The following is a 72,089-nucleotide window of genomic DNA, read 5'->3' as shown; positions in this document are numbered from 1 at the left end:
CTCGAGGCGGTGATAGTCGGCGACGTCAAGGATGTCCTCGGCGTCGTAGAAGGCGGACTTGAGCCTCCTCGCCCACTGCTCCACACTACCCCCGCTGCCCGGGAGGGATCCTCTCGGCCTGTTGCCGCATGAGCTCGAGCCGCGGGAGAAGACGCTCCTCCAGATCCCGGAGCTTCTCCGACTCGTGGAAGCCGAGGAGGGCGAAGCCATGGTTGAGGAGCCTGGTGGTGATGGGCGACGCGATCCACCCCAGCGTGGAGAAGGCCCACCCGACTGCTGCAACCTCCGCCATGGACGCAAGCAAGCAAAGGAAGCAGGAAGGAGACCCAGAGTGAATACGCGTCTGTGTTCTTGCTCAACTCAGCTCGATGGAAATTCTAGTTCGTGGAGGCAGTTCTAGGATTCTAGCCACATATCGTGGAGTGAGTTCTTCCACACAGGGATAACTGGATAAGGTTTGCAGCAAAATGACGACGAGAATTTAGTCGTCGTCGTGGTCGTCTCTAAGCTCTTTCCTCGAAGTTGCTGCTGTAGTTTCAGTGACAGCAATGCCGGTTTCATCGATGTATGGAGTAGCCACTAGGCAGGGCCTGATAGGCAATAGCACACTTGCTTCTCCTTTTATTTTCCTTTTTTCTTTGGCGAATTAGACTATATTTCTCTTTTCTTGATGATATATGTGTTCTCAAATCTCAATTGTCATAATGCCTGAATATTTGACTTTCTTATAAGCAGAGAATGTTCTCCGTTCTGAAAATGAAATGCATTTGCATTCTCATCCTAGCTACGCGCAAATATCTGGTATCACAATGTTATTTTGAATTGAAGTTAATATTTGAATCCCAACTGCATTATAGTCACCAAACAAAAAAATACTGACATCCACTTCGGAACACAGAAAAAATATAGAAATTGCATAGGAATGTAGTTGCAAAATAGAAGATTGAAAAACATAGAAATTTGAAAGAAATAATCATTTAAATGGACCATAAGAGAAACATTGGATTTTTATCGATAGGTTCGAGTGGATATTAATTTTTCTGTACTTTTTCTAAAAAACAACATTCAAAGAAAAAATTTCTACAATATTCTTAGAGAACGTCTAGTGTCCGTACGCCTGCGCCTGCTGTGCCTGCTTCACGTGGGGGTTCACATTGCTCCATGTCTTGCGCTCGCACCGTGGCCCGCGCCGCTTCATGTCCCGTGGCCCGCGCTTCGTGTCCCGCGGCCGCACCATAGTGGCCCCTCCACACCCACGCACATGCAGGCGGGCCTAGCAGTTGCAGTAAGTGGCTGCTGCAGATGGATCCTAATGTAACATGTGCAACACCAAGATCTACTTTGCAACATCTAGATAAAACACTTACGACATATTCCCTACGTCCCTAAATAACTGTCGATTTCGTTTGCCGATAAACAATTTTGACTAAATATATATAAAAGAATACTAATATTTATGTACAAAATTACTATCCTTAGATAGATCGTTGAATATATTTTTATATTTGAAGATACAAATGTTGCACGCATTTTCTACAAATCCAGTCAAATTTACGACACGGAAACCAAAAGCGACATTTATTTAGGGATGGAGGAGTACGTCCGAAACAATTGAAACACTTGCAACATACATCAGAAATACTATAAAATTATGTTTGTAGCAATTGCAAAACATATGCAACATCCAGATATAACACTTGCAACATACGTATGAAACACCTGAAATATACGCTTGCAACATGCATGTTTATACAACATCTAAATCTACTTTTGCAACATCCAGATGAAACATTTGCAACATACGTCTGAAACAAATGAAACATTTAGACATACACTTGAAAACACCATTGCAACATGTACAATATCCCGATCTACTTTTACAACATCGATATAAAACATTTGCAACGTACCTCTAAAACATTTGAAACACTTGAAATAGGCGCTTGCACACTATAACACAACATACCTTTGTCGACGCTTTCTATAGTGGACAAAGGGCACCTTTGCTGACAAATAACCTCCTGCGAAAAGTTTTGCCGACAGTTTAGAAATAGTCGCGCTAGAAGCCATCGGCGAAACTTTTGCCGACATTTAATAGAATCCCCGACACTTTTTGTGTAGGCAAACGGTGTACATACGTCGACAGTTGAAACCTTTGCCGACAGTTAACCCTTTGCCGACAGTTAAGACCTACGCCGACAGTTAGAACCTTTCCCGACAGTTTGCATGTTGGCGAAACCATTTCCATGGTCTTTTGTGAACCATACCCTGCCCAGCAACAAAACTATCGGTAAAGCTGTATTGCAGATATAGATATAAATACAATTTAAATAATTTGACAAATCCACTTTTGCTCATATAGAAGGCATCACATTGAACAAATTCACTTGATTCTATAGAAATAATATACTAGATCTTCCATACATACACCAACTGTATATATATATAGCAGGTCAAGTGATGATCATAGTACATAGAACCATACATATACATGTCCAAGATATAGATTAGTCAGTAGCAGACATATATAGACATACTACAAGTCTTGTACTAACTGGTTATGGCTAAAGCTAAGAGATCAATAGATCATGACTTTGGCACAAAAGTGGCATTCAACATTTCTATGTCTTTGGCCTACACGATAGCAGGTGCAAACAAAAGAATAGAACTGCAATTCATGTCTTCCTGCAACAATTCTCGGACACTTGTTGCCACTCCAAAATACTTGAACACCAACTTGGTGCACATATGGTTGCTGCCAGTCTAGAGAACATGTAACAGCTCTTTGATCGAACCTCAAAAGGTTGCCAATCCAAAATACTTGCAACACCACATAGTACCTAACATGAAAAAATCAAAATATTAGTGAAATGTGCTCTGTACATTAACTCTTGCTTTGTTATTGGGTGCAAATAGTGAAACAATATTACTGTACAATGGGCAGCTATGCTATCAACTATTTGGTGACACAGGCCCATTCAATGTATATAGTAGATAAGAAGGAATGCAAATACATATGGCAGATCAAGGGAGTACACATAATTAAGTTAATCATATATAGGACCATAGCCTCATTGTTTTCCCAGAAATTCTTCAACCCGACGTCTCTTGATTCTTTACATAATTGTCGATGCGAGACCCACAGGATACCCCATAAGGAAGAGAGAAGATCTAGTCTAACTAGGATTTTTTTCCATATAATCTTAGTAGTAGTATTATTCTGTAATCCTACTAGGAACTCTCATTGTAAATCGACTAGGATTCTGACCTCCTGACTATATAAGGGAGGGCAGGGTTCCTAGAGATGGGACTTTTACAAAACAACACCTTACGATCAATCCAACGTAAAAGGCTAACATCGACTGGACGTAGGGCTATTACTCGATCTAAGACCGAGGGCCCAAACCAGGATAAATCGACTATCTCTTACGTTTACCATCGAGTTCTGCATACGCTGAAGCCCGAACATACTGCCCCGGGGACCCCTGTGGTAGGCTATCGGTGGTCAAACATCGACAGCTGGCGCGCCAGGTAGGGGCTTTCAACGAATTTGCATCCAAGAGCTCGATGGACCTCGACAACATGATCTTCTCAACAGGATCAATCTTCATCTTCGGTTCGTGGATCTACGAGGCAGGCGACAATGGCAAGCTTCAAAGTCGTCTTCCCAAAAATTCAGTCCACCATGAAAACTTTCCTATTTCGGCGACTATGACGGATCAAATCACTAGAAGATTCGCACAGCTCGTGATGTCCGATTCAACTCAGGTTCCGCGACTTTGCGCATCTGACTCAAATTCAGGCTCCACATCCGAGATGGAGTATGGACCGAGTTCTTTCAAGAGTCCGAGTTCTTTTCCAATGGGGTTCCAGAACGCGGCCTTGGCATATCAAGAATACAACTCGGAGTGCACTCAGAATCTTTCTGAGAAGTCAGATCTTTTTTCGTTTGGATTCCACAACACGGCAAGGACTTACTAGGCATAGCTCGAAGGATCCCTTGATCCGGTGCTTAGAATGCCACTAAGAGGATCTCAGGAAGGTCTCGTGCTAACTATAACATCTCAAGACTGCATTGTCCACTGCCCAGGTTCTATTCCTAAGGATAGCTGTACTCGACTGGTCGGCACGACGACAACAGCAATTCTGCCCTACCAAGAAGAGACTTAATCTGCGACCTTGAAGCCTCTACTAAAGTCATCAACAACTCCGACAGTGTGGAAACCAACGCCAATAATAGAACAGTTCATGCACAGGAAGTACTCATGGTTCACCGTCCTCGATCGCCATTGATCCCTCCAGAAGCACCCGATGTCAGGTCATCGGATGAGTCTGAGTCCAACATATCACCCTTTGCCCAAGGCTATGATGGTGAGACTAAGAATCAGAGACAAACTAGAGAAAGAAGAAACAAATTGAAACAAGGACGCCAGCAACGTGCTAAGCAGCGCAAGGAAGCTTGGATCAAATATGAGTCAGATCTGGTCGAGTACAATAGAAGAAAATTAGAACAAGAAGTCGAAGAAAGACATGTGGCGAACACACCCTATAATAGGACCCGAGAAGCACTTGAAGAACTCGAAACGACCTCGCATCCCAGTGAGCAGCAGGAACAGCTCCAGGGACTTCTCCGGACAGCAACCCTAAAGACACACGATGGAAGAACCCGTTCAAGACTACCCGCCAGGTCAACATCTCATAGGAAGGAAGATCAAAATCAAAGGAAGTCCGCATTCGAGAGACTTGGGCCAAGTGGAAGTCACAAAAGAGAAAGTAGAAGAGACCACAGTCAAACCTACCGAGCCGAACATCCAAGGCAGATCAGAAGCGAAGCACCCATTCGGACAGCCCCGCAGAACTACTCTCACCAAAACGACAGCTGGCTGGAAGGAGGTGTCGAATTAGAGTACAAAGAAGCTAGGACGCATGATAGATTCTCCTGTTTTGCAAGCAGACTTGCTTCAATACGACTACCTCACAAGTTCAAGCCGTCCAACCACTCTAAATACGATGGCAAGACTGAACCAAGGCAGTGGCTCAGAATCTACTCACAATCAATTGAACTGGCTAGAGGAGACGACGATATCAAGACCTTGTTCTTTCCCATGGACCTAGAAACCATGCCCTCCAATGGTTCGATAAATTAAATCCAGAGTCAATCAGAAATTGGGAGGACTTGCAAAGGGCTTTCTGTGAAAATTTCGCGGGTATCATTACGCACCCAATCACCCACATAGAACTAAAGGGACTCAAGCAGAAAGGAGGTGAAAGTCTCAGAGATTACTATCGATGATTTGGTGAATTACGTGCCCAAGTACATGACATCACCGAATGAGAAGTAATCGAAGCTTTCTCTCATGGAATCATGGCTAGGTGGCAATTTTAGGATTTCTGCAAAGAAACCCCAAGAAACAATGAAGAATTTAGACAAACAGTAGAAAATATGATTATTGCAGAAGAGAAGACACGAGAAAGGTTCCTAGATCAAAACAACCGAGATAACCCGGACAAACAAAATCATCGAAACAACAGACATCAGGAAAGAAAACGTGGACCAGACAACACAGTAGCGATGGCTGACAAATCAAAGAAGTTTTCAAAACCTAGAAGGTATGACGATATTGAGAACATGCGTTACATCTTGCACCCCAATGGAAAGCACACCATCGGAAATTGCTACACCTTCAACGAACGATACATAAGGAAAGATAGTAAGGGAACAATAAAGAAGACAGTCAGAAAAAAGAAGAAGACAACCACGAAGACAAGGGATTCCAAAAATCCAGGGGGACGGTAGCAGTGATCTTCGCCGGAGCCCCAGATTCTAGAAGCAAGCATCAAGAAAAGTTAACTCTACAAACCATCATGGCAGCAGAGCCGGCCACTCCAAGATATCTCAATTGGTCATAGTATCCGATCCAGTTTTCAAGAGAGGACCAATGGACTAGCATAGGAAACATAGGCCATTACCCACTGGTTCTAGATCCAACCATTGCCGGTATGACTGTCACCAAAGTACCAATTGACGGGGGAGCTGGACTCAACATCATCTTTTCAGAAACACTAAGGAAGATGGACTACAACTTGCCGGGATGATTACACCAACAACTACACCTTTTTATGGCATAGTACCCGGCAAGGCAGCCATGCCACTTGGACAAATTACTCTACCAGTTACTTTTGGGACTCCCTCGAACTACCATACAGAGTTCATCAAGTTTGAAGTTGTAGACTTTGATTCATCATACCACGCAATCCTCGGGCACCCAGCACTAGCAAAATTCATGGCAATATCGCATTATCCATACCTGTTGCTTAAGATGCTAGGACCTAAAGGTGTCCTTTCTCTTCGAAGTGATTTGAAGCGCGCTTTTGACTACGACGTTTAGGCAATCCAAATTGCAGCCAAAGCACAAGCCGACAATGGTAGAAAAGAAATAGCCACTATTGCTGTAGAAATAAGCCAAGAAGAACTAGAGATACCGGCTAAAAAGCCCAGCATCCCTGCACCACCAAAAGAAGCTGACATCAAGCAAATCGACCTGGGCACTGGCGATCCCTCCAAAATAGCAACCATCAGTGCCCACCTCTCGGCAAAATAGGAACTCATGCTCACCAACTTTCTTCGGGACAACAAAGATATCTTCGCTTGGAAACCGGCCGACATGTCAGGTGTCCCAAGAGAGTTGGCGGAGCACAGAATTGATATCAATGAAGGCTCCAAACCCGTGAAGCAACGGCTACGATGATTCTCACCCAACAAGAAGGCAGCAATTAAAAAAGAAATCACGAAGCTATTGGCAACTGAGTTCATTAGAGAGATTCTTTATCCAGATTGGCTAGCAAACCCAGTTCTAGTATAGAAAAAGAATACAGACGAATGGTGCATGTGCGTCGACTACACAGATCTCAACAAACGCTGCCCGAAAGATCCATTTGGGCTACCACGCATTGATTAGATAGTTGATTCAACGGCAGGATCTGCCCTATTATCCATTCTTGATTGCTATTCAGGATATCACCAGATCACATTAAAAGAATAAGACCAGAGCAAGACATCTTTCATCACTCTGTTCGGTGCCTACTGCTATAAGACCATGTCGTTTGGACTCAAGAATGCTGGATCCACCTACCAAAGAGCTATTCAAACGTGCCTTGGTGATCAGATCGGTGAAAATGTGGAGGCATATGTGGATGATGTAGTAGTAAAAACGAATAACCCGGACACACTGATTGAAGACTTAAAGCAAACCTTTGAAAATTTAAAAAGGTGGAGGTGGAAATTAAACCCAAAGAAGTGTGTATTCGGAGTTCCTTCAGGACAACTACTCGGATTCTTGGTCAGTCATCGTGGAATCGAAGCCAGCACCAAGCAGATTCGAGCTATAACAGAGATGGGCCCTCCTCGAAGTATCAAAGATATGCAAAAGCTAATAGGCTGCATGGCGGCCCTCAATCGTTTCATATCAAGACTCGGCAAAAAAGGGTTACCTTTCTTTAAATTGCTAAAGAAGACAGAGAAGTTTGAGTGGACAGAGGAAGCCAACGAAGCTTTTAAAAGACTTAAAACATACCTCACATCCTCGCCTGTTCTCACACCTCCAAAGAGATATAAAGACATGATGCTATACATTGCGGCGACTTCTACTGTGATTAGTACATCGATAGTCGTGGAAAGAGAAGAAGAAGGGCGCGCATGTAAAGCACAACGTCCCATATACTACATCAGCGAAGTACTGTCAGAATCAAAAATCCGATACCCGCATGTGCAAAAACTACTCTACACCCTCCTGATCACTTCACGCAAGCTTCGCCACTATTTTGAAAGCCACAAGATCACTGTGGTGACAGATTTCCCACTCGAAGACATCCTACACAATAAAGACGCAACAGGGCACATATCCAAATGGGCGGTTGAACTTGGTGCTCTCAACATCGATTTCACCCCACGGAAAGCAATTAAATCTTAGGCCCTGGCCGATTTTGTGGCCGAGTGGATAGAAATTCAACAGCCCATGACAAATACCATCCTTGACCATTGGAAGATGTACTTTGATGGATCACTCAAGCTAGGCGGAGCCGAGGCAGGCATTCTCCTCATTTCTCTAGAAGGAAAACAATTCAAGTATGTTCTTCAGATATTATGGCAAGCTACAAATAATAAAGCAGAATACGAAGCCCTCATCCACGGGCTCCGAGTGGCAATTACCCTCGGAATCAAGCGGTTACTCATATACGGCGATTCGGTAGTAGTCATCAACCAGGTCAACAAAGATTGGGACTGCATAAAAGAAAACATGGGCGCCTACTGTGCTGAAATACAAAAACTCAAAAAACATTTTTAAGAATTGGAAATTCTACATGTCCTGCGTGATTCTAATATTGTAGTAGATGTCCTCGCCAAGCTCGGATCAGACAGGGCGAAGGTTCCACCCGGTGTATTCATAGAGGAGTTATCAGCTCCCTATATCAAACAACCAGGTGAAACAACCCCTAAGCTCCCAGCTAAGAACAACCAGATTCTAGTAATCAACACCTCATGGACCTAGGTCTTTATTGATTATATCAAAGAGAACAAGTTGCTAGCGGATAAAGAGGAGGCTACCAGAGTTGTTCGTAGAAGCAAGAACTGCGTCCTAGTAGGGCACAAACTGTAACACCCCTGGTGTTACGAGCTTGTTTAGCGCCACGATTTAGGCCTAAGTAAAATTTTCGAAACGAGTTTCACGGAATTTTTGGATTTAAAGTGTACGTGATGCGATAAGTGAAGCATGTGTGACTTAGTTTCGCGGACTCAGGTAAACGCTCAAGTTAAACTACGCCGTGCGTAGGAATATTTATGAATGTCCGACGATGATTCTAGCAAGCGGTTTGTTATATTAGATTAAACATAAGAAGCAACTCTTATAAATAAAATGAAATCCATTGATAAATAAAAAGTTATATACATATATGAACTCTTCTGGATCATTGATATCATGCATGGCCGGTGTCGGTCCGATCCAGCTGCCAATGTGTACGTGCGGAGAGAAAGTTAATATTATAATATAAAGTAGGCGAAAACGCATGGACAACTTAACTCATCCGCTCCCTGTCTGTGCATGCACCAGCACCGTGCATGTGGTGCCAGGCTTTGGCTGTCATTGTTGACTTGCCGCACGTAGCCCTGCTCAGCCACTAGCACACTAAAGCAAGAACCACTACAAGTTTACATGCAGCAGTCAAGTCAGTGCCTGACCTGTCCCGCAACGCGCCATGGCCGCTGGGCCACGGTCGACACTGGCCGCCTGTCATCTCTTTCCTTTTCCCCTCATGCTTGCGCGTCCTTGGTTTCCTGTGCTGGACGCAGCCCCCGCTGTTGCTTTTCTTTTTCCCTCTGCTTCTCCACAGCTCCACCGCACGCCCGCACCAGCGCTCTCCTCGCTTCTCCTACCGCGTGTGGCTCCGCACTGCCTCACCTCGCACGCCGAGCCGCAACACCCTACTCGGCACCCCGTTGTCCGCGCCCACCGTGGCCATCCATCTTCCCGACCAGGTATGGCATGCCGCCACCTTGCTCTCGGCTCCCCGTGCTGCCGTCCCGCGCAGCTCCGCGCTCACAGGCGTAGTCGAGCCCCTTGGCCCCGCGCTGTCGTCGCCGTGGCTGAGCCCACAACCGCCCGCGCTCCTGCGCTGGACCGTGTCAGCACGGCTGCCCTCGCCAGCTGCCGTGCCACACCCCCACCGGTGCGCCGGGTCTGCCCACGCTGCTCCACCTTCGGCCACGCGCGCCACCACTCGTGCCGTCCTGGAGCCGACCATTGCTAGCGCCGACGTCCTTCCTCTACTTCTCTGTGTCGCCGTGGCCATTTGCTATGAGCCGCGCACAGCTTTGCCTCCCCTAGTCCCTTGGCCACACCTGCCGTGCCCCATCCATGCACCCAAGCCGCGAAGCACCTCCCCGCTCCTCGGCCGCCTGCGCTTGGCCGTGCCGCAGCGTCCTACCATGGCTGCGCCACCATCCGCGCGCGCGAGCTTCCGTGCTAGCGCGCCCGAGCCCTGTGTACCACCTTGCCGTGGTCCACTATTTTGGGCACCCTCCAGTAGGACCACAGCAGCCATGATCCGTGAGCTCCCGTCATAAGGCCGCGCCTCGCCAGCTGTGGTCCACGCCGCAGCAGTCGCGCTGCTCCTCTGGGCGCCTGCTATCGCCATACCCAGAGCCCTGCCGTCTACGCGCGCAGGTTCCGGTGTCCGTGTGCGCCGTTGCCGCCTCTCTAGTCCACTGCGCCCCGCCACTACGTCGTTGGGCCTCCTTGTCGTCGTCAACGAGCGCGCAGCCGGGTTTTGCCGCCGGCCGGTGCTCCCTCTGCTCCGTGCGTTCTGTCTGAGATGGAAGAAGCAAGGTGAGGAGGGCATGTGTCCAAGCAAAAGAATTATATAGGGGTGTCTTTGCAAAATACTAGACCCACTCAAATAGTGCGTTAGTACCGCGGAATGATTTAGAGGAAGATCAGGGGCCTAATCGCTTAAACGTCGTCGTTATCTGGTCCTGGCCGCGTGGGCTGTTTTGCTGGGCTGTGGCCTGCGTGGCGTGGGCCGCCTCACCCTTGCTGCTGGCCGCCTGGGTCTTTGGTCAGTCTACCCTGCTAGGCCGGTCGCGCGCCCGCGCCTGGTCGCTGGGCCGTGCGTGCTGTCCCGCGCTTGGGCCGGCCGGTGGCCGTCGCCGCTGGGCCATTGGCCGCGCGCCCCGCCTGGGCCATCGGCTGCGTGCGCGCTGGGCCAGGCTAGTGAGGACTGCAGCGCCTGGGCTGCTCTTGCGCTGCTGGGCTGAAGGGCGTGGCCGCCGGCTCTCTATTTTTATAAATGTTTTGCTAATATATGTTTCTAGCTAACTTGTAAAAGCAAGATAAAATTGTGTAAGTGTCCAAAAATTGCGAAACCAGTTTTGTTAGTCTCCTAAAATTATGCTCTATCTGTTAGGATATTTTGTTCACAAAGTTTGGCAATATTTTTAGGAGCTATATAAGTATTTTAAAATACTTAATATTGTTAAAAGATCAACTTGTAGGAATTTCCGGGATAAATCGGTAATAGTGTTGACTCTAAAATTTTGACAGTAAACTACTAATATCATTATCTACTCTCTGTAATTTTTGTAGCTCAAGAATAATTAGTTTACTAAATAGATAATGATGCCCCGTTCTGAATAAAAATTAAATGGAAAGAATGGAATAAAGAAACACTTTGGTTTATATAACCAAAATAATTATTAGGAAATAATGCCTTGTGCGACAACATGGATATGTAGCCTAAGTACGCTCGTCGTTAGAACTAGCTCGTTCACTTGAGAGACGTAGAGCGTATTTATACGAGTCATGATTGCAGTTGACTAATTACATCTTTGCATTGCATCGCATGCATATCATATAGGTACGATGATGGATCAACGGATCGATCGAAGGATGATTGAGAATCCGAAGATGGTGTAAGGGTATTCTCTCCAGGAGATGCTGCAATGGGCTTGTTATCCAGCTGATGGTGGATGATCTGAAGATGCTGATACTAACTTTTAATATATCTTACCCAGGTAAGCCCCAGTGCATAACCCCTACTTTCTGCAGTTTAAATTATATTTGTGCATTAAGTTTTAAGGAGTTGAATGAAACCACTTGCATATATATCTTTATCCTATGAGTCTTACTAGTATGACAGGATCGTGTAGATTGCTATGCTACAGGACTCCGGTAGAAGTCGAGTGATTGCCTGTCACTCGCGAGAGATAGGAAATATATTATTGGATTACTATAACTTGGAAAATATGAAAATGGTGACCGGGCAGGGATATGGTTTGGGTATTGGTCGGTGTAAGAAGTTGTGTCGCCGCGGAGGCGGGTCATAGCTTGGTTACACCGTTTCTCCCTGTCTAGTCGATTAAGGACCGATCGTGCATATGACTCTAGGCAGGTCACAGACTGATTATCCCGAGCACATACTTGTGTATGGGCGCTTGGAAGACTTGTTGCTCTCTTGTCGCGGATCTGGCTCTTTTTGGACCGACTGTTAGGGTTTTATTTTGGTGGAGGAGGTCCTTGCACCGCGCTGAGTCCGGGACTCATGGGCGGGGGCTTGGAGTCCCAGTTTGGACGGGGACCTGGACACCCGGGACAGGAGAGTGATGGGTTGGTCCTGCTTGTGCCCGGGGTACAAGCGGGGCGTGTGTTTTCGGGGTACCTAGCTGGGGGCATTGATTCGCGAATCGTCGGGCTATCCGGTACGGCTTGTCTACGGTTTAGCATCGTAGTAAGAACTGAAAGATGGAAGGTGGACAAAGGAAATCTGATTATTTACCACCTGCTTGAAAGTAGTACAGGTGCTTACATAGAATTGTTAGTTAATGAACCAATGCGGCTATGAATAAAAATCCAATATAAGGACACATGCTTAGTAATGCTTCATGCAAATGCAATAAACCCACAAGCCAAATAGCCTTGCATATCCTTGGAGTCTTTTCTTTCCTCCTATCGGGTAAGTCTTGCTGAGTACAATTGAGTACTCAGGGTTTTATTCCCCCTGTTGCAGGTGACAGGTGGATGCTAGAGCTGACACTTGTGTGTGGATACCTCCTGGTGGGCTCAGCGAGGATTTCTTTATGCTGCGATCATAGTCTTTATTTATAACTCTCACTAAATGCTTTTATAAAAGAAAATTTTACAATCGGTTGTCATAGTTGCTATATATCAATAACTCATCATGTCATTAATAGATGTCTATTTCCGCTGTAACTCTGTTCACATGTTCTATTCCGCTGTTAAATTAAATTGTTGATAACTCTGATAATATGATTTCATTCCACTGTTATATTAATAAATATTATATTCTGATATTGTATTAAAAGTGATGTAAGAAATGGTTACGAATGATGTAAGCTTTATTCTCTCATTTGTGATTCTGGTGGTAAAAATGTGGATTTTTGGGTTCTCCCCTGGGTGTGTCTGACGGAACCGAGTAATCTAGTGTTCTACCCTGAGTGCTTAGTGTCTAATAGAAGACAAGCACTCCTGTGAGGCATTAGATTAGGCGGTTCTGCCACAGGTGGTATCAGAGCATAAATGAGGCAATAAAGCTTCAAAAACCTTTTCTAAACAAAAATTTGACAACCCATTGTTGCAAAAAGTTAGGACGTTTGCATGCGAAGTTATATAAGTAGCCCTATTACTATGGTTATGTATCTAGGATAGATGGCACTCTGCTGACTTAGGTAGACTTAATCAAGTTTCTACAGGTACACTGACTCGAGCATAGTTCGATAGTATCGGCTAGTTACAGGGAGAGAACGCTGTGCCAAAAATCTGAGAACGATTGCCCTATATGTTGGCAATAGGGAAAGGACGTATTGGACGTGCATTCATGCATATCCTGTTTGTGCATTGTCGTGCTGTATTGCTTGCAGATACGCCATTCATAGGTGTCGCGCGTGTCGTATTGTGCACGACGAATTTGTTCCTGTTCTAGAGTAGGTCTGCACTATGGCTTCGTGTTTCGCGTTCGCCCATGGTTCACGCCGGTCATGACCCATGTCTCCCCGTACCCCTTTCTGTGCTCTTGTCAGACCCTTGCCCTGTAGTCGTACTAGTCAGTAATGGCATCGCACGTTGCTCGCCTCGAACTCATGAAATTTGGTCGATCCGCCGTAGTGATCTCGCGCGGGAACCTTGGTGAACCGCGCCAGGACCACCGAACGCTCCGCCTTTATAAGTAGAGCCTGGCTTAGCCATTGGTACCACCACTCGGCGTACTTTAGCTCGCTTAGCTTTTCATTGAGCCAGCTTTTCGCTCAGCCTTCCTTGCAACCACCGCCAAAGATGGTAGGAGCCTGGGTTAGTACCTACTGCCTGAACGTTGAGGGTTTTCCCAAAATCCTGCATGCCACCCTGCAAAAGCTCAGAGTCAATGATCGCCCCGAGTATGAGGGCCGTGAGTATGAGGAGCGTGGCACTGAGCGGTGTGAGGTTACCATCTACATCAAGAAGAGTGAGGAGTTCCCTGACCTCACTAAAGCCTGGAGTGTGACCGCAACCGGGTTTCGCTTCATCGACACCTACCAGGTTGTGGCCCGCAAAGCCTTGCGGTACCTCTGCCAGATCTATGAGGAGCCCATTGCCCATACCCCCATGCGATTCTTTCCTCCTTTGGACAAGAATCGGCGGGCATGGAGGGCCCGCATGGAGGCTTTGCAAGGACAAGATGTGCAAGAGGACAGTCCCACCGTGGTGCACTTGACCACGTACCTGCTCGCTCTGGATGAGCAGTACGACCGTCAAGCCTTGGAGCTGAGGGCATGCCTTCGGCGCGCCAAGGAAGCCGAGATCTTCAACCGGATGCTTCAGGTGCAGCTCGCCGAAGCGCATGCCAGCGCTGCAGCTGCTGAGAGCCGAGAGGCTGCCATGGAGGCAGTTCTAAAGGAGGCCAAAGATCGGCATGTTCATCAGCTATGGGTGGCCTATCTTATCACCAGGGCCGAGCGGAGGACACTAGCTGCTGAAAGGTAGGATGCCCCAATCTTGGGAGGGATCCTTATCCACCCGCCCGAGAGAAGAAGAACCGGTGTTGCAGTACCACCCGCACCTCCACCCTCGAAAGTGTCAGAAGAAGAACCCTTGATTCCTCTCACTCAGTCGTTGCCCCGCGAGGATGTAGACTAGTTGCCTTGGGACATTGTGCCGTAGTAGTAGTGTTTTTTGTTGTTGTCCCCCTGTATTGTACTTTTTGCCATTGTTGTCATCCGTAGTTGTTGAGATCGTCTGACCGTAGGTGAATGCTATGTCGTGATTGGAGCCTAAATGCTTGTACGTTGTACCCATGTAAGCTTGTTGGAACATGCATTTTAATTATTTTGTTGTGTTTATTGTGTTCTTTTACTTTAAGTCTCGTTAGACGTGCTCCAAGTTTTCAAGGGCGATGTTAAGTGAGTTGCAAGAAAAGTTGCCATTCAGATGCTAGCAGATCAGCCGTGATTGGATGTTATTGGATACGGTATCGACTAATTGTGGATGTCCCAATAGAACACTTAAATCTTTTTAAAACAAATCCATCATTGGATTTGAATTCCTTGTCCCTTGTTGTGGAGGGAAACTTTTGTTGTTTGAATTTTCCCTTGCGATACCCCTTACTCTGTGGTCTATGACCCCACTGCCTTCATGGCGTGTAAGTTGGTGACAGTTGCCCGGTTAAAAGCTTATGGTGCCACGATGAAACCGAGGGCTCCGTGTGGAACAACTACCACATGTGACGCTGCTCGGCACGTGCTGGTATCGAAGTTGTTAACCAAGTACCTTTACCAAGTTACACCGCCGTACCGTTTTGTTTTAAAGTTTTCTCCTTGAAAATGTTCGGGTGTTCAAACAGGAAATCCATAATGGGGATGCAAAAGTGTCTTTCAAGGTAAAAAGGAGATGGTTTGGAGAAAGGAGGTATGACATGATCTGGGTTTATAGAAAAGACGGATGTGGTCAAGGAAGGAAAGCAAAAGAAGAGTAGTAACGAAAGGTTAGCCGTGGATAGTCGTAAAAGTCTGAGTGGACGTCTTGTCCAAAGCCCTGTGCTTAGTTGACCGCTACGCATGTTGGGTCATTTCGCTATGTGCCCTGCGAACGCCATCAGTGTCGAGTCCATTATCGTCCCATTTTCGCGTGGCCGCGGCATCGTGCAGTGCTTGTCGTCTTTGTGCACTATGCGTTGCTCCTTTTCCCCAGCATCCGGTCGGCTCTCGACTCTCATGCCTCGTCTCTCATACCGAACCCCCTTCCCTCTCTTTTCCTTCGTCTTTTGGTGACACGACCGCCCGCACGCCTGCCTCATCGAATGGACCCCCTCTCTTCTCCTTTATTTCCCCCTCCGCCGCTCGCACAGGAAGCGCACCATGTTTTTGATCTTATCTCCATAGCATGCACCGCCTGTGTATCCCACCCCGCCACATCCACTTCTGGTGTGTTGCTCCCCACCTCCATTCTCCACTATAAATACCCTTGGTCCTTGCTCTTCTTCTTCATTCCCATTCCTCTCACAGTCACATAAGAGCTACAAAATCCAGTCGACGTTGTGAAGCTAGGTCTGTTAGTCTGAGGTGATGGTGTGATCAGAGAAGAAGAAAGGATCCGGTTCGTCGACGAAGTTCAAGATCTCTTTGTTAGTTTGGTCTTAGGGTTCGCGATGTTTTACTTCTCAGTCGACTGTTTCTGGATCTGTTGGTGCTACGCCATGTTTTGGATAATCATTATCTTGTTGTTTCTCCATTGTCCTCGTCTATCTCGACTTCTGGATTAAGTCTCGGTTGTACCAAGTTGCTCTTAATCATGTATCCCTAGATCCCCGTGTGGTGTAGTATTCGAAGTCATGTAATCTCTCGTGTAACCCCTGATCTACGAATGTAATTGCGTTTCCCCTTTTTTCTGGTTTTAGCTTCAAATCTCGGGAGGAGATTCTTTTTAAGGGGGGTTGGTTGTAACACCCCTGGTGTTACGAGCTTGTTTAGCACCACGATTTAGGCCTAAGTAAAATTTTCAAAACGACTTCCACGGAATTTTTGGATTTAAAGCGTACATGATGCGATAAGTGAATCATGTGTGACTTAGTTTCGCGGACTCAGGTAAACGCTCAAGTTAAACTACGCCGTGCGTAGGAATATTTATGAATGTCCGACAATGATTCTAGCAAGCGGTTTGTTATATTAGATTAAGCATAAGAAGCAACTCTTATAAATAAAATGAAATCCATTGATAAATAAAAAGTTATATACATATATGAACTCTTCTGGATCATTGATATCATGCATGGCCGGTGTCGGTCCGATCCAGCTGCCAATGTGTACGTGCGGAGAGAAAGTTAATATTATAATATAAAGTAGGCGAAAACGCATGGACAACTTAACTCATCCGCTCCATGTCTATGCATGCACCAGCACCGTGCACGTGGTGCTAGGCTTTGGCTGTCATTGTTGACTTGCCGCACGTAGCCCTGCTCAGCCACTAGCACACTGAAGCAAGAACCACTACAAGTTTACATGCAGCAGTCAAGTCAGTGCCTGACCTGTCCCGCAACGCGCCATGGCCGCTGGGCCACGGTCGACACTGTCCGCCTGTCATCTCTTTCCTTTTCCCCTCATGCTTGCGTGTCCTTGGTTTCCTGTGCTGGACGCAGCCCCCGCTGTTGCTTTTCTTTTTCCCTCTGCTTCTCCATAGCTCCACCGCACGCCCGCACCAGCGCTCTCCTCGCTTCTCCTACCGCGTGTGGCTCCGCACTACCTCACCTCGCACGTCGAGCCACAACGCCCCGCTCGGCACCCCGTTGTCCGCGCCCACCGTGGCCGTCCATCTTCCCGGCCAGGTATGGCACGCCACCACCTTGCTCTCGGCTCCCCGTGCTGCCGTCCCGCGCAACTCCACGCTCACAGGCACAGCCGAGCCCCTTGGCCCCACGCTGCAGTCGCCGTGGCCGAGCCCACAACCGCCCGCGCTCCCGCGCTGGACCGTGTCAGCAAGGCTGCCCTCGCTAGCTGCCGTGCCGCACCCCCACCGGTGCACTGGGTCTACCCACACTGCTCCACCTTCGGCCACGCGCGCCACCACTCGTGTCGTCCTAGAGCCGACCATTGCTAGCGCCGACGTCCTTCCTTTGCTTCTCCGCGTCGCCGTGGCCGTTTGCTGTGAGCCGCACGCAGCTTTGCCTCCCCTAGTCCCTTGGCCACGCCTGTCGTGCCCCGTCCGTGCACCCGAGCCACAAAGCACCTCTCCGCTCCTCGGCCGCCCACGCTTGGCCGTGCCGCAGCGTCTTACCATGGCTGCGCCGCCGTCCGCGCGCGCGAGCTTCCGTGCTAGCGCGCCCGAGCCCTGTGTACCACCTTGCTGTGGTCCACTATTTTGGGCACCCTCTAGTAGGACCACAGCAGCCGCGACCCATGAGCTCCCGTCGTAAGGCCGCACCTCGCCAGCTGTGGTCCACGCCACAGCAGCCGTGCTGCTCCTCCAGGCGCCTGCTATCGCCATACCCAGAGCCCTACCGTCTACGCGCGCGGGTTCCGATGTCTGTGTGCGCCGTTGCCGCCTCTCTAGTCCGCTGCGCCCTGCCACTACGCCGTTGGGCCTCCTCATCGTTGTCAACGAGCGCGCAGCTAGGTTTCGCCGTCGGCCGGTGCTCCCTCTGCTCCGTGCGTTCTGTCTGAGATGGAAGAAGCAAGGTGAGGAGGGCATGTGTCCAAGCAAAAGAATTATACAGGGGTGTCTTTGCAAAATACTAGACTCACTCAAATAGTGTGTTAGTACCGCAGAATGATTTAGAGGAAGATCAGGGGCCTAATCGCTTAAACGCCGTCGTTATCTGGTCCTGGCCGCGTGGGCCGTTTTGCTGGGCTGCGGCCTGCCTGGCGTGGGCCGCCTCGCCCTTGCTGCTGGCCGCCTGGGTCTTTGGCCGGTCTGCCCTGCTGGGCCGGTCGCGCGCCCGCGCCTGGTCGCTAGGCCATGCGTGCTGTCCCGCGCTTGGGCCGGCCGGTGGCCATCGCCGCTGGGCCATTGGCCACGCGGCCCGCCTGGGCCATCGGCTGCGCGCGCGCTGGGCTGGGCTACCGAGGACTGCAGCGCCTGGGCTGCTCTTGCGCTGCTGGGCTGAAGGGCATGGCCGCCAGCTCTCTATTTTTATAAATGTTTTGCTAATATATGTTTCTAGCTAACTTGTAAAAGCAAGATAAAATTGTGTAAGTGTCCAAAAATTGCGAAACTAGTTTTGTTAGTCTCCTAAAATTATGCTCTATCTGTTAGGATATTTTGTTCACAAAGTTTGGCAATATTTTTGGGAGCTATATAAGTATTTTAAAATACTTAATATTGTTAAAAGATGAACTTGTAGGAATTTTTGGGATAAATCGGTAATAGTGTTGACTCTAAAAATTTGACAATAAACTACTAATATCATTATCTACTCTCTGTAATTTTTGTAGCTCAAGAATAATTAGTTTACTAAATAGATAATGATGCCCCGTTCCGAATAAAGATTAAATGGAAAGAATGGAATAAAGAAACACTTTGGTTTATATAACCAAAATAATTATTAGGAAATAATGCCTTGTGAGACAACATGGATATGTAGCCTAAGTACGCTCGTCGTTAGAACTAGCTCGTTCACTTGAGAAACGTAGAGCGTATTTATACGAGTCACGATTGCAGTTGACTAATTACATCTTTGCATTGCATCGCATGCATATCATATAGGTACGATGATGGATCAACGGATCGATCGAAGGATGATTGGGAATCCGAAGATGGTGTAAGGGTATTCTCTCTAGGAGATGCTGCAATGGGCTTGTTATCCAGCTGATGGTGGATGATCTGAAGATGCTGATACTAACTTTTAATATATCTTACCCAGGCAAGCCCCGGTGCATAACCCCTACTTTCTGCAGTTTAAATTATATTTGTGCATTAAGTTTTGAGGAGTTGAATGAAACCACTTGCATATATATCTTTATCATATGAGTCTTACTAGTATGACAGGATTGTGTAGATTGCTATGCTACAGGACTCCGGTAGAAGTCGAGTGATTGCCTGTCACTCGCGAGAGATAGGAAATATATTATTGGATTACTATCACTTAGAAAATATGAAAATGGTGACCGGGCAGGGATATGGTTTGGGTATTGGTGGGTGTAAGAAGTTGTGTCGCCGCGGAGGCGGGTCATAGCTTGGTTACACCGTTTCTCCCTGTCTAGTCGATTAAGGACCGATCGTGCATATGACTCTAGGCAGGTCACAGACTTATTATCCCGAGCACATACTTGTGTATGGGCGCTTGGAAGACTTGTTGCTCTCTTGTCGTGGATCCGGCTCTTTCCGGACCGACTGTTAGGGTTTTATTTTGGTGGAGGAGGTCCTTGCACCGCGCTGAGTCCGGGACTCAGGGGCGGGGGCTTAGAGTCCCAGTTTGGACGGGGACCTAGACACCCGGGACAGGAGAGTGATGGGTTGGTCCTGCTTGTGCCCGAGGTACAAGCGGGGTGTGTGTTTTCGGGGTACCCTGCTGGGGGCATTGATTCGCGAATCGCCGGGCTATCCGGTACGGCTTGTCTATGGTTTAGCATCGTAGTAAGAACTGAAAGATGGAAGGTGGACAAAGGAAATCTGATTGCTTACCTCCTGCTTGAAAGTAGTACAGGTGCTTACATAGAATGGTTAGTTAATGAACCTATGCGGCTATGAATAAAAATCCAGTATAAGGACGCACGCTTAGTAATGCTTCATGCAAATGCAATAAACCCACAAGCCAAATAGCCTTGCATATCCTTGGAGTCTTTTCTTTCCTCCTATCGGGTAAGTCTTGCTGAGTACAATTGAGTACTCAGGGTTTTATTCCCCCTGTTGCAGGTGACAGGTGGATGCTAGAGCTGACTCTTGTGTGTGGATACCTCCTAGTGGGCTCAGCGAGGATTCCTTTACGCTGTGATCGTAGTCTTTATTTATAACTCTCACTAAATGCTTTTATAAAAGAAAATTTTACAATCGGTTGTCATAGTTGCTATATATCAATAACTCATCATGTCATTAATAGATGTCTATTTCCGCTGTAACTCTGTTCACATGTTCTATTCCGTTGTTAAATTAAATTGTTGATAACTCTGATAATATGATTTCATTCCGCTGTTATATTAATAAATATTATATTCTGATGTTATATTAAAAGTGATGTAAGAAATGGTTACGAATGATGTAAGCTTTATTCTCTCATTTGTGATTCTGGTGGTAAAAATGTGGATTTTCGGGTTCTCCCCTGGGTGTGTCCGACGGAACCGAGTAATCTAGTGTTCTACCCTGAGTGCTTAGTGTCTAATAGAAGACAAGCACTCCTGTGAGGCATTAGATTAGGTGGTTCTGTCACACAAACTATAAAGAAGAGCCACATCATCAGAGTACTCCTAAAATGTGTCTCGTTTGAAGAAGGTAAAGAGATCTTGGACGAAATACACTCAGGTTGCTGTGGAAATCATGCTGCTTCAAGAACACTAGTTGGCAAAGCATTTCGCACCAGATTCTACTGACCAACCGCTTTGAAAGACGTAGAAGAACTTGTCAGAAAATGCAAAGGTTGTCAAATGTTTGTAAGACAAGCTCAAGTGCTAGCTCATAATCTCATCTACATCCCACCTGCTTGGCCTTTCTCTTGTTAGGGGCTGGATCAAGTAGGACCCCTCAAGAAAGCAAAGGGCGGTTTTGAGTATATCTTCATAGCAATTGACAAGTTCACCAAGTGGATTGAATACAAACCACTCACAAAATACAGCGTAGCCAAAGTAGTCGAGTTCATCCAAGACATTTTGCACAGATTCGGCATGCCTAATCGAATAATCACCGATTTGGGCTCTCCCTTCACAGCTATAGAATTCAAAAGTTGGGCATAGGACTACGGCTTCAGCATAGATTACGCGTCAGTCACACATCTAGAAGCCAACGGACAGGTAAAAAGGGCTAACGGACTCATACTAGCTGGACTAAAGCCAAGACTGTATGAAGAACTAGTAGACTATGGATCCAAATGGATTGAAGAACTACCCAAAGTGGTATGGGGCTACGAACTCAAACAAGCAGGGCCACTGGTTACTCACCCTTTTCCTAGTTTATGGGTCAGAAGCCGTACTACCTGCCGACTTGATCTGGACGTCACCAAGAATAGAACAGTATGACGAAGGGGAAGCAGAACACACCAGAAGATTAGAACTCGATAGTTTAGAAAAAGTCAGAGTAAACATTACCCTTCAATCAGCTAGATACCTTCAAGGTCTAAGACGCCACTACAACAAGAGTACCCAGCCTCGATCACTCCAAATCGGAGATCTAGTACTAAGAAGAATACAAAAAACTGATGGACGCCATAAACTACTCAGTCCATGGGAAGGTCCTTTTATTATCACAACAGTCACTGAACCAGGCACATACAAGTTGACAACCGAGGATGGAAAAGAAGTCAGCAACACATGACACATCAGCCAACTAAGAAGATTCTACGCGTGAAAACAACTCAAGGAAGAATATATATTCAAGAAGCAAGGGATCAACGTTCATGATCAATACAGATAATGCTCATCAACAACATATGTATTATTATGGCTTATCAACGATTCACGATCAATAAAGATGGTCTTTCTACACAACATATGTCTTGTTATGACTTTCTCCAAAGTTGTCTTCACTAAGCAAAATGGCTGAAACATGCCTGAGCATACCGGCCAGAAGCAAAATAGCTGAAAAGATGCTTGAGCCCGCCGATGAGGGTAGCTAACAAGCTAACATCCGAAACAAAAAGCAAAATGGCTAAAAATACGCCTGAGCATCCCAGCCAAGAGCAAAATAGCTGAAAAGATGCTTGAGCCCGCCGATGAGGGTAGCTAATAAGCTAACACCCGAACCAAAAGCAAAATGGCTAAAAATACGCCTGAGCATACTGGCCGAGAGCAAAATAGCTGAAAGGATGCTTGAGCCCGCCGATGAGGATAGCTAACAAGCTAACACCCGAACCAAAAGCAAAATGGCTAAAAATACGCCTGAGCATATCGGCCGAGAGCAAAATAGCTGAAAAGATGCTTGAGCCCGCCGATGAGGGTAGCTAACAAGCTAACACCCGAACCAAAAAGCAAAAACGACTGAAACTAAGCCCGAGCATAAATTAGAGCGAATTCAAGACAAGACCCTCCAGCTACTTGTTCCAAATAGCAAGAGGCTCGGGGGCTACACTTGGATAGATCCAAGAAGCGCTACACAGTTTCGCTCAAGAAAGTACTCGGACAACCCTTGTTCCTGCTCAGCAAGACCTAAAGGAACAAGAAGAAGCTCCCAGAGCTCCACCATGAAGATCGTCGATCCTAAGTCTTTTCAGTACTAACAAGAACACAAAGTCTGTCAAGACAACGATCTACACCGAGTTGTTTTACATGGCACAGACGAAAGCCAGACAAGTACTCGGCAAATCAAGAAAAATTGTCAAATGCAATGATCTACATACACCGAGCAGTTTATACAACGCAGATGAAAGATAGAACAAATAACTACTTGGAGAAAATTCTAATCACTTGGACAACACATTTAAAGAATAAGCAAGGATTAGACATCCAGACAAAGAAGACATCAACAAAGATAAAGGATCTTCATTCAAGAAGAAGTATAAGTATTATGTTACAAAAGCCGGAGTACAAAGGTCGATTGCATTCAAGCATTGTCATTAGGAGTAGAAATATCAATATTAAGGTTATCAACAATCCTACTGGCTAAGTCTTCGACCTCATGCTCCGCCCTTTCAACAGCATCAACATATTCTTGACTTTCGGCTTCGTCAGCAATCTTGGATAGGGGAAACTCTGGAGAAAGAACCTGGACCTAGGCAAGAACATTCCTAGTACATAAGCAGGCACATCTCTTCACAAACTCTTGGAAATGGGTTGGAACTCGGGGAATGAACTGAGCCCAAGGTTGATCGTCATCTGCTGGACTCCAGAGAAGGTCGGCTACTGACCGGAAGTATTTCCACAAAGTGTTCCAGTTCTCAGTGGCTGTCACCAACTTACCAGACAAGTCTTGAATAGTCTTTTGAGCCTGCACAAGATCTCAGTCAGCTCCACACCTAATTAGTTTGGCAAGCGCGAGTTCTTCTTCAGCGTGAGTAATTACATCCTCGACCCTGTTGTGACTATTGCGGGCAGTTATCTTCATTTCCTAGATACCCTCCGAGAGCTTCTGCTTTTCGACTCGGAGAGCTAGACAAGGCAACAAAAACAAGTCAGCGGAAAAGAAAATCAGAATACAAAAGGAAACAAAAAGAACCCTCAATACCTTTGCACTCATTCTTCAGGGACCCACCGCAGCATCCCTCTGCTTTTCTGCCTCAACAACCCGGGCGTGGAGAGCCTTCTCCTCCTTCTAATGCGTCTGGCGCTCAGTCTCCAGCTCGGCCTGGTAGAGGTCAAGCTCTGCCTTCAAGGTACTCACCTCGGAGGACAACTTTTTCTCGGTTTCAGATGAGAAAAAGAAGCTGGTATGATCACAAGAAAAAGACTGAGCAAATAGAGAGACAGAAAAACAAGTCGTAAGGACTAGAGAAAGACGAACAGCCAAAGAAAGAATCTCAAAAAAACTAACCTAGAGCTTTTCACCAAAAGAAGTCGCAGAGGATGCCAAGTTCCCCTAGGCTACAGTCAGCTTAGACAACCAATGAGTAGCATCAAATTGATGCAACACATCGTCATCCAAGCGTGAAGCACCGGTACCAAGGGGAGCTAAGGGAGAAGTCGGCGTAGGTAAAGAAGGCAAGGCCAGGGCTGTATCCTGGGAAGCCCTGGCTACCTCCTTGGAAGTACCCACCGCCATGACCACAGTCACCTCTGGAGCCATAGGGTCAGCAGCAACAGGGGGCCCTAGCTTTCCTCACAGCCACCTCATCGACTGTACTCTCCGAGTCCTTCGACTCAGTACACGGGGGCGCACTACAAGGCTGACTAGAAGGCAGCGGGGGAGTAAGAGAAGATGAGGGACTGCAAGATGATAGAGAAACTCGTCGATAAAAATACAAGTCAGGAAAAAGGAAAGCAAAAAGCAAAGAAGCACAACAAAGAGTCACTTACTCAGCTATCTTCTTCTTCAAAAAACCAAAAGAAGACCTTGTAGGAGGAACTATGGTGGCAAAAACATCACCGCCACCCCACGATAGGAGCGGCGTAGCTGGTACTGGAGCCCCAGAGGAACTCGGTACCGGAGCCCTAGAAGAACTCGAACCCAACGACCGCTTACTACAAAAAGATCAAGACCAAAGTCAAAACAAAAAGGAGGGATTCAACAGCAGGAAAATAAGAAAACAACTCACCGCTGCATGACAAGCGGTGCATCATCATCCTCTTCTTCCTTAGTCTCGACCAAGGCCACCATAGCACCAGCTGAAAAAGGACAAAAGTACTCGGTTAAAGACAAAAACAAGCAACAGAAGGACAGAGCGTATTAATGTGCTCACCTAAGAGCATGCTAGCTATAACTTGAGTACCTGGACAAGTACTCGACTGGTGAGCTTTCTTAGCAGCAGCCACACCAGAAGAAGAACCAGCCACTCACCCCCTCTTGCCGACGCTATGAGCAGCTCAAGGAACTGAACGAGGAATGTACTCTACATATACATTAGGGTTTGCGGAAGAAACACCAAGAAGCATTACGGTGGTTTGTGACTTACTAGTTAAAGAAGCCCTAGCAAGACTACCCCCAGCCCCCACAATGGCAGGGAGGTCGTGAAGGGGAATCGGGTCGATGAAGTTATGCCCCAATTCCTATGAAAAGAATAAGACAACAAGACAAGGAAGATTAAGCGAAAATAGATACAGCAAAAAGAAATACAAAAAGTACCCGCACAAAGAGAAAACAACTTACAGCTGGAGGCAGGTTCTTTGCATAGAACTCAGAGACGGTAAGCGGGACAACGCTTGCTCCTTTTAGCATCTTCTAAAGACGCTTGAGTACCTCCTCGTCGGTCAACTCAAGGGCAGGGACCATACGTGAAGGATCCTCAGCCCTAGAGTACTCAAAGCCAAAGTTCTCTTGCTCCTTCAAAGGCTAAACACGACGGCGAAGAAAGCTTGAGATGATTCCGAAGCCGATCAAGCCCTGCTGCTTTAGAGTGCTTATTCGCTCAAGGAACGGTTGGATCGCCTGGAGCTTGTTCGACGTCAGGGAGTTCTTTTCCCACTGGTCGTTAACCGAGGGACCAGATCCAGAATGAACGGCGAGAGAAGGAATCAAATTGGCGGCATAGAACCAGTCAGCACACCAATCCCTCACAGAATCAACCAGATCATAGTCAAAGAACTTGCTTTTAAGACCCTGGCAAAACTGAATCCCGTAGCCGCCAAGAACATTGGTGTCTTCGCGGCGGGGTTGAGGCTTCAGACAAAAGAAGTGACATAAGAGAGAAAGAGAAGGAAGAATTCCAAGGAAAGTTTCACAAAGATGAACAAAAACAGAAAGATGGAGAATGGCATTGGGAGTAAGATGGTTCAAACTAACCCCAAAATAACCGAGAAATTGATGAAGGAAGGCGGAAGCAGGAAGGCAAAGTCCAGCACGGATAAAGGAGATGAAGAGAATAATCTCACCAGGGCCTGGAGCAGGGACCCGATGCTCGCCTGGAGCTCTCCATTCAGCAATGTCCTTGCTCTAGATCAGACCATCGCTAACAAGCTCGCGAAGCTGGTTTTTAGTCGTTGTCGAAGCTGGCCAAGCCTTCTGGGTAGCCCTCATGGCCACGAACTCTTGGTTCTCGATCACAGAAAGTGATGACTCCTCGTCCATGAAGGTTGTCTGGGACTTGCTCGTAGTTTTCTTCCTACCCATGTACTAGCGGAAGCAAAAAGACACTAGGGAAAGATGAGGCTAAGACGGAGGCGCTCAGATGATGGCGACAATGGCGGCAGCGGATTTCTAAAAACTAGGGTTTCAAGGCAAAGGTGGAGCAGTAAAGAAGAAGACAAAAGGTCTTTAAATAGATTTTACAGCAGTAAAGCGTGGCCCACTAGGCCCGTTAAAATATGGTGTGAGAACACAACGGTCCATTTACTGACACAGCTAAAATGATGGATGGCACAAATCCACACAATGGTATAGTTCAACGGGCAGATTTCAGACATATCCATCCAGCAAAATGGCAGAGTTACCATATTGCTACAAAAAGAACTCATCAGCCATGAAGCAACGGAAGGTTACCCCACAAGGAACATAACAACCCGGTCCTAACATAAAGAACTCGAGAATCTCATGGACAGCCAGGACATCAGCAGAATAAAGAATGACAACTCAGAAGACAAGATTCTCTCTATTACAAATCACTTCAAAAGATACAGGGTTACACATCTTACAAGACCCAATGAATTCGGAACTACAACAGGCAAGTAGTAAAAAGGAGCCCAGAAACAACTAGACTCTGGAACGACTACGTGTTCCAAATTGCTACTCGGTAGAACAAACCGCACTCGGCTACATTGTTTTCTTCAAAGGACGGACGTAGTGCATCCAAGGTGGAAATCAGCAGAATGGTGGGACAACATGGAGCAGAGAAGGCCGGCAGGCATCTGTCTACACAAGTTCAATGTGATGCTGGATATGGTGTTGATCTCCACTGGACAGTCTCAAGACAAACGGCAAGGATCAACCTAGAACTGTTAGATGAAGGAACGAAGCCCACATCATAAGACTTCCTCCAACTACCGCCATGTACTTCCTAGTACATTGCTGCTGTGGGATTAGTCTACCTCTAATCCCTATCACAAGACTTCCTCCAGCTACGACAAGATATACAAGAACTATAAAATGCGTCCGGAGGCTGCTCTACTTCACAAACTATCATATTCGTGACAATAGAGACTTCAGAACAAGCAACAGAATGCTCAATGAATCAAAACAACACTCTAGGGGGCTATTTTATAGACCTAAGGAGCGGTGCACATGGACCAAGAGCACCAACGGAACAAGCCTAACAAAGGACACAGTGAAAAGATAGAACTCAATAATGAAAAGGAACTCAGGCGTAAAGGAACAGTACTCAACAACAAGTATATTCGGGAGAATATACCAACACTGTACAACCCGTGAACAAAAGGCATTTACACTCAACCACCACCATACAGCTACACCTAACAACAGCAAACTCTACAGCTGAAAGTAGCAGACTCTACATCTGACAACAGCAGACTACTAGAGAATATGCCAAGATTATATATCCGAGTTCTTTTTGAAGAACGCTCGGGGGCTGCAACAGGGGAAGTTTTCAGTCCTTTGAACAACTCAAATGTAAGACCCTTCAACTTTTTGTTCCAAATAGCAAGATGCTCGGGGGCTACACTCAGTGAGTGCATTTTTTCTTCAAAAAAGCGCACATCACTCAAAAGACGGCTTCAGAACAGGAATTTTCAAACAGCATAAAGATTCAAGACCCTCCAACTTTTTGTTCCAAATAACAAGAGGCTCGGGGGCTACACTCAGTGAGTGCACTTTTTCTTAAAAGCGCACGTCACAAGAAAAGACTTCTTCAGGGCAAACCACTTCAAGACTTTACGACAAAAAGAACCCGGACCGAGCAATATCCGAGTTCTTTTTTACCTTCAACGAAGAAATAGAGCAGTTTCAAGAAAAGATCAGCTCCTTGTTCCAAATAGCAAGAGGCTCGGGGGCTACACCCAGATGAATGAACTTTTTTCAAAAAAAAGCACACACTACTCGAAGATCCAAAGAAGCGCTACATGGTTTCGCTCAAGAAAGTACTCGGACAACCCTTGTTCCTACTCGACAAGAGGAACAAGACGAGGCTTCCAGATTTCAACCATGAAGTACTCGGGGGCTTGTCGATGTGGGACCCACAGGATACCCCGCAAGGAAGAGAGAAGATCTAGTCTAACTAGGATTCTTCCCATGTAATCTTAGTAGTAGTATTCTGTAATCATACTAGGAACTCTCATTGTAAACCGACTAGGATTCTGACCTCCTGACTATATAAGGGAGGGCAGGGTTCCTAGAGACGGGACTTTTACAACACAACACCTTACGATCAATCCAACGCAAAAGGCTAACGTCGACTGGACGTAGGGCTATTGCTCGATCTAAGACCGAGGGCCCGAACCAGGATAAATCGACTGTCTCTTGAGTTTACCGTCGAGTTCTGCATACGCTGAAGCCCGAACATACTGCCCCGGAGACCCTCGTGGCAGGCTATCGGTGGTCGGACATCGACAATAATTAAGTTAATCATATATATATATAGGATCACAGCCTCATTGTACTACATAATTAAGTTACTTACTGTTCGCCCAGCAGTGTTGATGCAGAGGGGCAACACAATATTTCCTAGCGATCCAGATTCTTTACTTGATTCAATAATCGATTCTTTGTCCTACATGTGAGTGATCCTGTCATTCTGGGCAGATCTTGAAATTTTTACAGTGTGTGCAGATTTTCCAAAGTCACCGGATTGCAGAAAAAAGGTTTAAGAAGTAATAGAACTACTGACATCCTAGCATGGCCAAGGTACGCTATCTTGCAATAATATATGCCTTTTATTCTGCATTTAACAATTCTTAATTATGTTGAGACTGATACAGTGATATAACAACAGTTCGGTTATCCACAAATACTCCATATGTTGTCAACTTATTTACTGTAAGCTTCGACATTTCTTTTTCACAAAGGTTTCACAGGAAGAAACTAGAGATGGAAATACCAATATATTAAACTTTACAACAAACAAATATGTAAATAGTTCTTGCTTCCTCTGCTTCATTGGATTGCACTGATGGATCTAGCTATCACTATATATATATTAAACTTTACAACAAACAAATATAAGTGTTGCTGCATCAAAATATTTAAGTAAAATACCTTCAAGCTGTGCCACCAACTTTTGAGTGCTGCAGTGACTTCTAGTCATCCCTTATCTAGTAGAAAAAATACATATTACTCATATAATCAGCAAAATATAATGATTATTTTGTCAAGAATATAGAGAGGTTAGACCATTACTATATCATGTGGCCATGCAATGCATCTCCCAAGAGCCTCTAGAATGGTGGTGACCCCTTCATATGGACGAGCTGGCAGTACAGCGTTCCTCATAAACACATGGTTAACAATCACTTCACAGAACTGCACGCCAAGAGTAGTACCCCAACAATAGCCCTTGCGTTCTTTGTTTGAACGATAGCCTTTGCCACAGCGACAGCATAGGGCCTTACTACATTATATAGTATCACATCCCTTCCACCCTGAAGCATAAAATATATTTCAGAACACCATACAAAACTGATTCCAAAAAATCTATTGCTGCTGATTAGTGCTTCCTTATTGGACCAAGTAAATCATGCCCTGAACATTGCAAGACAACCAGCAGGTGAGGATTGTATGCGTCTAAAAAATAGATCAATCTAGCTACCTCAAATGCACGAACAGAAGAGTATGATTACTTCCATAAAAACAACACACCCAACTGATGCCTGAAACATTCAAGAGCATCCAACGGAGCAGCTTGTGGAATAAGTGTCAGGTTGAAAGAGTCCAGCAAGCAAATGCAAATTACAATTCAGGAACAAATGTTAATTAATGTGATTCTTCTATGGCAGTGGAGCAAATAACAGAGTCATATTTTAGTGTTTCTCCCAAATTAACAGGCCAAATGCTATAAGTTGATTTCATGGTCCTAAAAGGATTAAAGCCATCGCTAGCTACAGCTAGTCTAAGATTTCGACTCTCTGAGGGAAATACTGGATGCTTAGAGTCAAAATCTTTCCAGAAAGGAGCATCAGCAAGATGCATCAGCAAACCATCTTGTGTGCGTCCTTCATCATGCCACCTTGTGTCACTTGCTGTTTTTTAGCACATAAAATACCATTGCAGCCTTTTCTTTATAGAAAAGTAACGTAGAACTTTCCTAGGAACCCTATGCACACGTTTTCCACTAGGACTATTGTTTTCTGATTTCCATCTGGAAGTATCACATTTTGGACAAACATCTTTCTTCGCATGCTCCTTCCAAAACAGTATGCAGTCATTCTCACATGCATGGATTTTCACGTACCCAAGTCCTACACCTTTTGCCATTTTTTAGCAGCATTAAAGTTTTTAGGAAGTGATGACTCTTCAGGTAAGACATCCTTAAGTAACTCTAATAGCATGTCGAAGCTTTTGTTACTCCATCGTCCAATGAATTTGATATGGAGTAATCTTACAATGAAACGTAGCTTCGAGTACTTGCAACCTGGATATAGTTCCTTGCCAGCATCTTCTACCATTTTGTAAAAAGCTTCCATACCCTCATCGTGCTGCTTCGTGTTGTTTACTTCTAAGTCCCCCTGGACATCTAAACCCCCTGCTATGTCTTGAAGTAAACCAAAAATATCATCCTCTTCATTTGGGTCCCCTACTTCTACCCTTTCATGTTGGCTGCTATTTGTGAAAAAACTGGAACTAGGTTCACCATGATTCACCCATGTTATATATCCATCCGTAAATCCCTCACATATCAAGTGTTCAAGTACAATACTACGAACCCTCCAACAAGAGTTCTTGCATGCCTGCAGGGACACAAAATCTGATTTCCTTTTGCTGAATTACTAAAGGCAAACTCTAAAAACATATCCACTCCTTCTGTAAACACAAGGGTTTACCTACATATGATTATCAAGATATCAGACCAAACACCCTATGCATGCAGATTCTAGTATATGGTCATAGGTTTATAATGTACCTAGGCTGATCCATCCATGTTTTACCCATGGCGCACCTTTTACAAAATGCAGTGTCAAAATAGTGAAATATTACTCCCAAAATAAAAAATCATTCCGTTTAGATTGGGTTGTTCAACAAAAAAATAAAGATCTTGCCAAACAATTGTTCAAATTAAATCAATTTCACCACACTTGATGCTAAAAAAATCGTCCTACCACAAGCCATCAATATGAGCTATTGGGGAAATTTAGTCTAGTTTTTAGAATCATAAATCATCACATCACAGATCACACATAACCTTCAATTCTGTGCCAAATGTAGAGACAAAGTTCATAAGAAAAGGAAAGCATACCAATCAAGCAGAAGAGCTGATGAAGACTAGAAGGTCAACCCAATCCTTCAGTGCTTCCTAATTGGATACTTTGCAACTAAGGAAGAAAAAAAAGTTAGAACTAATCCTTTGGCTGTAAGGAGACATGTATGTACCCTGACTTCATAGAATTAAGTTGCAGATCCAGCTCAAAGAAACTTTCATGCAAAATAGCATCTTGTGTATAGAAGTAGAGATGAACTATGGAATCCTTTGGTACTTCCACACAGGTTCCTCTACAAAATCAACTTAATGCAATAAACACCATATCCAATTCAGCTGAATACATTCAATCTCTAAAGAGGGGAAGGGGATAGATGGGTAAATCTAGACTGAATGTAATATTGGTAAGAGAAATAACCTAAAGCTTGAATCGATTGGTCGTCCTTTGTCACCTTGTTCTGATCCTTTCTCCAACCAAAGAAATAGGAATCGAAGTAAGCTGCTCGCCTGCTACTATTTCCAAAGAACAGAATCAATGGGACATGAGATAGGTCAGGGATGGCACCAGGGACGGCGACGAACTTCACACTGGCTAGGAATCGAACACGGGCGCCACCAGATGTGTCTGTGACGGCGAATCTTGGGGGCCGGCAAAGCAGGTGGCGGCCGTTGGCAGTTCAGGCGTTGGTGGCGGGTCCCAGTGGATGTGGTTGGGTGCGTGCTGCTGTCGGAGGCTGGGGTAGCGTAGCTACGACCAACGACGACAGCAGGTGGTGGTAGGGGCTGGTGGGGCGGCTGGTAGAGGCTGGCGTGGTTAGGGTTCCGGCGGACGATGTGAAAGCTCTAGTTTGGTTTTGGTGAATTGATGAAACCCTAAGTGCTAACCTAGTTTATCAAGTGATCATGACATAGGTAGCACACTTCAAGTAGAAGAAGCTAATGAAGATCATAGCATGACAATGGTGATGGCATGGCGATGATCAAGGGCTTAAACTTAAAATGAAGAAAGAGAAAAACAAAAAGCTCAAGGCAAAGGTATAAACCATAGGAGCTATTTTGTTTTGGTGATCAAGACACTTAGAGAGTGTGATCACATTTAGGTTTGATAGCCGTACTATTAAGAGGGGTGAAACTCGTATCGGAATGCGGTTATCAAAGTGCCACTAGATGCTCTAACTTATTGCATATGCATTTAGGATCTAGTGGAGTGCTAACACCCTTGATAACATTTGTGAAAATATGCTAACACATGTGCACAAGGTGTTTGTAGGGTTGAGATGGGTTTGGGTCCCTCTCTCCCTCCCGCCGAGCTTGCGAGGCGGGATTCGGCGCTTTCGGGAAAATGAAATGTCTATTTTCTATTGCGCCGGATGCAAAATTCTTGGTGATTGGCTCATTTGAGCAAGGGTGAAAAAGTTAGAAGTGAAAACGAGTTGGTCGCAAAGATGCCAGCATCGGTCAACTGACCGGACGCTGGATCTGAATGCACCGGACGCTGGCAGGCTGCGTCCGGTCGCGCTGACGTACGGTGACACAGTAGCTGGAATGAGACCGGACGCTGGCTGCGTCCGATCGCATTCGACCGGACGCGTCCGGTCATGCTCGGGAGCTTACTGGAAACGACCGGACGCTGGGGCTTCAGCGTCCGGTCAGTTTATACCAGAGCGTCCGGTCAGGTCAAGTGACCGTTGGAATCAGGACACGTGGTCGTCTGCGAGCGACCGGACGCTGGGGTCCAGCGTCCGGTCAACACGACTGGAGCGTCCGGTCAGAACGCGTTTTGCCCAGTAAAGGGGTATAACGGCTCTATTTGATGGGGGCTCTATTTATAGCCCCATGGCCGGCTCAAGGGACAGCTCTTGCACATTTTCATTGACATAGCAACCTTGTGAGCCTAGTCAAAGGACTCCCACTCATCTACATCATTGATTCATCATCATAGTGAGATTGGGAGTGATACAAGTGCATTGCTTGAGTGATTGCATCTAGAGGCACTTAGTGATCGTGGTTCGCTGCGGATTTCTCTTGTTACTCTTGGTGGTTGCCGCCACCTAGACGGCTTGGAGCAGCGAGGATCGTCGAGCGGAGGTGGTGATTGTCTCCGGCTCCGATCGTGGTGATTGTGAGGGGTTCTTGACCTTTCCCCGGCGGAGCGCCAAAAGGTACTTTAGTAAATTGCTCGTGGCTTGTGTGATCCTCATCTTGTGTTGGTTGTGCGGCACCCTATTGAGGGTTTGGCGTGTGAAGCCAATTAGCGCGTGAACCTCCAAGTGAGTGAATCGCCACAACGAGGACTAGCTTGCCGGCAAGCAAGTGAACCTCGGTAAAAATCATTGTCTTCATCATTGATTCCGAGGTGATTGGTCTTCATTGTTATTCATCTTTGTGATTGATTGGTTCTTCATCTACACGGCGGTATAACTATCCTAACCACTCTCTTTACTCTACCGCAAACTAGTTGACAAGCTCTTTAGTGTAGCTAGTTGTGAGAGCTTGCTTGCTTGGTTGGTGTGGCTCTTTAGTTAGTCTTTGAGAGCACACTAACATAGGATAGTGTCTTTGCTATTGTGTGAATAGACACTATCTAAACTAGAATTGTGGTAGGTGGCTTGCATTTTAAGTAGGCTAGCGCAACACTCGCTTCGCCTCATAATTGTCTAACCACTTTGTTAAGTGTTGTTGTAGAAATTTTATTAGGCTATTCACCCCCCCTCTAGCCATTAGGACCTTTCACGATGGCAGGTGGCGGCGCTGTGCAGGAGGGCGACGGCAGGCGCTGGAATGGTAGGCTGCGGCGGCGAGACGAGGCGTGGGAGGCGGCGGCAGCGAGGCTCGGTGTGGGAGGTGGCGAGGCTTGGCGTCCGTGGGGGGCGGCGGCGGCGGGCGCACTCGCGGGTTGCGCGTGTATGGGCCGTGGGGCCTTTTCCTTTTCATGCTATAGGCGAGAGGGGGAGTATATTCTGAGGGTTTTTTTCGTTTCACTGGCCAGTCCGCGCTACGGATCGATTTGGCTCCACACACATGGCGCGAAAAGCCTGTTTCACTCCCGCGCCTGCATCTTTTTGGTGAAAAGATCCGAAGGCGGAGTAGGGCAGGACCGTACACACTTTCGTCGACACTTGAGTTGTTGGCTCGGTTAGGCTACGCCGACACTTATTGTGTCTACAAATGTTTGCCGACAGTTTTAGTGTCCCCAGAGCAATGCCGGCAGTTGATTTGTAGCCATACAACATCATTGCCGACAGATTATATGACATTAAAAGGTTGTACAATTACCAACAGATAATGTGTAGTTGAAACCACCCCTTTGCCAACACATAACTGTAGGCAATTGTGTGTCATGGTGTAGTGGCAACATGCAGTTTCAACATAAAATCTCCTTGCTACTTGGGAGAATAGATCCTCGTCGGCGTGTGGAGTTGTATCTCGGCCGTTGCGGGCTGCACGCTGACAACTTCCACCCTGGCCACGGCGAACTAGGTAGGTGGGCGTGAGATGTTCGTTGCGGCTCCGCCCGGGCTGCCGTGAGCTGCACGCAGGTGAGCTCCACACCCAGCCGCAGCGAGCTGGGTAGGCGGAGGTCTTCCTGGCCACCGACCAGGCGTCCGCCCCCCATGGTGGAGGTGGCAGCGGTCTCCCTCACTACGGGCGGGTGGCGCAACATAGGCCGGTGGAGCTCGTGCGTATGCGGACGGCGGCGACGCTCTTGCGGACGCAGGCGCTAGCAGAGCTCATCCGAGCGCTACCGAAGGGCGGACAGTGCGGTGGAGCCGATGGAAATAGGGAAGATAAGATGTTACTCTCTTTTCTTTTATTTTTATTTTTTTTGAAGAAACCGTGTATGTCGATGAGAGGAGCATGCCTGTGATCCGCAGCCCAGCTAGCCACGTTCAGAATGACCGATGCGGAACGGACGCCCGTGGTGGAGCATTATCGATATTTGTATGCTCCGTTTCTGTGAACCAAAGATATAAACAGTAGCAATTTTTCTTATAGAATTCTCAATCTTATATTTTTCTTCCATTTTTTCTATGAACCATACGAGGCCTGAATTTGCAGTCTCTGCCTTTTCCATAAAGCGGCTCAAAAGGTTTTCACAATTCGCTTGAAATTCTGTTTCCCTGCCACAGTGACTGCCTTTGCATTGCAGCCGTTGACCCGACCCATCAGATCGAACGGCTCACGGCCACCATCTCGCATTCGACGGCCAATCAGGCTCCTGCTCCCCCCGGCCGCACCCGCACAGCGGCCACAGCCCAACCCACCCCCGCCGTCCCCACCACCAGGCCAGGGTTTATCGCGCCGCCGCGCCCCGCCGCCTCCTAAACCCACCTCGCCTCCGCCGGAGCCGCAGCGGCGGCGCCTTCCAGAAGAGCTCCCACAACCGTTGTGCGTCGGCGGGGGGCGCCCAACCAGCCATGTGGGTTCTCCGGAGCCTGCTCCGGGCAGCCTCGCCGTCGCTCCGCCGCAGGTGCGTTCCGCCCCCTTAGCTCTCGCCTCCGGAGCAGCAGCACCCGCTCTTCCCCCATCCCTCTCGATCTCTGACGCGAGCGCGTGTGTGTGTTTCTGCGGCGGGACAGCTCCGGGCGCTTCGCCGCGAGGGGCGAGGCGGTGGCCGCGGCCTCGGGCTCCGCTCCGCCGCCCGCGGGGCTGCCGGCGGCGGGAGCGGGAGCGGGAGCCGACGGCGCGTGGCGGCGGGCCATGTCGACCAAGGGGAGGAGCATGCGGAGCAAGGTGGAGAAGCGGATGGCGAGGGAGACCGGCCGCACGCAGCGGGAGCTCCGCCGCGCCGTCAAGCTCAGGAAGAAGCTCATGACCGAGGACGAGAAGCTCATCTACAACCTGCGCAGGGTAAGGAGGCTTCAAACTTCCCCCCATTTCCCCTTCCCTCGTGGAAATCAGCACTGACCTTCGATGTGGGAATTGTTTTGTTGAAAGGGTTGCTGTCTATATGATTTATGGAGAGGAATCGGGAATGTAGGGTGTAATGTTAAATAAAAAGTATTGGTATTGAGGAACTGGCACAAGTAATTGTTCATCCCTGAAAATGGTGAATACGGCTGTATTGTTGGGTGGGGGGGGGGGGGGGGGGGGGGGGGGGTTTTACTCTGTTTATCTGAAGGAATCAAATAGCTAACATAGAAGATTGTAAAGTCAACCACACCTTTTGTACACATACTTAAGTGTCATACAGTTCCCATGATTTATAAGGTTTTCAAATCCCAAAATTATGTGGTAATATGTATGTCGTGCATATATCATGGTATATTTGAAGGCCCGTGGAGCATTTCTTGTGTTCTGAATGAATAAATGTGACTAGTAACGAACACACTTCTTGCATTCCTTTAGGCCTGAAGAAAAATCAGTGTCCATAATTGACAAAAAACATATGGCTTATTTGTATAGTGATTGGATGCTTAATACTAGCTGATCTGGCACACCTGTTAAAATTTAAAAAAATATAGTAATTTCCAGATGTATCATGAAGATCTAAGCAAACTGCATTGTCTATTGTCTTTGGCCTATTCTTTTAGTTCGCAAAGTCCTTGACTTATCATATTCTCCATCTCCTTTTATCTAGGCCAAGAAAAAAGTTGCTTTGCTCCTACAGAAGCTCAAGAAGTATGAGCTACCAGACTTACCAGCTCCTCGTCATGATCCTGAGCTGTTAACAGCTGAGCAACTACAAGCTTACAAGAAGATTGGATTCAGAAATAGAAACTATGTGCCTGTTGGAGTTCGTGGTGTCTTTGGAGGTGTTGTTCAAAACATGCATATGCACTGGAAATTCCATGAGACAGGTGCAAGTTTGTTGTGACAACTTCCCAAAGGAAAAAATTAAGGAAATGGCAGCAATGCTGACAAGATTAAGTGGTGGAATGGTGATCAACATTCATAATACCAAAACAATCATCATGTTTCGAGGAAGAAACTACCGTCAACCGAAGAACCTTATACCTTTCAACACACTTACCAAAAGGAAGGTCAGCCCCTTGCAACTGATGTGTCTGTCTCAGTTTGCATTTCCTTGCTATTTCATTCTACCTTACCATGCTTTGGATGACACATGTTATCTGTATGGTATTTATGATAACCAATTCCTAGAGTACTGGTTTGTTTAGGTTTCATATGGTTAACTCCAATGGAGTATCTTTCTTTCGCCTCAAATTGATTATCTCCATCCTTGCAGGACTTTTTTTTCTCTCGAACATGCAGGAGAACTGCATATCATTATATTAAGAAGACTTTTAGTTACTGAATAATTTAGTTACATTGTTTATTCTTTGCTATGGCTCATGGGGCTTGATACAAGTATTCTTGTTGCAGGCATTATTCAAGGCAAGATTTGAACAAGCACTTGAATCGCAGAAATTAAACATCAAGAAAATAGAAACACAACTCCGTCGTAAGGGTATCAATCCAGAGGACCCAGTTGCTATGGCCAGCATCCAGCGTGTTGCCTCTACGTTCTTCCGAGCCATAGATGAGCAGCAAGGTACTCCCTACATTTTCCGTGGGGACACACAACTTTCTTCTGGGACTTCTGAAATAAAAGAACCACGTGATGAACCATCTGAAGATAGTGACCAGGAGGAGCTTGACAGGTTCATTTCAGAGATAGAAAGTGCAGCAGAGAAGCAATGGGAGGAAGAAGAGGCCGCAGAGAAAGAAGAATCTTCAAGAATGCGATATTGGGAGAGGGAAGATTTAGGTGATCGGAGGGGTTTCAACAGAAGTTATGAAAACTCAGATTATGAGGATAGAGGACAGGGAAGATATAGGAGAGAGCATAACAACAACAGAAGGACTTCAGATGCGAGGAGTTGGGATGATGATAGTGAGTTCGAGGCATCAGGTGAAGAATGGGACTCTGGTGATTACAGGGGTAATTCTCTGGGCTTCGACAACTGATAGAGATTCTACTGATGAGCATCCTCGGCGATTTGGAAGCATGAGGAATGAGAAGGACAAATCCAGTCGGACACAGGATTTTGTTCCTAGGGGAGATGTGGGTGAGGGGAAGGGTTTCAATAGAAGCTATGTCAACTCAGATGTTCATGATAGAGGCCAGGGAAGACATAGGAGAGATAATAGCAACAACAAAAGAACATCAGATGTAAGGAGGTGGGATGATGATAGTGAGATCGAGGCATCAGGTGAAGAATGGGACTCTGGTGACGACAGTGATAATGTTCTTGGACTCGACAATGATATAGACGCAACTGATGTGCATCCTCGACAATTCAAAAGTATGAGGAATGAGAAGAGCAGATCCAGTGGCAGGCAGAGTTCCATTCCTAGGGGATTCAGAGGTTCTAATCGGATTCCAGGGAATTCAGTCGATGCTTCCGATGACACTATGTTCAGAGGCAGCAATGGTGATGAGTTAGACACCGAAGACGATGACCTGTGGGGGTCGGATTATAAGGGGGAAGAAACGAACTCAAGAGCCCCAAAGGTGAATTTCCGAAATTTCCACAGCAGTAGTGAGGACAGTGATGACAACAGGAAAAACGATGGCAAGATTGGTAAAATGAAGAAAAATACTGATGAAAGTTGGGACAGTGACTGAGAACTCAAGAAAGAGTAATGTTGATATGTGATGCATGAAGGTCAGCACCAATGATTGTCATTCCATTGATCCAGATTCTTTCATTGGCCGTATTGCTCATGTATTTGTCCAATGGAAATCTCGAGGAGCTAGAGGAATAAGCAAGTTTTCAGACGTCTTTTGTTCCAGTTGTCATGGTATAACCTGAAAAGTTGCCTGAACTGAATGAGGGGCAAGTTGTCAACGGTGTGCTAAGCTGCTAGCCTCATCAAAGCTAGAATACTGCAATGACTTGCACAAGCCGAGGACAAAGTGGCGGATGTAGTCAGAGTTCACTGTTGAGAAACTTAAAAGATTGAGGTTCCTGAAGGTCTCAGAGATGTGAAATCCTCACTCTGCGATCGCATTTATTAATTCTCATATTCTTGAAGTTTTGATGTGAACTGCAAAACATGCACGTAGATAGAAATATCTGAAGGTCATGTGTATCTTGCGTGACAGAATTGTCTCATTTTCGGTAAATTGTCCGATACACGTTCTTCAGAGTGTACTCTAGTGTGAAACTTTTACTCTATTTTAATATCGTGTATTTCAGCGTCTTCTAACATAATCATAAGAGAAACGGTAATGCTGGGAGTCGGACGTCCGTCCGCGCGCCGGACGTTCTGTTGGTGGACCTGATGTCTAAAAGCTGTTGTTCCTGTCCGTTCTTCTCCGTCATCACAGATTAAAAAAAATCCACACATCACTGTGACTCCGCTCCGTACGTCTCCCTCCCTACCATGCCTCCCATTGGCCTCTCTCCACCGCTGCCGTGCCTGCACCGCCGCAGCGTGCTCCTCCACGACTGCACCGCCGCGCGAGGCTGCACCACCCGACTGCTGTTGTCGCCTCCACCGCGGACACCGCGTGCGCCCTATCGCCGGGGGCCGCACAGCTGTCCGCCCGCCGCTATCCTCCTTTTCCACCTCGACCGTACGACTGGGATCCCGTTGTGCCGTGCTCCGCTCGCCTGGCTGCCATGTTTTGCTGAAAGCGCATATTGCAAGCGTATGTTTCGAGTGTTTCAGATGTATGTTGCAAGTGTTTCAGATAGATGTTGCAAAAGTAAATTGGGATGTTGCATATGTTGCAATGGTTGTACACGTATGTTACAAAGGTCTGTTACCAATGCTTCATTTGTGTTTTTCGAACGCATGTTGCAAGTGTGTTTATCTGGATGTTGTATATGTTTCACACATACGTTGCATGTGTTTTATCTAAATGTTGTGTATGTAGCAATGATTTTCAAGTGTTTTTTTAAGTGTTTTAGAATCACGTTTCAAGTGTTTCATCTGCCTTCAGACTTATGCTGCAACTGTTGTATTTGGATGTTTTAAAAGCAGATCGGGTGATGCATCTCTCCTCCACGTCTTCTGCTGCTCATCTCGACGTGTTCTCCTCCCGGCACTGGCAGGGCATCCATACACGTCACGGCCAGGTCCTTTCGAATCGGAGGCGCCGCCCCTTTCCCCTCTTGTTACTTGGACGGCATGGGCCCGCATGGAGCATGCGAAATAGAGTGCAGCACGCGGACGTCCGGATGACCAGGCGCTTGTACTGCTGTAAGAGAAATTTTTGTGAAAGTCGACTGGCTTACCGGGATTTGATATCCCTCTGCATGCTTTCCAGACTCGTATCTCTCGAGTTTAAAATCCGAGCACTCAACCTTAAATGTCATTAGTCATTTCGCTGCTACAGTTTTTTTTTTTTAAAAAAAAATTATCTAGTTGGCAATAGTCATTACACTGCTGCATTTCTCTTTTTAAAAAGTTATCGAGCTGGCTACAAATAATGTGGTACTTCGAGTCAACAAATAAAAGAAGATATTATCTACTCCATCTGTCCTAAATTATAAATCATATATCAACTTTTTTGGAGAGTCAAAGTATCTCAACTTTGATCAAATTTATATGATAAAATAATAGCATTTATGATATTAAATAAGTATAGTTAAATTTTTCGTAATGTATGATGTCATTAATCTTTGTAATTATTTCTATAATTTTAGTCAAATTTAAGATACTTTGATTCTTCAAAATTTAGAACAGACACGTACTCCCACTTCTTTTTATATGAAGTGTGAACCCATCATTTTCACCTTTAGATGCGATCATTCGCCACCAGTCGCAGTCGCCAGCTTCTGCCATGGTCTGTGTCGCTTCTGAAGCTACCGGGCCTGCCGATCTTGCACCGCCACATCCTGTCGGAATGCAGTTCAGAGGGAGCTGACAGCGTACGCTAAGAGACTGTCTATCTCTTTTATTTTCTATATCTAGCCCTCTTTCTAATGCCATGTTTAGTTCCTCCCAGTTTACTTCTTGTCCCATCGAATGTTTGGACACATGCATGTAGTATTAAGTATAGACTAAAAAAATAACTAAGTGCACAGTTTACGACTAATTTGCGAGATAAATCTTTTAAGCCTAATTAGCTCATAATTTGACAATGTGGTGCTATAGTAACACGTGTGCTAATGATGGATTAATTAGCCTTAATAAATTCATCTCGCGGATTACTGACGGATTCTGTAATTTGTTTTTTTTATTAGTATCCAAATACCATATACGATACTCTCATATAACACCCGATATGACACCCCAAAACTTTACACCCTGGATTTAAACAAGACCTTAGAGGAGGGGTGCCTTAGGCCCCGTTTAGTTCCCAAAAATTTTTGCATAGTAACCGTCACATCAAATCTTGCGGCACATGCGTGGAGTACTAAATGTAGACGAAAAAAAAACTAATTACACAGTTGGTCAAGAAATCGCGAGACGAAACTTTTGAACCTAATTAGTCCATAATTAGACACTAATTATCAAATACAAACGAAATGCTACAGTGAGCCAAAATCCAAAAATTTTTGGATCTAAACGCACCCTTATTTCCGGTGACGATAAAAGAGGCTCGAGCCCCGATGGATGTAGTGCTAGATCCACTCCTGCAGGTATGCCTGTCTTCGAAATTTCAAATCCACCGTGGCTCTACCTCCACGGTTAGATCCCCTAGTTTTTTTAATCCTTTTTAATAATATTTTAATATTAATCTATCTTCACTTTTATTTTCGAATCTAATCCTTTTGACCGCACTATTGCGTCAGGCACGGCAAAACTGCACTGCAACGCCAGTACATGTGGCGTAGGAAGCCAGCTAACGTGGCAGTCCAACCACGATGGATGCCGCGTTGACTACCCTTGCTGCGCCAACTCGCTTGGTGTAGCGACCTTGACATGCTAGCCCTCTTGGTGTGGCAGGGGCCCATACAGTGGCGGCCGATGGTTGACCGTTTCACCCTCTCCTTTCTTTCTTCATCCTCAATTTGTAACTCTTCCAGTTATGTCCCTTCTGCTTCTCTTTTGTCTCAATCTCTATTTCCCCTTCTCAAATGAAATGAAGAAGGGGAGAACACTCCTACAAGGTATATGCCCTTGTTGTACTCACGTATTTAAAAATGCTTGCATTAATATATCAGTTTTGGTAGTGTTTAGGGTTTCATGGTTGGATGGTTAATTTGAGTGATTTTTTTTTATCGGGATTGATCTGGGGCACAATATCGTTTAGTTGTTTAATGTTTTCATTTCTCCTTCGCTGACATCTAATTTCATGCCACTTATTATATAGGTTAACTTACTATGAATTATGTATAAAGTCCTAGAGTTTTCCATGATATTAATTGGACACTTGGTTATGGTTTTGAAGACAAAGAACATGATGCATAGAGATAATTGGTGAAAGAAGGGTTGCCTCAAAGAGTCATATCTGGACATGTCTTGAAAGGATGCATTGCTCTATCCTGAACTACCGGTGTCTAATTAAGTGTGATTGTGGTAAGTTAGCCTAGGTGGCTCAATCAAGCCATCTAAATAATGTTGCATGGGCCTACTATGCATATGGTGATTATCGTGTATACGTACAATGAAACAATAGTTATTTTTCTTCTATTGATTGATTGTCCTCATGCCACCTGTTGTGGGTGTGCGCGCGTACGTCGTAAAAATATAGGTAATCAATAATGTGCAAACATCTAATAAAATAAAGGAATGACATAAGTAAAGTCGAAGGGATATATACCATAGATCGAGGTGTGTGGGATTGGTCAAAATCACTTTGATGCAAACGAGCAGAGATCTCTGGCAATCTAGATTAGTATGACAAGGATGCAATAAGCTAAAATATATATGCTGCATGAAGGAAAGAAGAGAAATAAAATAGGACAGAGGGCTACCCGGGGGCGATGGCATAGTGGCCAAGACGACGTACAAACAGTGATCATGGCATGGCAAAGCACAAGTAGAAATGAGATAGAGAAGTATGCATGGGGAGAAGGAATGGTCAATGAGGTGCGGCCGTGGCAAAGTCCAAATGGAAAGAAACCAAGAAATTGCATCTCAGCAGTTTCCTAGGGCAAGGCAATGTTCGTGCGAGAATGGCCTCTTTTATTTGCATACGTATTGCATGAATCAGGAGATGACTCCACTGCAGGCCGGGGGCCACTAATGGACCCTTTGGCCGCTGCATGCCTGGGCTGAGCTGCGAGCATCCTTACGCATACTCATTGGAGTCATTGGCCAATGGAGTGCATAAAATATAAAGAATAATTTCTCGTGCAGCGCTTGCCTGTGCTGTGGACGGGGAGAAAAGTTTGCATGCATGTTCTAGGCGACGACTAGGCTGCATATATTGTTCTAGGCGTTGAGGCACACACTGAACCAAAAAAAAAAACATCGATGAAAAGGTGCCAGATCAGATATGACGTTTCAAGCCTCAGGGCTTCCCCAACGCAACACGGTGGCGGCGTACTGCCTAGCATCCACCTAGGCCATCTAATACTATCTCCTAGATAGATTGGGAGTCCATGTTTATACGCAGGTAGTAGGTAGTATTCATTGTACATCTATATTCATTTTCTTTTGTTTGGGGTTAAGAAAAGAAGAGAATTAATATGATTCAATGGATCACTACATGTCCACATCCCTACTACCGAACACTCCATCTTTGCTTCGGAAGATGACTATTACCGAACACTCATCTTCGCTCTTACTCTGTTTCTGAACTTCGAAAAAACCTTTGTTTTTTTTAAATACGTCATTGTTGGTTTTTACCGTTCATCATTTTTATATATAGATTAGTAAAAGTGTCCTGTTCGTTACATGAAATCTAATACGTTTTGAAATGTGACTCATATTATTGTTAAATATAAGTTATTCTAACTCGTACGAACACGAGTCATAGATCCAGATCACATACAGTATAAAAAGGACGCGATGGCAATTTGACAAGTAAAGAACATGATACAAAAGAAAATTTTCACTCTTTAAATTATTATTAGATATAGATATAGATATTTGTGCAAATTGACAAACGTACCAGACATGTTTGAAGCGTTTTTGACAAGGAGCTATTCACTTTACTTACGGAAAAATCAAATAAAAGTCATAAAAATAGTAAAAAGAAACCCAATGGTACTATATATTTACATAGAAATTGAGGGAGTGCTTATTTACATAGAAATGGAGTACTCAATTTCTCTACCACGTTCTAAAGACAGCGAAGTAAAGTTGGAACTATTTTCAGGGTACGGGCATATGGGGATCCAAATCCTGGTATTTACTCGCAAACTATTGTTATGCTCCTCTTGGGCACGAGCTACTACAACATAATGAAGTAGTGTAAACTTTATAAAAAGAAAAATTCCAGAAGATAACAAAAACGACTACAAACACAAGTAAACCAGAGATTTTGTACCATCAAATTCCATTTACCATGATATAACCCAGAATAGCCAACGGACTATATCTCCAAAAGAATTTCTCAATGAGCCACAACAAAAAGTAACAGAATTCTACAATAATTTCAGGATTCACCCTAGTAATCCAATGGAAATTAAGACTCCACTACTTCCTGATGGAAAAGAATTATTTCAGAGCAGGCTATTTGCTGCCTAAAATATTTTCCTATTTTCACCGATGCGCCTTTTCATTGTTGTCAAATTGATGGAATAAACTAGAATTTTACTGCCACCGATCAGGGAAAAATATGGATAATCAGTGAGTTAGCAATATCTTCAGCTCTAATCCTTTTGTCCTAATGCCATAGTTTATTGCAGAAACCGGTTTTTGCCTTCTTGCTGTTTAAGATTTCTCCAAAAGAATCGAGGAGCTGCTCAGCCAGGCTGCTGGGTTCGTCGCTTAATGTTTTGACATATGCGGTCACAGCCTTGCGCTCCTGGTCTGTCGATCTTAGACTATACCAGGTCAAGAACTTCATCCTGAAACCATTTTCAATGTGTCCATCGCATTCCAACTTCCTTATTACCTTTACACAATGCTCATAATCCCCATCCAGTTGCCTCAGTTGATCCGGAGAGCATTTTTTCATGGCAAATAGCAGAAGCGCCATTCTGCTCGCATTTATTAACTTGTACGGTATTTACCTTGCTTACTGGCCGAGATTCAACAGCAGGTGGCTCTGCAGTCTGGCCAACTGCGCAGGTCTCAGAGTCACCACTGTCATTTGATCTCACAAGTCCCTTAGAATAATAATGCTTCTCAGTGGTGTAGTCCATGGGCACAGGTACCTCAGCGTTTAGGTCAGGGACAGAAGATAAATTGAAATGAAGTTTGCGACAAGCTCCAGATAACTCAGTCTCTGTAACATTTCTGCTGCAGGAACCTTCATGTACATCTTCAGAAAACCCTTCAAAACAGCCTTCTGCATCCAAAGCTTCCTGAAAGTTCTTCCAAATATCTCGGATCTTGAACCCAGTTGACTTACAAGACTGATTCCTGTCTCTTTTTTGTGCCTGTGTACCCCCTCCCACTGCATTCTGTGGTGCACGCATGACAAATATCTCCCTGCTCTCAGTACGACATCTAGATTCTGAATGGCCAAGTACCCCATCATCTGTGAATGATATAACTCTGAAAGAATATTCTGTGCATGGGGTAAGGTCAAAAAGTAGTATTTTCCTTTCATCTTTGGACACAATAACAGGCTTTTCCATACTTGGTTGCTCTCTGCTCTTCCAGTACCATAGCTTATAACCTTTGATAGTGTCAGAAGACGAGGTTTCTTTCAAGATGACAATGAGCGAAGAAGATTTTATGTCTACAAATTTAAATCTACAGGCAACAGGTAATGAATCTGCAAAGAAAGAAGTGCATAAGTCTTTTGAAGCAACACCAAAACTATTATACTAATATTTTATGTAAGAATGACCATCACCTCGAAGATGCAGGTCAGGAGAACTCAACCACTCATCAGCTTTTTGAATTGCTGTAGAGCATAGTTTCTGCACAGCAATACCAGCTGAGAACCTGCTTACGATACCATGTGCATTCTTTGCCGACATTCCATCAAGGGGGCCAACCTCACTTTCCAATTTTGCTTTTGCATCTTTGATAATCTCATGCAGTTCTTTAAAATGGATAGTTCTCTCTAATAGCCTGTAGCTCAAATAAATGCGTTGGCAGAGATTATCAACTCGGCGAGCATCTTTTCCAATTACTAATTGCCTTTTCCAATATCTGCTACAAAGAAAACATATATCAATTAAACAAGTCCACCAAGAATGACCAAACCACAATTTAAGGACCAAGCACTTAATTAAAGTAAAAAAAAATACTAGACCAAAATTTTGAGGTGCTGGGATGTTGTACACAGCACCTGTGTTCAAACAACTTCATGCTCCAAAGAACTAAAAATTGGAAAAGATAATTTTAGCCTTTTAGGTTTATTCATCTAAGATGTACTCCCTTCATTTTTGAATATATGACATTTAGGATTTAGGATAAGCTAATTAGGTAAAAAAATGAAACTAAATTAGCTTGTTGTAAATGTCATATATATAAAAATGAAGGATGTACATTTTACAACTTTTACCAACAAAGGACCCTTGCATCTACACAATGTTATATACATTGGAGGACTACACAAGCTGACAAGCTGCACGACTAGAATATCCACTGAAAAGATGAATTGGGTCCTAGTAACCTAATTAACTTGAATGTTGCATGTTCTAAAATGGTTTGACAAAATTATTTATCTACCATCAATAGGAATGAAACTTCTGTCAAAGGTAAAGAAAATACCACAGTTCAAAAATGGTTTCTGACTTTGTTCACATTAATTTCGTTATTGCTGAGGTGGAGCTAGTCACTTTCCATGCAGAATTAATTTTTGCACATGCATACAAAGAATCGCAGTAATAACAAATCGCAGGTTGGGACTAGGGCTCATGTTGGGTTTCAACTCTAGCCTACCCCAACTTGCTTGGCACTAAAAGGCTTTGTTGTTGTTGTTGTTGTTGTTGCATACAAAGAATCGCAGAACTGCACTTGTGCGATGTTTCATATAATTTAACAATATATTAAGAACACATCTATATTTATCTAATGCAAGTTCATTATGTTTCTAGATTCCAACAAGAATATTATGATCGAACAGGGAAAAGAAACAAAGCAAAATACAGCAGAAACAATGAGACTTGAGTTAAGTAGAAATTGTACTTTACCCTAGTATTCCAGAAATCTTTCCACATGAGGCACAAGAATAACTCCCATCAAGATGTATAATTTGCTCCAGATCAAAGCATCCTACCCTCTTGTCTTGGAAAGCACATTCAATATGGCAAGAAGAACCACAGCAATTCTTGCTATCATTGTCAGATGAACAAACTAACCATTGACTAGGATCCTTATTGTCATCAAACTTGTGGCAAATACAACACGAGCACCTCTTGCAGAAGGAATCTTCTGATGGTCTAACAGCTTTACAGGCCAAATTTTTGCAGATCCAAGTGGTAATGCGTTTCACATCATTGATAGGGCGCTCTGTTTTAGCCACTTCCTTCGTACTTGCGTGCCCATTTGTTATTGTTAAGTTGGGTGCAGATTGTTTCTGCAGTTCAGTGTTCTTGCTTGCTTTGACAGGAGGTGTTTTGGGCATGTCTTCAGTTCAGTAAAGCAAGCAAGATCTCTGTCCGTCCTTTGCTGACCAGCATGAGTAACTCTCTTCTTAGTAAGAACTTCGAAACCCTCCTCGGACAGCTGGTTGTCAATGATTGACTCTTTATTACCAGTTCATCATTAAGCCACGGAGTACTTTCAATCAGCGAAATAACAACCTGGAATTTTAATGCAACGGTAAACGGAACATAATCAATGGAGGAATAAAACAAGCCGAATAGAAACAAATCCGATATCATGATCAGTTGGGACACAAACACACATGGCAATTAATTTACAACTTTCCAGCATCACAATTCGGAAAGGGAAGTAGCAACGGACATGTGCCCTCGATTAATCTGGAAGCCGATAAAAATAGAAACCCAAGCACGTGATGCCAGTAGCTCAGCTCTATCTATATTAATGACAAAGTGTCTAATACTATATCTAATACGTAACAAAGAAAAGCATAGGATGCAATAGTACGTAGAACAACAAAAAGCATGTACTTTCACGTAATGCCTCTAAAAACAGGGGAGCAGGCAGGACACAAAGCCTAGGGCTACCCCTGATCATACATATGAACTCTTACCCACCCTAACAATGTGCTGGTTGAGTACCAAGTGATCAAGGTATCCCCTTCAATATCCTTAGATTAGGGACCCTAATATCTCTTATAACCAATCAGCCAATGACTAGAAGCCTCCAGTGGTATGCATAAGCTTCCCTTCGTTATGGCTGTACAGCAACATTGCAACCACACGGAACAGTTTCATGTAATGCCCCTAAAAACAGGGGAGCAGGCAGGACAGAAAAGCCTAGTAGGGCTAACCCTGATCACACAAATAAACTCTTAGGGCTAACAATGTGCTGGTTGAGTAGCAAGTGATCGAGGTATCCCCTTCAATTCCTTAAATCAGGGACCCTAATAACTCATACAACCAATCATCCAATGACTAGAAGGCCCCAGTGGTACGCAAAAGCTTCCCTTCCTTCTGGCTCTACTAGTTCCTGTAACCACATCTATCTACACACAGCAACATTACATTACAAACCACACGGAGCAACATCTAGCCTCCATTTACAGAAATTCATATCCATAGGATCAAACACCAAATCAACCAACCCCATCATACCAAAAGCTCCCTAAACAATCCTATCCTATATAATGGAAAGGCAGTGCTTCTGCCATTTGCTGCTAAAAATAAAGCTCCTTTACACGTGAAGCAATCAATACCCAGGCGATCCCGTCTCCCGAACCCACCACAGCGCCGCGCCAAACACGAGGGATAAGGCCGTTGAATCAAGGCATGCCTTCAATCAAAACCCGCGCGAATAATTTACACAGCGCGCGCGCAGCAGCAGCACGGTACAGGGCGCCGAGGAGCTTACCACCAGCTTCGTCCACACCCTCCAGTCCCAGATCCTCCCGTCAGCGTCGGCGTCGGCAGAGGCTAGGGTTCGGTACCCAGGCGAGTTGTCAGTGGCTACAGACGAACAGGGCCGCGAGATCCCCAATGCTCGACGCGGCGGGACGAGCGGCGGGAGCAGCGGGCGCGACGACGAGGGCTCTGGCGACGGCCGGGCTGCGGTGGAGGTCCTCCTCCGTCCGCCGGGACGACGCGGCCCCAGCCCGAGCCCGGTCTCGCCGACGCCGAGGAGCGTGGGTCAAGTCAAGCGCGGGCGGCGGGCGGGGGGGATGGGCTCGCGTGCGACGAGTCGACGAGAGGAGGAGAGGCTCCCCTGGTCAGGCAGTGAAACGGGGGCGACTGGGGGAGGGGAGGTGAGGACAATGCGCGTCGCCTCGTGTCGGAGGCGTAACGGAAACGGCGCGTGGGCTTCTGGGCTGGGCCCAGCCAGCCAGCCCACCGTTGGCGCACACACGGGCCCAGGGGGAGAGATCTGGAGCGTCGGCGGCCGATCCGACGGTCGGGATGCGGTGGCGTGCGGCCTTTGGCTATCTGCGCGTGCGTGTGACGTCCTCTCGTGGTCGTGGGCCAGCAGACGACTGGCTTTGTGTTTTTTTTTGAAACGGCTTTGTGTTATTTTTGAAGGTCGTTGCATCGCATTGCACCGCGTCGTCTAGATTTTTTAGGGTTTTCTTTTTAACACACCTAACGTGGTTACACGTTACACAACATCGTCGAGATTTTTTTTAGGGTTTTGTTTTTAATAATACGTATTAATGTCTATGGTTGCTCTAGGATTCGTTTGATATATTTTCTTATGTATTATCAAGATTCTCTTGGGTTGTAGGATTTACAAAATCAATGCCTTATAAGATTTTCATAATCCCTCTTAGAATCTCATCCTGTGTTGGGTGTTGTTGGGTCAAACAAGGCGTATGGGTTTTTTTTTTGTTCGATTGCTCCTCCTCGTCTAACTTTGTCCTGTTATTGAAGTGCTAGTGTCCGGACGTCCGTTTATGGATGAATTTCATCGGACGCTCGCCCACACGCCTGACACGCCCACTTTGACGCCTAACCCACCCCCATCCACGCATCCCGCCCTCATCCCTATCCGTTCGCCTCGCCCCCGCAGGCGCACCCCCGCCCTGTCGTGCCCCCGACCGCCGGCCCCCAGCGCGCTGCGTACCCACGTCCGCCGACCACCAGCTCGCCGCGCGCCCATTCCCCCACGCCCCCTAACTCTCCGAACAGCATGAAACACGTGCAACATGAAACACTTGAATGCAACATAGGTCTGAAATAGACGAAACATCTGGAACATACATTTGCAACATATGTGTAAAAACATATACATCATCCAGATAGAACACTTGCAACTTGCAACATGAAAACACTTGCTGCAACAGAAGACTGAAATAGATGAAATATTTTGGAACATACTATTGCAACATATGTGTGAAAACATATGCAACATCCTGATCAAAACGCTTGCAACGTACGTCTGAAAACAGATAAAACATTGTGAACAAACGCTTACAACATGCCTCTAAAATAATTGCAACAACATGTGCAACATCCCCTGATCTACTTTTGTAACATCCATATAAAACAATCGCAACATAGATCTGAAACGCCTAAAACACTTGAAACATACATATGCAACATAGAGGAGGAGAAAGGCTGGGTCGATCGATTCCGGTCGTCGGGGTCAAAGATGGCGACGAGCGGCTACGCGCGAGCACCGCCTCCACCAGCGCCACCAGTACCGGGCTTGGCTCAGCGGCGACGGTGGGGATGAGGGGCGAGGAGCGTGAAAGGATCAAGATGCCCAAGAGGGAGGTGAATTGGGCTAATTCTATATTTTTTTGCAATAATTAAATCCTATGGATAGCCCAATTAACCCCTTGTACCTAGAAAGTGTTCCTAATTGTTCTACCGCACAAAAGACTTGCAACCTAAGTTCCAATCCTACTCTAACATGGCAATTCTAAGAATGCAATGACATAAATTGAATTGCTCAAAGTAAATGCTTAAAGTAAATAGAGAGGGAGGAACGTGGCGATGTTTTGCCGTGGTCGTGGGCCAGCAGCTAGTTTCCATTTCAATGGACGACTGGCTTTGTGTTTTTTTTAAACGGCTTTGTGTTATTTTTGAAGGTCGTTGCATCGCATTGCACCGCGTCGTCTAGATTTTTTTAGGGTTTTCTTTTTAACACACCTAACGTGGTTACACGTTACACAACATCGTCGAGATTTTTTTTAGGGTTTTATTTTTAATAATACGTATTAATGTCTATGGTTGCTCTAGGATTCGTTTGAGATATTTTCTTATGTATTATCAAGATTCTCTTGGGTTGTAGGATTTACAAAATCAATGCCTTATAAGATTTTCATAATCCCTCTTAGAATCTCATCCTGTGTTGGATGTTGTTGGGTCAAACAAGGCGTATGGGTTGTTTTTCGATTGCTGCTCCTCATCTAACTTTGTCCCGTTATTGAAGTGCTAGTGCCCGGATGTCCGTTGGGGATGAATTCCATCGGACGCCCGCCCACACGCCTGACACGCCCACTCTGACGCCTAACCCACCCCCATCCACGCATCCCGCCCTCATCCCTATCCGTTCGCCTCGCCCCCACAGGCGCACCCCCGTCCTATCGTGCCCCCGACCATCGGCCCCCAGCGCACTGCATGCCACGTCTGTCGGCCCCGGCTCGCCGCGCCCCATTCCCCGGCGCCCCCTAACTCTCCGAACAGCATGAAACACGTGCAACATGAAACACTTGAATGCAACATAAGTCTGAAATAGATGAAACATCTGGAACATACATTTACAACATATGTGTGAAAACATATGCAACATCTAGATAGAACACTTGCAACTTGCAACATGAAAACACTTGCTGCAATAGAAAACTGAAACGGATGAAATATTTTGGAACATACTATTGCAACATATGTGTGAAAACATATGCAACATGCTGATCAAAACGCTTGCAACGTACGTCTGAAAATAAATAAAACATTGTGAACAAACGCTTACAACATGCCTCTAAAATAATTGCAACAACATGTGCAACATCCCCTGATCTACTTTTGTAACATCCATATAAAACAATCGCAACATAGATCTGAAACGCCTAAAACACTTGAAACATACATATGCAACATAGAGAAGGGGAAATGCTGGGCTGATCGATTTCGGTCGTCGGGGTCGGAGATGGCAACGAGTGGCTACGCGCGAGCACCGCCGCCACCAGCGCCACCAGTACCGGGCTTGGCTCGGCGGTGACGGTGGGGATGGGGGGCAAGGAGCTCCATGGCCACCAGGGTGGGAGGATCTCGATTGCAAGGTGAAAACATCTAGGCCCCTAGTTAGGTTTCGGTGATTAATAACAATACATGATTACTGTGACTAACGTGTGTTTTGCAGAGATAATTAAGTTAGGTAACGGTAATGGAGATCGATTGGGCTATCATGGTGGTCATGCCCCTACGATGGAAATCGTTTCGATTTTCAAAGGATGGACGACAAGGTTAAGGATTGACTAGTTCTAAGTGTCGTTTGGTGTTGAGGAGACACTTAGATTAGTTTAGGACTTTGTTTTTCCTTTGGCCGTACTATTAAGGGGGGTATGGACGGGTAGCTTGACCTAGGTGAGTCTAGTGAGTTAGGTGTGGTGCACACTTGCTAAATCTAGCACTAGATAGCTCCTAAAAAGCCCTTAGATCTATTGGAGCAAACTTTATTCACGTATGATCGAGAGTTGGAAGTGAATGGAGGGTCAAATGTTGACCGGGCGCTGGTTTTAGAGTGACCGGACGCTAGCGCAGAGTCCGGTCAGTTCATTTGATCAAGGTGAAATCGTCTGGACACGACCGGATGCTGAGAGGTGAGTGACCGGACGCTGGGTTGCAGCGTCTGATCGACTCCAGTAAGGTTCTAGAGAGGGAAAATCATGACCGGACGCGTCCGGTCACAACTTAAACACTGGAGTTCGGGGAGAACTGACCGGAGCGTTCGGTCACCCCGCAGAGGCTATAAATACTTCCTCCATTCATGTAAGGGGGTACTTTTGCTCATTTCAACAGCTGAGAAACACCTTTGAGAGTGCCAATAAGAGCAAAGTCCTAGTGAGGTGATTGAGATTTGAGAATCCCAAAGAGAGCCCTCGTTAGTGAAAGCAAGAGTAGCAAAGTGTGCATCTACCCTTCTCATTAGACTTGTCGTGGTCGAGTGAGAGTTCGTGCTTGTCACTCTTGGTGATCGCCATCATCTAGACGGCTTGGTGGTGATTGGGAGCTTGGTGATCATCCGACGAAGCTTGTGGATGACCTAACTTAAGTTATGAGCGGTTGTGGGTGATTCACCGCGACGGAGTGTCGAAGAATCAACCCGTAGAGAGCACTTGATCATTGCGCGGATCAAGGGGGAGCTACACCCTTGCGCGGGTGCTCCAACGAGGACTAGTGGGGAGTGGCGACTCTCCGATACCTCAGCAAAATACCATCGCGTTCCTCCTTCTCTCTTTACTTTAAGCATTTACTTTGAGCAATTCAATTCTTGTCATTTACATTCATAGAATTGCCATGCTAGAGTAGAATTGGAATATAGGTTGCTAAACTTTTGTGCGGTAGATCAATAGAAATACTTTCTAGGCACAAGGGGTTAATTGAGCTAACCATAGGACTTAATTATTGCAAAGAATTTTAAAAGTAGCCCAATTCACCCCCCTCTTGGGCATCTTGATCCTTTCACAAGGGTCAGAGAGGGTGCCGCGCCGGGGTGGGGGAGAGCTGCCCACTCTCCTGCAACACCGCCGCGCCACCCCCATGGATCTCGTCGAGGTGGGGAAGAGGGCCACCGGATTTGCGACATTGGGGGCTCCCGGTGGGTTAGGACGCCAGGGTGGAGGGAGGGGCGCCACCGTGGGGGAGGAGGATGCCGGGATGGGGGAGGGCGCGCGCTGGGGTGGGCAAGAGATAGAGAGAGAGCGGAGCAGCAGGGAAGCACGAGAGAGGAGCTCGTTGGGTAGGCGACGCATGCAGAGCATGGTGAGGCGGCTAGGAGTTGATTTTGTTTTTTTAATTTATTTAGGTGAGCGACGTGTGCGGTAGTGAGGTAAAGTGGTGGTGCACGTCACACCACGCGTCAAACGTCCTGTTTGTAGCATTACCATTAGAGTAAGAGAAGGGATAATAGTTTGGTTGGTGGACAAAGTTTATCTTAGGGTTTGTGCTCATAAGAAATGTTTGGTTCAATTGCTACTTCTCACGTAGGCACCTACCTAGCCTTGCAAACCTCACTTAACCTTGCCTAGCTAGAATAGGAGAAGGGTTAGAAGTTTGGTTGGTGGCAAAGGTCATTTTGGGGTTTGTGCATAGCTAAAACCTCATCTAACCATGCCCAACTAGAATAGGGGAAGGGTTAGCTTTTTGGTTGGTGGCCAAGGTTATTTTGGAGTTTGTGCTAACAAGGAATGAATATGAGAATGGTCAGTTTGATAGGTGAGGAAATTTATCTTGAGGTTTGTGCGGACAAAAAAAAATCTTATTATCATACGAGGGCTAATTTAGCTCACCCAAGGTGGCAAGGCTAGGGTTGCTCTTGCTGGCAAGGCAAAGCAAAACTTTGCCCAAACCAAACTGACCCTATAGTTTAGTTGATCTTATATGTTGTTAGATTAGTTGATTCTATAAGTTGTTGGAATCCAAACATGACCTATATTTCGACTGGTGATGCAGGCGTAACCCACTCAAAACTATCGCCTAATTTTTGTTTCATGCCGCGAAGAACGACTTCACGTGGAATTCCTACGTAACATTCAAAAACAAAACAAGGCCAGCTCTAAGCCCACGTTACACTCAAAAATAAAAACAAGGCCAGCTCTAAAGCCTTTAAGCATCCAGCTCGGACTCAGATAGTCAGACAGCACAAGGCTTCATCCAGCTCTTGTAGGTCGAGAGGTTTGCCGAATGATTCACTCGGTCAACAGCTGACCTGAACAGTAAGAACATCACGTTTTTCTTGAGATAAAATAGCATCCATGCTATAGACATCAGAAGTTACTCTTTATTACTAATACAGATAGAAGTTCAAAGAGTGGAAGCGTCAAAACGAACGGCCTGGCGGCCTGCAGCTTGACTCGCGCGCTAGACTCCAGCTGTCTAGATGAAAACCTCCGATAAATGACTGTCCAACAATCGTAGGCAACATGGGTACATTCAATTTCAAATCAAAACTCAGGGCATCTAAGTTCAGGCCTTCAGGCTTGGCAGGTGAAAAATTCTCGAGAAAACCCTAGAAACAACTGGCTTGATTTCCACACCTGCCATGCCCCTCAGATAGTCAGATGCCTGTTGGTTCTGCTTTACGTCATGTCTTTGCATCCAGAAGCCTAACAAAGACAAATTACTGATTGCATCGTATCAGGGACAACAGCACTGTTCGTATGTTACTGAGTGTTTCTTCTTGGTCCAAATCGGAGCTGCAAGTTGTCCAAAACGCGGGCAACGTTGAGAAGCCGTGGATCGTCAGAAGGAATCTCTCGTGCCTGAATTTGAAACAAGAGAGCATGAGCAGAATACAAATCACAAACATCCAGAGCTTAAATTGCTAACAAGTGACATTAGACAAATGATTTCAAAGTACAAACAGTTCTGAGACCCATATGAATATGTACATCAAGGACCAATATAGTAACTCACTCTAGTTAGGAAGCATTTAATTATTCATAGATGCCTTCAAGGTGAAGAAAGTGTACAAGTCACAAGTTCGAAACACTGAAGCTTACCGTCAAACCCTTGTGGTATGCCTCTACAGCAGGAAGATTCGGAGTGACATTACGGCTTTGCAGGAGATCCCAGACATAATTTGCAGTTGTATATCCACCAGTCTAGATAAATTGGTCAATTTAACTTCAGTCATCCAACCATCTCAGTGAAGCAATTTATGTTCCTTTCAAAATGCTAAGCAAGTATCGAAAAACAATTCATGCATTCATATTTGGTAGTCAAAGGGCTGGAGTTGGTGGTTACCGTTTCACCGGCAGCTGCAAGTAGGAGATCAGTTCCCAGCCTGGCATTCAAGAAGAAATTTCTTGAAATCATTTTCTCCTGCAAAATATTATTGATGTAAAATTTCAAAATTTTGAAGCCAGTCAAAACTATACAGCAAAACTGAAACTGCAAAGAACAGAAAATTACTATAGTTTCTTGAGCAAGTTGCATTCCTCTTGGAGTGTACCCAATCATAGCTCCCTCAGCAAGTGTCTGCATTTCATAGATGAAGACTTCAGGAGAACATATGCAGCATTACATGAGCAAAATAAGAAAGATCGACTGATTTTGACTTGATAGAAGGTGGTTATTTTATTATGGCCATAGCAAAGTCATTTTACCATTCAGTGAGGAATATTATCTTTAACAATCCTAAGATTTTATGCATCTGGTTTCTTTTTGGATGGCAGAATTTGTTCTTACTTGTTAGTTCGTTCTTTTAATTTACTATCTAACTTAATATTTTTTCACAGTATTTGGCAGTAGACAGGTCTGGCTAAGCTTTGTCAATTCCTTGATGAGAAGATTTGTTGTCAATTAGGTGTGACTCACCGCATACAACTCCGCGGGTGGGGATCTCGAGCTTGAATACTCTTCAAACATCTTAACAGCAGAAATCAATATCTCCACACCGTAGGTAACACCTTTTTCAATTGGAGGACATCAAATCAATAATAACTAGAATAAAATGGAGAAAGCATGATAAGACAAAAAGGATAGACACTTAAAGCTATGTCCACTCATCTTTATAAATACAATGATTCTGTCATTATTATTAATTTAGAATAATGAGATCTCATTGTGACATGCTTATAAAATGAGTTCATGTATATCTGAATAAAGTTAATAATGATAAATACACAAACTATCAGACCTTAATTTTCAGCGCTACAAGAAAATAGCAAAATATCAACATTACATATTACCTCATAGCTTGCATCACCATGTAGGCATCATAAGTAGATCCATCTCTATTATCCTTATTGAACATTTCCAGAAGTGCTTCAAGTGTCTGAAATTTTTTGAAATTTGAAGTAAACAAAATTTCAGAATAAGCTAAACTTAGCACCTTTTGGCGATTTTAAAAAAAAATATACTAGTGGTAGAAACAATTACAAAGTTAGGGTTATGTCGATTGTGCATGGCCAACGTGCAGTAACCAAAATATATAGTGGAAAATGGTAATGCACAAGCAAAAGATCACCTCTTTGCTCCGCAGTTCTGCACAAGCATGGATAGCAACATGATAAACTGTATGTTGTTTAAAGACAAATCCTCCTCGTCTATTTACATATTCTGCTGTTGGGAGGTTGTATAGCTCTTCCTCTGACACATTCATCATTATATTCTCAGCACTGTCCTTTGATACTCTTTCAACATATTGCCAACCTTTCGACTGCCTGACAAAGTCAAGAATCTGCTTGAAAGAGAAGTTATTGAACATTCAGATTTGGTTAAGTACATCCTTACAGTCTTACACATGCGTACCATACCTTTGCCATGGTTTCCTCAGTGGTTGGTGTCTTGTTCTTGAATGCAGTTATCAGTCCGGCATAACAAAACTTGTTCAATCCAAGACCAGCAGCACTCATATCACTAACTATGGCATACCTATCAAAACAAATTCTCGTTATATAAGTTTCTCGTGTGAGCAAGTAAATAGGTAAACCAGAAGGTGTTGACAACTGAGGGTAAACTATTTCTTGAAAAACTCTAATCAGTCGCAATGTAGTCTCTAGACCAAAACTCCACATGCAAAACTGCTAATGCATTCACAAATAGTACATCTGAGAATCCTACCTGGCAACCATACCCTAGACACTAAAGACTCCAACTCTGATGTTATCAGCAAGAAATTACCAGAAAGTTGCATTACTCTAGCCTTTCAAATCCATGAGATCAATACTTACATATCTCGTATTCTCAAATGAAAGCTAACTGTTAATAGTGTGGATGAACCTCTAACAAACAAAATGCACAGTGAACAAGTACAACTCACGAACTGTCGCTAATCTGTTTTGCTAGTTTGTGTTTGGTAAACTTCAAGCCATTGTGCTAAGAGTGGCCAACCACCATAAATGGCAGTGGCAGGCAACAAGTGATGTGAATTTCAATTTCAATTGTGCATTCTTATATCTGTTGGATCATATAAATACTGTCAAGAAGTGTGCCTTACACTTGATCAGTCTGCCCTGTTGATGCAAGTGCATTCAGTAGACAAATGTAGGTTTCTCCTTTCAACTTAACACCATGTGCCTTCATTTCTTCTAAAAGCTTTGTTACAGGTAAAGGACAGGAGCATCAGTGAGCATAAAGAACAAAAGAAAGCTGTTCAAGCATGAAAATGGTACCATAATGATATAACACAGCTAGCATTCAGGTACACAGAAAAACCAACCATGATTGCTGCATCTGAGTTCTTGCATTTTCCACAAGTGGAGATCAAGAAGTTGTAAAGGTTAACCTGGAAAACATTAAGAACATCAGACTGATTGTCTCTTGAAGGTAAAAAGTAACTGGAGTGAATTCAAAGAAGTCAGTGGTCTAACATCAGGCTGCAAACCCATTTCTTTCATCTCATCACGGAAGTAGAGTGCATCTTGTAGCCTGCTGCCTTTCATGGTACCGACTATGAGTGTGTGGAATGTATCCCGCTCAGGCTTCACGCCATCAAGCATCATGTCGTCATAAGCATCACGCAGAAGGAAGGGCCTAAAAACAATGAGAATGTAACTGTTAGACTTGCAAAGTATACATGGTTAGAAAATAGAGGTTTCTGACACTGGAGCTGTCATTTTACTCAAACAGAAATTCAAGTCAAGATAAGCATAGGCATGAAGAAAAATGACAGTACAATAGGACACAAAGTAATTTGCTAAAAGTTATATAAAACATAACTTTAAGAAAACAACATACAGGAAAACTAATATGTTAGAAGCCACAAATGTGTAGTCAAACAATCAGGGAAATAAGGCAACCGCATAACCGCATATTTTCCCCTCAGCATATATAGAGAATAATAAAGGAGGCTGTCGAAACAGGCATGGACATCTATGCGTAACCAAGAAAGAAATATGAGAAGCTAACAGGTAGGCCCTTGTGCTCTCACAATTTGACAATGCATACAATGCTTTAAGCCATTTGGGAGTAACCGAGGCAATCCCTCAGGGGGGTTAGGGTGTATTCATGGCAGTCTAGTTGCTCAGGTGGCCAGGCTCACTGACACGCCGAACAAAAAGACTTCCTGAATCAGCATTGGGAATTCCCATGCACAAAAGGGTAAACTGGCCTAGAGCTGCATAATACCAAAGTACAGCTTTCACATGGCCATCAATCCCACAACACAAGGACACAGTGAACAGTCGAATGAGCAAGCACATGCTTGCATACGCAGCACACCATCAACGAAGCAACCGAAACCAATCCAAGGCATATCAACGAAAATGCCCCCCGCTTGGCAATGCGTCGAACAGCTAGCGCGCAGCGGGACGCAGCAAACCATAAACCAACATTCCCTTGCCTGCGCTGGGCGACGAGCGACCCGATGACCGTGTTGTACTCGGAGGTGTTATCGGCGTAGTTCCGGCGCGCGTACTCTTCCGTCGACGTCGCCGCGCCGCGCCGCGCCGTGAGTGCCGCCGCCGCCGCCGCATGGCGCAACCGCCCTGCGCCAGCAAATACCCGGAGGTCAGCGGGGAGGAGAGACCCGAGAAGGAAATGTGAGGGGGAGGAAGTGGGAGAGAGAGACCCTGGAGCATGAGGGAGTTCTTGAGGAGAGCCATGGGAGACGATGCTGCGGCACTGCGACTGCGGAGGGGGCGGTGGGAGGCGGACCGGACCAAACGGAGAAGGGTTTAAGGCGCCCGCTGTAGGATCGTGGCCAGGACGGTTGAGACTGAGATGGGCTGAAGCCACTAAAGATTATAATGGACCAAATAAGCCCACCACCGGCTAGACCAACTCCGACCTCGGGAACAAGGTTTTTTTATTTTTTTAAAGTCCACAGTTACATTTCTCAACTTTTACGAATGTCTGCTATAAACTCTAAAACCGGGTAAACCACCTCCTGAACTTTTAAAACCATTCGTTTTATCCTCCCTAACCGATTTTCAAAGGCGGTTTTGTCTTTTTCTTTTTTATTTATTTTGGCTGAATTTTTGAAAAATCATAGTAAATAAAAAAATCATAAAATAGAAAATTCAATTTTGTTGGACTCCACGTGAGTAGAGCTACAAAGTGAACATATAAGATGGTATGCTTTAGTACAACTGTTCAGTTGTAGCTTTAGATCTATGCTTTTCTGTAATTAATTCATAGTTGTAGTTTCTGTGTTCCAATTGTGGTGAAATTTTAATGGTGGGCTAACTATTGTATGCTTGAACTGTAGTAAAAATTTCATACTCATTAGGTCATGTATAACTTAGTTCTAGATTTATTTAGGTGTATGCTTGTTAAAAAGTATTTATAGAGTTCCAGCTGGATCTTAGATTGGAAATATGTCCCGAGCCTCTAGCTTGCTCTTCACCATTACCTTGGTCCATCAGCGCCAAACTCTCTACTTGCACTTCACCACCTTAACGGTCCATCATGTCCCAAGCCTTTAACTTACACTTCACCATTGCCTTGCACACGGTCCTTCGCAGCCAAGCCTTGCTTTGGTCTTCTCCTTCTCACTATGATTGATTATTTGAGTTTTCCAACATGTTATCAATCATTTTCATGCCAATGCCTAACTCTTCCTGTGAACTAAACCAACTTTCCTTCACACACTTAAATAGAAAGACTAGTCCACAAGCGTTGTCATTAATTACCAAAATCTAAACAAGGACCTAGATATTTCAACAAGCCATTGTTTCTCAAATTTGTAGACCCTCCCAAGTTTTTTCACATTAGCCCCATCCTCTAGGGTTAGTGGGAAATGATTACCACTGGCTCGCTAGCCACGCCCCCCTTACCGACCATAGGAGTGAAGAGGGGGGGGGGGGGGGGAGCCACGGGAGAGAAAATGGATTTGATTTTTTTTCAATGTGCTAAAGGAACCTTCCCCTAAAATTAGAATTCATATTTTCTTAATCCCCTGTAACAACTTTTAAGGGAAAGAGGAAAGTTGATCGGGTGGAGATGCTCTAAGCCTCTAAGCACATTGTCAATGTTACTTTGAATTGGTTGTACTTGTATATTTGTCTAGGTGTACTTTCCTTTCCCTAATCGATCACCGCCCTTCCCTTCCCACGCCAACAGAAAGCAGAACAGCAGCGTGCAATCATGCTCCAATACCATGCCGTTGACAAAAGGGAAGGGGAAAGGAGCGGGGGCTCAGGCTCCTAATCGTGACGAGCGCGGCAGCGGGCAGAACCCTTGCCATCACCACAAGTTAGGCGAGTTGTGTAGGGCAGCAAATAAGAGCAAGGATGATGAGGTCAAGTCCTCCAAGAGGGCAAGGAGGACGAACGCGAGAAGCCAAGACAATGCAGATTTATGGTCAGCTTCTGCTGTAGACAGCCAAGTGGATACAGCGACGGTCGCATCACCCACTGGTGCTGCTCAAGGTGAGGATATGGCAGGTGATCGCATCACCCATTGCTGCTGCTGTTCAAGTGGTCCCCGACAAGGCTAGCGTGGAGGAAGGGTCTCAGGCCCCACTCATTGTCGTCGCCTTAGATTTTGACCTAGGTCTCCTCTCCTGTTCGGCGCCCATACCTCCCCGAGCCATCAAATTCCAAGATGCAAAAATGATGGTCTACTAATGACTATGCTTACCTAGACGAGAAGTACAAGGCAAAGCTAGGTATTTTGCTTGATCCACCTTATTTAATTTCCCTCCCCTTTGCATGCCATAAGGTTATCACTTTGATTATAATTGGTAGAATCTCATCAAGTTGAGAATGTATTTTTCATTTTCATTCTACATACACGCAGATCGACAGAAGCTCTTAACTCTTGATGTCAGTGGGCCCATTACATGTCTTGATAATGAATCATTGCTCCTTGTTCAAGAGTTCACCACATAGACGGATTTTTAAACTACCAAGGCTATTTTGCGTCTTACTTACTATATTTGTACCTCTTTTCTATGAGTTTATATAATACTGCTGCAAAATAAAAAAGATTATGTAGAAGCTCTATCAAGTTTGACTACGTTTGCTTATAGATATAATATACACACACATTAAATACTATTATCTAGGAGTTTATATAATAGTGCTACAAAATTTTCCAATGTTAGTTAATTGTATATATGGACTATATAATTGCACTAGAATAAATGAGTTTATGTATAAGCTGTGTTAAATGTGCCACTGATTGCTTGTAATACACTATATACATAATATACAAATGAAAATCTCTTGGCACAATGTTCAGGTTTCTTGATTAAGTTGGACAAGGAAACTAGATGTGGTACTGTTTTGACACCTGTCAATCTATTATGCACTAAATCCCTAAGGAAACTTAATGTGGTACTATTTTGACATCTGTTAATCTATTATGCACTAAATCCCAAGAGTTGATGTTTGATCATGCCCACGTGAATATGCTCCTAATTCTAAGGTGAGATTGCAAGTCCAATTTAGTTTGTTCTATTCTTTTATCACTTAGATTACTCATCTCGTTTGCTTGATAGACATTTTCTAAAAAAAGATATTATAACAAGACTTTTGTAGTGTTTATTTGTTGCCATTTTTTGGAGGAAAAATATTGTTTGAGGTGCTGATTCATTTATTAGATGCCACTATAAAAAATGACACATTAATCAACTATCACAACCACAACAATATTGCACTATTTGAGGTGGTTGTGAAAATGTCTATCGAGTTACCTCTTAGCACTAAGATGGTAGAATATGGCTAAGAGGCTTTCCTTATTGGAAGAGATGAAAACCTAAATCAAAATTCATGTCATGGCTGAGTGGAACGTATAAACACTTTTGTATGCTGACTATGGAGTTGGCAAGGTACTAATGTAACTATTCATATGTGTTTAACTTATGTTTGCATTTTATATAAATTTTCTTATTTTCTCAAGTACTACAAACCATTCTTAACTTTTGTTGTTAGCAAATCTGATATTTGTGACAAATTTATTAGTTTGGCGCTAGAGGACCAGTCATTAACACAAAAGGAAGAGTTGTGGTGGCCAATCCCACTCCAAAAGCAGCATTCATCCCTACTTCATTTATACTCAGGTGCTTGTGTATGTGGAGGGGTTTGAAGTAAGTATTTTTGCCCCTAAGATATTTTGATGCATAAGGCTTTTCTAGAGACTTGAAAAATCTAAAAACTTTTTTTGTGGAGGGTCTTGAAAAATCCATAAGGCTTTTGTCCCTAAGATCTTAGGGGCAGAGGGTGCATTTCTAGAGGGATTCTGCCCCTAAGATATTTTGTTTACCCCATGAAACTATCAAAAAAGCCTTGTTTAGGCCCCTACTTGGCTAAGAAAGATTAATGAAAGTTTATGTATTTATATTTGCAAGTCTAAACAGTCCATCAAAAGAGATAGATTTCTAAGCTTGCTTCCCTGCAAACTGCGTGTGTAATGGCCCATCTATCTCCAACAAGTTGTACTATATGACCACAAAATTGTGATTAATTGGGTAATAAAGCTAGTTTTGTCATATTATCTATGGACAATCCCCCTGATTACAAGTTAGGTCCCACCACTGTGGGCTGAAGTCTCAATCAAAATGGGACATGGGGTGTCTTTTGCAGTTTCCCTAAAATATTGCTTCCATGTTTACATAACTATATACCATTTCATCCATCAACAAAAACTATAAAAGGGTAGTGTACTCTTTGCTTTGACTTGTTTGCACCTACTTGCTCCCATTCTAATCCTTATTTGTGTTTTGTTGAAACACGTTGTTATGCCTTTAGTACTGCTCTCTTCTCTATAACCGTGGGAAATGGAGAGGAGAAAGAGGTTGATAGGATGCTACTGTTTCTTTAGGAGACTTTGCAATTTGATACACGGTGCAAACACACCACGTTTGCAATGACAATTTTTTGTGAAAACAGTAATAATACATTCATTTTACTGAATAACTCCCCCGCAACGCACTGTGCATTTTATGTAATCCTCACACTCCACCTTTGGTTGTGCCTATCTCTTCTAAAATCTAACCAATATTTATTTGGCATACGTGTGTGCTCCTCGGCTGCACCTAGAACTGAAACTTTAGTCTATTAAGTTTCTACACTCTTTCCATAGAGAAAAGATCTCTCGCAAGTTCAACATTGATGCTGGTCTTATTGTTGAAGAGGTATATTTTGTTGTTAGTAATAATACTTTAGTACTAACTGAACCACAGTTCTAAGAGGGGTCTATTGCTAAAAAAGTGAAATTAGAAATGATGATTTATTATTGAATGGAGAATGTTTTTCTACCATGGTAGGGGCAGGTGTATTACAGATGTGTTAGATGTGTTTTGTTCCTATAAGTGAAGTACAAAGAATTTTATATCCAATATTCTCAAATTAAAATCCAAATACTATAAATAAATGTAAGAGCATTCCAAATACTTAGTAGCACCACTTGCATGAGCTGAAAATAAATTTAAAGTATGTAAAATAATTGTGTAAGGGCACCCCAAATATTTAGTAGCACTACTTACATGAGCTAATGCACTCCAATTATGCTCACATCCAGATCCCCAAACATAAAATACTAATAATTATGTTTGCTAAACTTTGGAGATCATATGTGGCACCATGTTTATGCTCTTGATATTTGATATTTGTTCAGCTTAGATTATGCTGCTATGTACATGTGAGCATTGTCTTTAGAAAAGAGGTGGCCTTGGTTCCAATGTGGATCTCACAGTGAGTTTAGTTTTTCATTTGCATTTTACTTCTATTCGTCCCTATATACATAACTTCAAATATTTTTTAAGGAGAGAGGATATTACGTATAAGACAAGGGTGGAGTGTGCAAGTAAATGGAACTTCAACAAATTGGACTAGTTCTTGTTAGTTGTTAGAATGTTTTATGTTGCTCTTTTACCCACAGATGCCTTGGTATTGTATTTCCATGATGTTAGTTTTCTTTTTTGCTTTTCCTATTGTTTACCAATTTTCCAATAAAGACCGTGAACTGAGCTTTGTTCAAGTTCCTTATAACTTATTTCTTGCTCAGATTGAATGAATCTTGTTCTAGATGAGATTAATCGTTGGCACTAGTAAATGCATTTCACCGTTATAAGTTGGTTTGTTTTAGATACGCAAAGAAAAACGTTGCACTAAAATGGTGACGGTAAATGTATCTGATGACTTGGAAGTCATTGGAGAACGTGCGCATCCCTTCTTTCAACCCTATCAAATTTGCTTGTAGATAGATTGCAAAAATGTTATTTTCGTTGTTGTACTTCCTTCTTTGCAATTGAAATTTGCAGCTTTTCACATTTTTGAACACTATAACCTACAACCTTCCTTTTTTTTGGGGTGGGGGTGGCGGTGATAATAATTCTTCCATTCCAAATTATAGTTCACTTTGACTTTGACTTAGGTCAAACATCCCTAACTTTGACCAAGTTTATAGAAAAATACATCAAAATCCACAACATGAAACTTGTTTTGTTAAATTCTTCATGAGCTATGTCTCAATACAACAATTATTTGAACTTGTAGTTGTTAATATATTTTTCAAAAAATATGATTAGAGTTAGAAAAGTTTGAGTTGAGACTGATGTAGACTAGGCCCGATCTTCCGAAAGGTATGATAACGTCGATTGGTGGAGACTCGACGTTCATGATCTAGGCTTCGAACCAAGACTGATTCGGACCCTCGCAACCATTACACCACTGCTCCGTTGGTTATCAACCACGTGAACACAATTGACCTCGCCAAGAAGGCTTTCCTGTAAGCGAATCGAGAATACAAGCAAGAACGGGATGAACGCAATCTGAAATTGCAAATAAATATGACGCTTATGAAAATAAGGAGTTCAAGTCTTTATTCGAAAGGACTAACCGCCACAGGTGAACAAGATCAAGAACTGGGGCCCTGGTTCATAGCAAGCAGCCTTGGCGGCATAGTTGTAGCAAAACGATGTCTGTTTCACGAGGAAATAAAGAACTAAATAAAACCCAAACCCTAAGGAGAGCGACGACTGGTATTTATAGAGTCTTGGGCGTCACCCTCCCTGGACATGCCCCCTAATGGGCCCAAACACGATACACAGTCCAATGGACCAAAAGACGGTGTCACAGCACCCTGACAGATTCTGGACGCTGACTTGTTTCGACGATTCCCGTTGATTTCGAAGGGCTTTTAACGTAAAACCAATTGGGTTGGCTTCCTTATCCAATTAGATTTTCATCCATATGTGGATCATCGAAAACATAGTCTGGATATGTCTTGGGTGACCAATTTAAGGCAGACTGGTCCTGGAGGCCGAGGCAGACTCGAATTTGAGTTGCTTTGGGCCTCCACCTCGGGGACTCGAACCGAATTAGCCTCGGACCTCCTTCTTGATTTGGACACCCTTGCTGGCCTCCTACCCCTCCATACCATGTGCCAAACATGGTCATATGCATGGGTTTCATGTCCTCGTTATCCTCCCTTTCTTGACAAAAAGCCGTCCTCGGTGTCAATTGTGCTTGAAACTGATCCTGCACAACATAAAGGAGAACGGGGTTGCGAAAACAAAGGGGACTAAAATAATTGTGAGAAGGAACATGACCATGTTTTCAAGTTTGTAGCATTTCATCTCGCATAAAAATTTTAGCAAGCATGTAGACTCCATGATCTAAATGCACACAATGTATGTCAACACTATCCTGCAAAAGATTAGAACTAACCAAAGACAATGCAGGAATAGATAATCTAGCAAACATAGGTAGCAACCAACAATGTTCCCCATCTTGGAAGTGAACTTGTTTCTTTAAGGAACATGAGAAAATGTCTGTATTATTATGGTTGCCCTCTAAACGATCATAATCTTGTACAACAAAAGGAGAATTCATATTACTACGAATGTATACTCGATGTATCATATATTGTCCCTTGTTGTTATATTTGCCAATAACATGATATGTATATTTAGAAAACCAAGGCAAATCAAAATATTTAAATAGGCTCTCCTCCAAACAATATAGGTTACACAAAACATCAAATTCAATGTAACCCAAAGTATGTAAAGAAGACAACAGTTTGAACTCATCAGTTTTAGTAGCAATATGAATAACATGTTTATTTTCAGCACAAGTGACTGGTTCCAAAATATGTAAAACTGAGGCATCATCAACTAATTCATCTTTATCATAAGGAACTTCAAGCAAATTATCATGGGACAGAGATGAATCAAGAGAGGGTTCCACTAACAATTGCTCTATGATAGCATGGTTTGTGGAAGAATTTAGTACATTAAAACTATTCTCACCTTTCATGAGTGTAGCACTATAGGCATTACCAGTGTTTTCAGTAGGAGTAATAGGTGCGTTGTGAAGTGATGGTTCTGAATTTGCATATGAGGTTGTGAGCTCCTCATTTTCTGTCACGTCATCATCGCTCTTTTGTATATTGTCCTGCAAAAAGTTAGGCATAGCAGGAGAAATAACAAGAGATTGATCTAGCTGATGCACCTCATCATTTGAATTAATTATAAGAGATGGATTAACAAAATTTTTCTCTCATAAGATCTTTCATATCATTCCAAGTTTGAGGTTTATCAGAAGGATCTAAAGACTCCCACCAAGATAAAGCAGAATGTCGTAAAACACTAGATGCATTTTTTACCTTCCTCCTTACACACATAAAGCGAGTAGCAAATATGTTATCTATGGCAATTTTCCATTCCATGTACCCATCAGCACCTATACCATCATAAGTTAGTGGATATGAACAACCTGTCATTGTTAGAATCAAACAAGAAAACACATAAGTATGTATTTTCCTATGAACTACTATAGGATGTGGTCAAGGAGTAAAGTCACACACTCTCAAGTGTCTTATCACGGTCTTACAAGTGTTCTTACCAAAGCAACAGGTGGTGCAATCGGTCGGTAACTGTGATACCGTTATAGCTTGAGTGTAACAGTTGCAAGACAAACCTGTACTTGGTTAGAAGAAAGTAGAGCTTAGATAGGCACAATATAGTAGCAAGGAATAGCAAAATTCGCAACTGAATAGCAAAGCTGAATAAGTATCCCAAGTACTTGTCTTAGTTGCTGGCCTACTCACGTTCCAAGTACCAGATGTATCAAGTGATGTGAACAGCAAGAATATAATTATGAACAAGGTAGAAATCAGCACACGCAAACACAGCTCAAATGACGCTCTCTATGTGCTCCTCTAGATATTGTTCCACTTTTGCTCCTCTCTTTTTTCTCTATTTTTGGGATATCGTTGTTTTTTGGGATTCTTTGACTTTTTTTTTCTTTATTTTTTATATATTTTTTCTTCACTTAGGAGCACAAAAGAAGTAACTACAGAAAATATGAGCTTAAACAAGTGAAAGACGTGGCCTGTGGAATTTTTAGAAGACGTGTTTGAAATCGACAAAGACTTTGTGACTACGAAAAGAGAATCTTGTGACCACTTTTTGACCAAAATAAAAATCTTCGGCCCCGGCAAAGCGAGGAATGGACGGATCCGAATTTTTTTCTGGTCTATTTTGATATATGGAACGTCGAAATTCGAGTTCGTATGCGAAAACTAGACCAGTTTTAAGAACGGACTCCGAATTAGAGGACAAAACGGAAACAATGTACGCAAAATTAGTCATGGCAGCAAGGATTTGATGAAAACAATGAAGACAAGTGTAACAAATAAGATGACGTGGACTAGGGTTTGATGAATACAAAGGAAACTCAACAAGACTTGGAGATGTTCACGGATTATGATGAAAAACAAAGGAGAAAACACAAACTGGACTAAAAACGATCTAAAACCAGCAACAAGAACTTGACCTAGGGCATAAACTCAACAACGCAAAACAGAGACAAAATTGCACAGTATAATAAGGCTATAGAATAGGGAATATATGACGATGTATATTTTTTTTGCTTTTTGTTGACTATAGGTAATGCAAAAACAGTAACAATCTAAACGTGAAAACAAAGTTATACCTAACGGGCAACAAGGGCTCTGATACCACTTGATGTAGACTAGGCCCGATCTTCCGAAAGGTATGATAGCGTCGATTAGTGGAGACTCGACGTTCACGATCTAGGCTTCGAACCAAGACTGATTCGGACCCCCACAACTGTTACACCACTACTCCGTTGGTTATCAACCACGTGAACACGATTGACCTCGCCGAGAAGGCTTTCCTGCTAGCGAATCGAGAACACAAGCAAGAACGGGATGAACGTAATCTGAAATTGCAAATAAATATGAGGCTTATGAAAATAAGGAGTTCAAGTCTTTATTCGAAATGACTAATCGCCACATGCGAACAAGATCAAGAATTGGGGCCCTGGTTCACAGTAAGCAGCCTTGGCGGCACATTTGCAGCAAAACGATGTCTGTTTCACGAGGAAATCAAGAACTAAATAAAATCCAAACCCTAAGGAGAGCGACGGCTGATATTTATAGAGTCTTGGGCGTCACCCCCTTGAACACGATACACGGTCCAACGGACCAAAAGACGGTGTCGCAGCACTCTGATAGATTCTGGACCCTGACTTGTTTCGACGATTCCCATTGATTCCGAAGGACTTTTGACATGAAACCAATTGTGTTGGCTTCCTTATCCAATTAGCTTTCCATCCATATGTGGATCATCGAAAACGGAGTCCGGATACGTCCTGGGTGACTAGTTTAAGGCAAACTGGTCCTGGAGGCCGAGGCAGACTCGAACTTAAGTTGCTTTGGGCCTTCACCTCGGGGACTCGAACCGAATTAGCCTCGGACATCCTTCTTGACTTGGACACCCTTGCTGACCTCCTACCCCTCTATACCATGTGCCAAACATGGTCATATGCATGGATGTCATGTCCTCATCGGAGACAAAGTCAAAGTAAACAATAACTTGACATATGGTGGGTTTAGTAGCATTGTTACCCTTTCCACTCTTTGTTATAAGAACACTTGCTTCTTTTTTCCTTTCCTACCTGGCTCACTTGTGCCACATTTGTATACAGTACACTTATTACGTGGCTAAAGACAGTTCAAGGATACGGATAGTACAACTCTGCTAAAGCGCTGAGCAATCTAAGCCCGTGTTTAGTTTGAGGAAAGTTGGAAATTTGGCTACTGTAACACTTTTGTTTTTATTTGACAATTAGTGTTCAATCATGGACTACTTAGGCTCAAAACGTTTGTCTCGCAATTTCTAACCAAACTGTGCAATTAGTTTTTTTTCGTCTACATTTAATGCCCCATACACATATCGCAAGATTCGATGTGATGGGTATTATAGCACTTTTTTGGAAAAACTTTTCGCGAACTAAACAAGGGCTAACTGTGTTGAACATTTGTACATACAGTATACTTATTATATTATGGCGCTGATGCCCCTTAGATACTAAAAAAAACTCGATCTGCGGGGTAAAACAGCTCCTAGGCATTGTGCTTAATAAGAAGGCCTTCTCACGTAGGTCGAGAAAACCCCGAACCTCTGCCCCACCCATATATAGCGGCACCGCAGCTCTCGCGAGACTGGGTTGGCCTTAGACCTGTGCTTTGACGTGGGACAAACGAAGATATTTTTTTCAACGCGCAAATAAACTACGCCTCCTCCAGCTAACAAATTCGCCCCCAAAGGGGTTCGAACTCTAGCTAGCAGGGTGCAAAGGCACAGCGAAACCAGCTGGTCTAGTGTTCGCCCCTTAGATACTACGAACTAGAACTAGTTTTAACAAAAATAGGCGCTGTGAGAATGTCTTAAATGATACGTACAGGTCAATTTCCATTCATCACACATTTATACAAAGCGGATGTCTTAGTCGTCTTACTGATCTTTTATTATCTAATAACACTGATCTTTCTATTGTGCACTTACCCTGTAACGGCCGAGGTCGCTCTCCCAAATTAACCTGAACAATCGTGCTACGGATGGTGATCATCCATCCCTTCCCCTGGGCAAGCAGTGCGTAAGTGCTGCAGTGCCTGAGCCTGACGTCCCTGCGGTTGATGCTGAGGCGGCCGTGGAGCGATGCATTCTCGACTGGTCCGACAGTGTCTGCATAGATTCAGCGCAGCTTGTTGCTGCCTCCTGAACACAGGAACGATAGATATGGAACTTGTAATTAATCACATGAAAATTGAGAGATGGCCTAGTCCGTTTCAGCGCAGCTTGCGACTTCAGAATGTCGTCTACCTGTCGTCGGAGCAGGTGAAGAGGCTGCTGGGGCGGGCCGTTGTAGGCGTAGTAGATGGAGGCGGTGGGGCAGGCGTCCTTGAACTTCTTGGAGGGAGTAGGCGTTGGGGTGGCACGTCGCCTGGTTCGGTGGTTCCCGAACTGCCTGCAGCAGCAGCAGTACTTGGTCCGTGTCGAACACGTTGCAGGCGCTCCGGCACGCCACCGCCAGTCTACCACTTGAACACCATGGACCGACCTCCTTCAATTCTGTACTCGCA

At 44.4% G+C, this 72,089-nt stretch overlaps 2 protein-coding genes and 2 pseudogenes across 2 annotated transcripts; 1 reads left to right on the top strand and 3 right to left on the bottom strand.

Annotated features, from left to right (window-relative positions):
* Positions 1–675, bottom strand: part of LOC136511863 (disease resistance protein RGA2-like) — a 4,451-nt pseudogene extending 3,776 nt beyond the window's left edge.
* A 35,203-nt stretch (positions 676–35,878) lies between these two features.
* Positions 35,879–39,710, top strand: LOC136513717 (CRM-domain containing factor CFM9, mitochondrial-like). Its single transcript, XM_066507670.1, is given in 6 exon segments — positions 35,879–36,040; positions 36,150–36,420; positions 37,151–37,369; positions 37,371–37,553; positions 37,897–38,478; positions 38,480–39,710. Coding segments are annotated over 6 exon segments (1,971 nt in total). The 5' UTR covers positions 35,879–35,987; the 3' UTR covers positions 39,143–39,710.
* Positions 39,711–44,900: 5,190 nt separating this feature from the next.
* Positions 44,901–49,878, bottom strand: LOC136512566 (VIN3-like protein 1; annotated as a pseudogene).
* A 5,695-nt stretch (positions 49,879–55,573) lies between these two features.
* On the bottom strand, positions 55,574–60,453 carry LOC136513144 (pentatricopeptide repeat-containing protein At4g35850, mitochondrial-like). The gene is given in 14 exon segments (XM_066507133.1): positions 55,574–56,068; positions 56,309–56,410; positions 56,553–56,630; positions 56,721–56,786; positions 57,126–57,188; positions 57,190–57,217; positions 57,500–57,585; positions 57,778–57,990; positions 58,067–58,184; positions 58,750–58,847; positions 58,972–59,037; positions 59,123–59,285; positions 60,094–60,238; positions 60,322–60,453. Coding segments are annotated over 14 exon segments (1,359 nt in total). The 5' UTR covers positions 60,356–60,453; the 3' UTR covers positions 55,574–55,969.
* Positions 60,454–72,089: the final 11,636 nt, after the last annotated feature.

This window comes from Miscanthus floridulus, chromosome 16 (genome assembly GCF_019320115.1).
Source record: "Miscanthus floridulus cultivar M001 chromosome 16, ASM1932011v1, whole genome shotgun sequence".
NCBI classification, from domain to species: Eukaryota; Viridiplantae; Streptophyta; class Magnoliopsida; order Poales; family Poaceae; genus Miscanthus; species Miscanthus floridulus.
Note: the sequence above shows the minus strand (reverse complement) of the source record. Positions and strands in the feature narration are given on the sequence as shown.